The 72,089-nt window shown below is 39.5% G+C and overlaps 1 protein-coding gene and 1 non-coding gene across 6 annotated transcripts; both read left to right on the forward strand.

Moving 5' to 3' along the window:
• The first annotated feature begins 12,363 nt into the window (after positions 1-12,363).
• On the forward strand, positions 12,364-53,889 carry NDUFAF6 (NADH:ubiquinone oxidoreductase complex assembly factor 6). Of its 5 annotated transcripts, none has more exons than XM_004275370.4 (9): positions 12,369-12,597; positions 17,167-17,266; positions 29,462-29,584; positions 34,375-34,431; positions 38,244-38,346; positions 40,218-40,351; positions 41,402-41,503; positions 43,988-44,044; positions 48,693-53,889. In XM_004275370.4, exons 1-9 carry the CDS (start codon positions 12,401-12,403, stop codon positions 48,819-48,821), a joined length of 1,002 nt encoding a protein of 333 aa, XP_004275418.1. In that variant the 5' UTR covers positions 12,369-12,400; the 3' UTR covers positions 48,822-53,889. The 5 variants fall into 5 exon arrangements, with proteins under 5 accessions (XP_033294155.1, XP_004275418.1, XP_033294156.1 ...); XM_033438265.2 differs by having other exon boundaries at positions 12,457-12,597; positions 17,167-17,270; XM_033438266.2 differs by lacking the exon at positions 29,462-29,584 and having other exon boundaries at positions 12,457-12,597; positions 17,167-17,270.
• Positions 42,108-42,231, forward strand: LOC117203513 (small nucleolar RNA SNORA14). Its single transcript, XR_004486297.1, has one exon. It is a non-coding gene; the product is annotated as a small nucleolar RNA SNORA14 (small nucleolar RNA).
• Positions 53,890-72,089: the final 18,200 nt, after the last annotated feature.

A 72,089-nucleotide genomic window follows, 5' to 3' on the forward strand; every position in this document is an offset into this window, starting at 1 on the left:
TTTATCTGAGGCTGTGACATTGAAGCAGAATGCTGAAGGGTAAATAGGAATTAGCCAGATGAAGAGTGGGAGAGGCAGGGAGAGTATTCCAGGCAGAGGGAATGGCATGTGTGAAGGCCTTAAACAGTTTGGGTATCGCCAGACATCCCTGGCCAGCCTCAGGGACATTAACCCAGACACTTATAATTCCATTGTTTACTGCTTTCCATAAATTTCTTTTCTTTTTTTTAAAGTCTTTATTGAATTTGTCACAATATTGCTTCTGTTTTATGTTTTGGTTTTATGGCTGTGAGGCATGTGGGATCTTAGTTCCCCGACCAGGGATTGAACCCGCACCCTGGAAGGCAAAGGCGAAGTCTTAACCACTGCACCACCAGGGAAGTCCCCGTTGTATTTCAAATTAAATAAATCACACACATTCCCTTTTCATCATTATATGGTAGAATGAATATTTAGATTCCCCCTCTGATTATTTGCATATATTAGTGTATTAAAATATGAAGATCACAAAGTGACAAAAAGTGATCAGAAGGTAGAATTTATTAAAGGATGATTGCAATTATATCATGCTGACAATATGTTTTCAAGTGTTTCATAGTAATTTAACATTTTGGCTTCTATAACTTTGTGGTAGGAAAGAAGATGATAAGATTTAGAAAGGAGACTTACCTGGTGGCGCAGTGGTTGAGAATCCACCTGCCAATGCTGGGGGACATGGGTTTGAGCCCTGGTCCAGGAGGGTCCCACATGCCGTGGAGCAACTAAGCCTGTGCGCCACAACTACTGAGCCTGCGCGCCTAGAGCCCATGCTCCGCAACAGGAGAAGCCACTGCAATGAGAAGCCCACGCACCCCGATGAAGAGTAGCCCCTGCTCGCAGCAACTAGAGAAAGCTTGCACACAGCAACGAAGGCCCAGTGCAGCCAAAAAAAAAAAAAAAACGTTTAGAAAGAGCTGAGGACACCAGGTATATACAGGAGTTTAGTATTTAAAGGTATTTCTCTGAAGTTCTCTCCTGGCATCTGCTAAGTAAAGGACAGAAACCTGGGTACTAACCACTGGTGAAGAGGTAAAACTTGGACGTGTGGTCTAGGCCCTCGATTAATCAGACTCCTGACGGAAAACAGACGGCACACTCAGAAGAGGCTAATTTGGGATGTTTTATATACAAAGGGACTGTTTTCAAAGGTGTGTGTGCGTGCAGGCATCTGGCTCTTTTATTTTATTTTATTTTATTTTGCGGTACGCGGGCCTCTCACTGTTGCGGCCTCTCCCGTTGCAGACGCGCAGGCTCAGTGGCCATGGCTCACAGGCCCAGCCGCTCCGCGGCATGTGGACCGGGGCACGAACCTGTGTCCCCTGCATCGGCAGGCAGCCTCTCAACCGCTGCGCCACCAGGAAAGCCCCTGGCGCTTCTTAATGAGCCTTTAATACCCAGGCCCAAAGAGATGAGGAGAAGAGATGTTTCCTGGACCCAAGAGACAGACACAGAGAGAGAGACAGAGACAGAGACACAGAGTCATGTAGCGCTGCCACTCTATATGAGAGGAGCAGTGACCTTTATTTGAGAAACACAGCCAGCTGGAGGCAACTTTATAGGAAGGAAACAAAGGAATTAAGCAACCTGACCTCCTTCTCCTTCCCTTCCTTTGACTTCTAGCTGAACCCAACCAGAAAGCAGAGTCACGAGCAGCCACTAATGTGGTCCATACAGGGTCAATATTCCAGGCAGAGAGTAGGATGGAGAAGAGGAAGAGTAGACCTGTTTGGCCTGAAGGAGTAAACAGAGATATTTTTCCGTAGTTCTCAACAGGCTTTCTACCAACCCCCAGGTATATAGCTAGCCAATACCATGCTGCCTAGATCCATCCAGTTCTTATTAACTATATTTCATAGTTCATAGAGGCTGAATATGTATTAAAAAATACCAGAAGTGCTTATCTGCTGATTCCTAGGATACACTGCAAACTGGACAAGTAGTGTCAACTCCTGCTTTTCTAGGTTGAGAGTTATTTGCTGCTTTTTTTTAAATAGGTAGCCAGTCAACTCCTAAAAATGCACAGTCCAATAGACTTCTGCAATCATGTGCTCTTGGAACAATTCCCTAATTAAGTGATGAGATCTTTGAAGAAAGGCATTTTTAGTATACTGCTACCACCTTCATTACTCATCCTGGTTTTTAAATATTACAGAAAATTTCAAATATGAAAAATATTATGGAGAATAAGATAATGTATACTCATGTCTACCACCCTAATTTAGAAAATGTTAATATTTTGATGTTTGTTTCGGAATTTTTAAATAAACCATCACAGAGTGGAAGGCTTCTTGTCACTCATTACCTCCATTCATTCGTTAATGCCTTCATTCATTAACTTTCATTTAAAAAAGACGTATTGAGCAACTACTTACTCTACTATAAATCCAGGGAGTAAAAATAAATAAGATCGAGACTTGTTTCCTTTCCTGAAGGTGCTCCCAATCTAGTAGTGTGGGAGCAGATAAGAAAACACCCGGGAAGAATGTGTGTGGAAATGGGAAAGAAGGAACGTAGATCCCAGACACCGGGATAAAAACACATGTGTAAAGATGCTCTTTAAATACAAATTGTATTGAACTGATCTTGGAACAGTTGTGGGTGGCAACCCAATGTGGGTGCCAAAAGAGAAAAGAAGAAGAGAAGAAACAGGAAGAGATGAAGAAAGAAGACAAGAAGACAAATAAATGACATCATAAGCTCTTGGGGTACTAACTATTTCCCCCTACCTACCCATGGCATTGTTCACAAATACGCCATTCCCACAAGGGCGCCTGATTTAGGGACTGTGGCTTAGGAAGGTATTTGCAATTTCTGGTACAAAACTGAAACTCCATTCTTTTCTCTCCTATATTGGAATGACATTATCATAGGGATAACCTGGAATCATCTCTAATATATATGAAAAGCAAACTATTTTCAAACTTTGATTTTTTAATTCTGATTCAAAATAATTTGTGCAGAGGCAACTCACCATAACCACATGACAACCATGACAGGTCATGTCTGCGTCTTGTGCAGGGGCCACCATCTATCTTCCTTCTTCACAGACATAATTTTGTGGAGTATTTAGCAGTGTTATCCCCAGAACGGTTGACCGTATATTTGTGGTAGGTGGGTGAGAACACAGAGAGAAACAAACAAACAAACTAAAGAATCAGCAGCTTCTGCGTTGAAAAATTGGCAATGTGAGGCCACAGTGGAAACTGAAGAGTAAAATGGATAAAACTGCAATTGCACTAACACAGTGACCATTTTGCCTCTTACTTCTCCTTTGTTTTGTTTTTTGTTTGACTTTGGCCAATTTGATTACAATCTCTAGTGCCTAGTCCATAGTAAGCATATAGCCAGCGTTAAAATGCTCAGAAAAAAAAATCAGTAGATAACTTTCTTTCAGGACTAAAACTGTATAGTTGTGTATTTAAAAAAATAGTAATTGAGGATAAATACACTACACTGAAAAGCATGGTGCATTCAGGTTCTTCTTACTCGTAATTGACAATAAGTTCTCCAAAATCAGGTTACTGGTTGACTATTAAATGAGTAGTGGAAACTTTTCACAAGGGGAACTATTCCTTTCAAGCTTGAATTTCTTCACATTCTGCCATTCTTAAAGTGGCTGGTTTGCTCTTCCAATAAGGAAGAGTGCAAGTCTATACAGCATCTTGGTGCAAATTAGGAGATGCCCCCCTCGGGGCTCATGCAGTCCTGCCACATTGTGCCTGTGTGAGAGGAAGGCTACCTCACTCTTGGCAGCCCCAGACCGCCATACACCAGCCCCACTCACCCCCACTCCCAGGCATGTTTGTGCAGTGCACGAACTGCACAACCAGGTGCCTTGATGCCAGTGCCAAAAAAACATGGCACTGGCATCAGAACAATACACTGAACACCTCCCAATGCTGGGCACTCAGCCAGGTACTGGAAATAAAAAGAGGAATAAAACAGAGTCTACTTTTGGAGACTGGGAAGAGGGCCATGTAAACAGATTACCACAATAAGACCTAGTAAATTGATCAAAGAGAAACACACAGAGATTGCTGTTGAATCACAAATGAAAGAACCACTCATTTCTCTTGGATGTTCCTGCGGTCAGGGAAAATTCAGAAAGGAAGAGGCATCTGAATTGGGGTTCAATGTGTGATGAGTGGACGTTTATGAGGTGGGAAAGGGGATTGGGACTTTTGGTGATGAGGACGGGCTCGAGAGTTTTTTCTGGTACCCACAAACTCAATTAAGCTGCAGTTGCAGCTTTATGCTTTGATCTAGGTCTTGGGTCCCACCATTTTTGTTGGATTTGTCTATGTCTCTTTTTGCCTTTGAAGTGATCCAGACAAGCTCAGCAGTGGGGCTTGTATAAACAAAGTAATAAACAGTGTTCATTGGCCAGGACTGTCCCCCTGCATAGCTCTCTCTCGGGCACCTGAGGAGGCAGCAGGTGACTGGTCAAAGGCTGGGGGTTTGGGAGCGTGGCCAAATGGCCTCCTTGAAGATACAGCACACAAGGACGTTCCAGGAAGAGGGAGCAGCATAATCCCACAGTATTTTGTTTGCCAGATGGAAATATCCTTAGTGACAAACATTTAATTTGCCTGCAGGTGTGACCTTTGGTTATGCAATAGAATTGTGGATTAGCTAGAATGTAATTTTTGAAAGCCCTAGACTGCTGTTTCCCTAGAAGGATCAGTAAGTTTTGCCCAGAAAAGCTGTTCCAAGACCACAGATGACATTTCTAACTCTAGTAAACCTTTTCCCTTGTTAGCACATGCTACTGGTTGCTAGAAAACACAGCTCCACACAAGCCACTGTCGCTCTCAGAGAAGCAGCTCTCTGTGTGTCCTTTTGGCAGGAAATCAGGGATGTCTTTTCTGGGTCATTAAGGGAGAGCAGTCATACACAGGCATCAGACTGATTGTACTGGGGTGCAAGGGTCAGAGGCAATGAACTTTCTTTCTTCCCCTAGAACTTTATTTCTTCCTCTGACATTGCCATCATGTTCTGAAATGACAGTGTTCTCTGAACCTGTTTGTGGAGTTCAAGGCAGACTAGAAGCTTCACTGGGCACTGTTCTGTACAATAGCAACACCAACAATAAACCCGCTGACGCCGTTTTTACTGATTAGTTCCAGACTAGCTATTCCAGGCCACACACTCATAAACCAAGTTCTCCTTTGATGACCCTAATGTTGAAATAAAAGATGGCGGTGAGTCATACAGCACCAGCTCTCAGGAACTGCCCGAGGGCCCTCACTGCAAGAGGGCAGCCACAGAGAGTTGAGGGGTGTGTCAGTCCATATTTAAGGATGTTGCTAAAGGGGATCACATGTTGACGAATATCGTTGGGAAAGTATCACATACCAAAATACCCTTAATCACTCCATAAAGACTTCACAGTCTTTAGCTCAGGAATGTGAAAAAATACCCCCATTCCACCAGTTGCTTGTGCCAAAAATCTAGGCCATGATTTATTTCTCTTTTTTCTTCATTACCTCCCCCGATTGATCAGTCTGTAAGTCAACCTCCAAATTACATACTGATCTCTCCACCTCTTTTTATCTCTGTGCTACAATCCCAGTCCAAGCCACAATAATCTCATGCCCAGACAACCTCAGGAGCCCACCTACTGGTTTCTCCATAGTCGCTCTGCCTCCCCTCCACCTCTGACTTCTGTACGGGAATGTCTTTCTAAGTATAAACAAATGGTTCTGTATTATTTAATTTATTCAGTGAATATATGCAACTTTTTTTTTTTTTTGGCGGTGCCACGTGGCATGTGGGATCTTAGTTCCCCGACCAGGGATCGACCCCACACCCCCTGCATTGGAAGCGTGGAGTCTTAACCACTGGAGCACCAGGGAGGTCCTATACAACTTTTAAAATAAAAAAATTACATACAATAAAACATGCTGTAAACAACTAAAAGTAAACAAACTGGAAAAGTATTTGACAAAAATATGATAAACACTTAAAATAGATTTGATAGACATAATATATATAAACTTATATGCTCGAAAAGTAAAACATTAAGACCATCAGCATTAAAATGCATAAGGAAAGTTGTACTTTGAAATAAACTTTGATTTTTAACCAAAAAATGGGTAATGATGTTAATATCAAATCACTGAAAATTAAATACAAATAGGTAGCAAACAAAAAATTTTCTATCTCACTAATAATCAGATAAGTGAAAATTAAAAGTGAGATACCACTTTTTGCCTATGAGAGTAGCAAGACTTTTTAAAATATTTAATAAATCTATCATTTTCATCCACAGTTTGTAGGAGTATATAATTTCTTTGGTAAGAATTTTGGCAATGACAGATATCTCAAAAGCTCACCTTTTATTTCTAGGAATTTATCATAAGGCAATAATCACAGCTATGGGAAAAGATTCAACTAAATATAATGGCTTATCTAAGAATGATTTATAAAAACAAAAATCGGAGAAAATATAAGTTAGCTACAAATTTAACATAATTCCAATAAATATACCTTCAGAATTTTTTTAGTAGAAAAAACTGATCCAAAAAGTCAAATGAAAAAATAAACAAGAATGGCCGGGAAAACTCTGGGAGGGGATAAGAGCAATGAGGACTAATAGTACCAGATATATATGGGAACATATTTTAAGCCATCAATGGTTAAAAGAGTGTGGCACTAGAATGTTAATAGAGAGACAAATGGAAGAGTATAGACAAAAAACACATACATGACTTTACTCTGTGAAAAAGGAAGCATCTCAAATCAAAGGAGGAAAAGGTGGGCTACTGAATAAATGATGGTAAGACAGCTAGATAGGTATAAAGAAAAAAGTTGGATCCATGCCTTTGTAACATTACTCCCTCCAAAATACATACATACACACACACACACATATAAATTGGACCTGTAGAGCCCTGTAGAAGGAACCAAAGTACTAGAAGAAAACAAGAGAGAAAAATTATTTAAAAAAATTTAAAATCAGGAAGGCCTTTCTAATGATGACATAAAAGAAGCCATAAAAGTAAATATTGATAAGTTTGACTATATAAAAATATATTACAAAATTTCTACATGGCAAGATTCCACAAGAAAAACCAAAAACAAACTGGGAAAAAGCTGTGATCTACCATCTTAACCATTTTTAAGCATACAGTTCTGTAGCATTAAGTATATTCACACTGTTGTGCAACCTTCGCCACCATCCATCTCCAGAATTCTTTTCATTTTGCAAAACAAACTCTGTACCCATTAAACAGTAATGCCCCATTCCTCCCTCTGCATTCTACTTCCTATCTCTATGAATTTGACTACTCCTGGTACCTTGTATAAGAGGAATCATGTAGTATGTGTCCTTTTGTGACTGACTTATTTTGCTTAACATAATGTCCTCAAGATTCATCCATGTTGTAGCATGTGTCAGAATTTCCTTCTTTCCTTTTTGAGGCTGAATAACATTCCATCGTATGTGTATACCACGTTTTTAATCCATTCATCAGTCAGTGAACATGTGGGTTGCTTGGCAATTTTGAAAAATGCTGCTCTGACTATAGGTGTACAAATATCTCTTCAAGCCCTTACTTGTATGTATATATTTTTTATAGGAATGCAGATGTTGGTCCCCAAGAGAGAAGTAATTTGTCTCTCTCTTTTTTTTTGAAATTTATTTTATTTTTGGCTGTGTTGGGTCTTTGCTGCTGTGCGCAGGCTTTCTCTAGTTGCGGCTAGCAGGGGCTACTCTTCCTTGTGGTGCGCGGGCTTTACATCGCCGTGTCTTCTCTTGTTGCGGAGTATGGGGTCTAGGCATGAGGGCTTCAGTAGTTGTGGCTCGGCTTTAGAGCACAGGCTCAGTAGTTGTGGCGCATGGGCTCAGTTGCTCCGCAGCATGTGGGATCTTCTCAGACCAGGGCTCAAACCTCTGTCCCCCGCATTGGCAGATGGATTCTTAACCACTGCGCCACCAGGGAAGCCCACTTGTATATTTTTATTTTAATTTTTTTGCGGTACGCGGGCCTCTCACTGCTGTGGCCTCTCCCGTTGCGGATCACAGGCTCCAGACGCGCAGGCTCAGCGGCCATGGCTCACGGGCCCAGCCGCTCCGCGGCATGTGGGATCCTCCCGGACCGGGGCACGAACCCGTGTCCCCTGCATCGGCAGGTGGACTCTCAACCACTGCGCCACCAGGGAAGCCCCCTATTTTTATATTTAAAATATTTTGCACCATGGAAATTGCATTAGGACTCAACTGCGGAATAACAAACCACCCCAAAACTGGATGACTTATAACAACAGCGATTTATTAATTCTCCTGGTTTTGTGGGTTGGCTGGGCTGTCCTTCTGCTTGTTCACCTGGCCTCAGTCATGTGGTGGAATTCGACTGGGAGATCTGGTGGGCACAAAGGTCCAAATGGGCTTCATTCATATGTCTGGCAGTTGGTCTTGGCTCTTGCCTGGTTTTCTTCCATGTGACCTCTTCTCCTCTAGTAGGTTAAATCAGTTTCCTTAATGGCAGACTCAGAGAAGTGTTCAAGAGGGGAATTCACAGGGGTCTGTGACCTTGAATAGGAAAAAAAAAAAAAACGACATCTGTTTTTACTAACTGCTAACTAAAATTTAGAATTGGCTTCAGTTATGAATATAGGCAACAAAGCACAAAAGTATTGGGAATAACTGCGATCTTGTCACCAAATGAAATCACAAATTGTTTTTCAATATTGTTTATGTTCATCACCACTATGAAACTTGAAATTAGACTCACTTCTAAATCTTATTATTTAACAGTTAAAGAAGCACATATATGCCATGGCACAAAAATGATTAAGGAACTCCTATCTGAAAGAGAAGGGCATCTTGCCCCTTCCCCTTTCACTCTCGCTGCTGGCTGGCATGTGGAACTAGCAATGGGCCATCTTGGACACGCAGGTGAGAATTACACCTCTTCAGATGACAGAACAGCCAGACTGGAAGAGCCTATGTCTCTGGGACCCTGGAATCTCCATGCAACCCCGAATTGCTTACACCCAAATTGCTACTTCAAAGAAGAATAATGTCTACTTTGTTTACAGCAGTGTTATTTTGTGTCTTTATTTGAGCAGCTGAACCTATTTCCTTATTAATACAACAGCAGTTATCATATTTTGTAATTACATATTGATTTGTGATGATTTTTGTTTGTTTAAATGTCTTTACCAGTAAAGAATAAGTTCTTTGAGGACATGGTAGGTATTTGTTCACTCTGGAATCCTAGCAACTGGTACAGTGTAGGCACAGAGTAGATTCTTAATAAATGTTCCAAAATGAATGAAATAATAGCATAAGAAAATGTGTATGAGCATATTAGGCTAATCAAATAACATTGTACAGGCAGTATGTAAAAACAAGCAAAAAGCCTCTGCATAGAAAAAAGGTTGGAAGAAAATACAAAATGTGAATAGTAACTGTTTGAATTATAGGTTTTAGCATGATGTTTTCCTACTTTTGCCTATATTTTCCAAATTTCCTTTAATGAGATTTAAGAAAAAGAAAACATATATATAATAAAAAACATATAACAAAACAAAATGGACCGAGGAGAAGTTAGTTGATCCCTGAGGGCCATGGAGAAGTTGGAGGAGGTGTGTGGAGTATTCTTGTCTGGGGAGATTTAACCAGCTGTGGTCTGGTGCAGACCCTCTCAGACCCTTTAGATACTCAAGGTGTCATATAAAAGCCAACAGGCCAGCTTGACTCTTAACATAAAGAATGAAACTCACTTCTTAACAGAGGCCATGGAAAAAGTAAGAGGTGGAGCAATATTCTGGAACAATAATGCATAGCTCTTTACAACGTAGCAACAACCATAGGACAATCTTTATTGGGCTAAAGCTTGGAAATAAATTTTATTATATTTCATTCACATTACACAGATGAATCAGTTATAGTCACCATGAAGAGAGTCATAAACTCAAAGATGACAGAGTAAGCAACTGCCACAGCTAAAGGCCAAGTTAACAAATTGTGCTTCTGTGGGCATTCATTTCTTAATGTTAATTTTTTGGTTAAGCACTGAGCTTCTGCCTTGATTATAACCTTGATTGAAGAAAAGTGTACGCATATTTCAAATACACTGATTTTAATACCAAGAAATTACACTAAGGAAGTATTTTCATGTATTCATAATTCTAAACAAAATTAACTTCAAGATTGGCAAATAATGGATGTTCAATAAATGTTAATTGGTGACAGTGTGTTATCCATAGAATAATTTTAAAGGTTCTTAACTTTTCCTCTATTGCCATTAATTGAAATTCTGCCTTCAAGTTTAAATATCTAAAGGCTCATAACATCTTTAGTATGCATTTATGATTATGTGAATTATTAGAAATGGCTATATTTTTTGATATAGATTGACTGGCCTGGAGACAAGAAAACAAATGAAAGAGGTCCATCAGAAAGATGTGAAATTGGGTACAGGAAATAAAACAAGAGAAGTTAATAATAGCCAATGATAACTGTTAAGAAATAATTTTTAACAAAACTGTATAGTCATGATCTCATACAGCTATAAAGTCCACACATGTTAAAAATTTCATTTAACTCATTAATTAGTGGGGGAACCAGTAAGATTTTGCAACCAATTCAAAGAAGTATTAAAAAAAAAGTATTCAAACTACTAGACATCTATAGGCAGTCAGGAATGCTTAAGTAAATCTGCTTAATAGATATGAAACTGGCAAAAACAGAAAATATCCATAGAACAAGAATCAACTGAATCTCCTATGGATATAATTTGCATAAGTTATGGACAAGAATTATTTGCATTATTGTCAATATTCTGCAACTTACAGAATTGTAAAATAGTTCAAAGACAATGAAAGGCACAAAAACCCCATAAAATCAGATAAACTGGACAATGTCTAACTTTCCCTTAAGACACCCAACAATCCTTTTGGTCCCTTTAAACAGCCTTTCTTCATGGTTTCCCTACACAGATGACTTGTTTTGAGTGCTATTTATGGGCCAGGCATTGCCCTAGATGCCTTGAAGATATTAACTCATTTAATTCTCACAAGAACTTTATGAGGCAGGTTCTATTACTATTACCATTTCACAGGGGAGGGATCTAAAGCACAAGAAAAGGTAAGTCTGTTACCCAAGGTCACAGTGATAGTAGGAGGTAGAACCAGGATCTGAATCCAGGTAGTTTTGCACAAGTTATGCTGCCATGGATGTGAGTATATGAAGATAAAAAAATTCACAGGACCTGACAAGTTAGATAACATTAGATATAGAAGCAGGAAGAGGTAATGGTGACTCCAAAGTGTTTCCCCTGGTTGTGAGAAGGGGGACGCTGTCCAAATAAAAAGACTAAGAAGAGGAGTTAGTTTAATTTGGTTTTTAGACATATACTTTGAAGTAATGGCAAGATGTGGAGATGGAAAAGTCCAGCTAGGCAGGAGGCCAGAACTAGAGATGTAGATGTGATTTTTTTTAATTGAGCAGGTTTATTAAACTTTGGTATCAGAAACACTAGTGTGTGTCTGTCAGAACTAAAGGACAGAAGCCCAGAAAGAAAAGAGAATATTATGCAGGAGGGACTGAGGTCCTGCATAGGCTGAAGAGAGCCAGTGTCAGGGAGTAAAACCAAAGCAGGGTGAATTGGCTGGAGTTCTTAGGTCCAGACAACAAGAGTACTCTCCCATGGGTTTAAGGAGAAACATTAAAATGGAGTCACAAATGCAGATAGCTAGGGTTGAGGCTGAAAGGTAAAAACAGGCTACTATCGTGGAGGAGCTTTATCCAACACGCAGTAAAACTGGTCAAGCAGGGAGGGGTCATGATCAGAGGCACCCTTTAGAAAGAACAAGTGTGGCTGCAGCGCGAAAAATCTGGTCAAATCTGGAGGCAGGAGGTGTTACTGGGATCCAGATGTAGGCAGCTGCTGGCTTGGACCAAGTCAGGTCGTGGCAACTAGACCCAACGATAATATTTGAGCGGCCTGATGGTAAGAGTGCCAAAGGAGGCTCATATACCATGTGAATAAGGGTTTAAAAGTTATAAATCAAGCTAGTAAACCGTCAAATTATTCTCTTTCCTACTGCCCCTCGATGAATATCAATACATCTTCAGAAGGACCTGGAAGGAAAGGGGAGAACCCGGGCGAGATCCGTCGAATTTAGGCGGGGCTTTCCTGGAACCTATAAGGCCGAGGAGCGAGGCGGCGGCGGCGCAGGTGCAGGGGACCACAGCGACACCTGTCTCATCTCCGACGGGAGTCCCGCGGTCTCCTTCCCGCCGCTAAGAGGTGCGCAGACAGAGCTGCCGGGGGCGTGGCGCGGCGTGGCGAGGCGAGGCGTGTCCGCGCGCTAACAGCGCGAGGTCGAAGGGCACGGCGGCGTCCCTGTCATGGCGGCCTCCACGCTGCTGTCGGCGTGGGGCCCGCTACGGCCCGGCGTCCCCGGCCTGTGCCGCTGCCGGCAGCCCAGGGGCCTGTGGGCGCACGCATGGCGGCTTCCGGAGCCCGCGGGGTCCGGGCGGAGCGTGGCCGCGGTCAGCGGACCTGGCATCTCGGGCACTGACCGCTACTGCTTGGAGCTGCTGCGGTGAGCGAGCCGGACTGCCCCCGGCCGGGAGGTCGGGGAGCAGGCCGAAAGGGACCCTGGTGGGCGCGGCGGGCCTTGGGGCGGACCTGCACCTTCCCTGTGTCCCTCAGCGTGTGAGCTCGGGTGTATGGGGGAGTGAGGCAACAGGAGCTTTCACACTGGTCACAAATTTGTGGCAAAATGCCTTCGTCTGTCACCTTGCCCAAGCCTTAACTTTACCTAATTAAACGCTTTGCATGAATAGCTTTTTAAAATTCGAAACATGGCTAGTAACTAATTTTAATTAAGCAGTAGTTAACTTTGAGTTCTTCCTATGTGTCAGGCACTATGCAAAGCAGTAAATTATCTAATTTTCGTTACAAAGTATGAGGGAACAGTTGTAGACCTACCACTTACAGTTATGTGGATTAGAGCATTTAGAACAACGACAACATTCCCATGCATTTCAGTATTTTGTTTCGTTTTTAATCACTTTTTGAAATAGTGTTCCTACCCCACCTTATTTACTTGTTGATTGCTTGTAGGAGAAACAAGGTAGCATTAGTGGAAATCAGGTCATTAAGAATTGTAAAAGGCAAAAAGATTATATTCATCTATATAATTTTTAAGTTATCATTTTTTGATGATAAGACATTTAAGTTACCAAAACGTATACCATCCATATCCACTCGTTCAGTGGAATTTTTCTTTGACACCAGTAGTATCCTCACTTTCCTACCAGGGTTGAATCACTCTTACTAATTTCTTATATATTCTTTTAGAAATAGTCTGTGGATATCACATAACAGCTTTTCTCAAATATATATTTATAAATGGCCAGATACTTAATCTGTCCATATTGGTGTTTAAGTGGAATGGAGGCTGTTGACTCTAGCGATTTATCGAAAAGCAGGCAGCAGGCAGACCTTATCTGAGTTTATTAATCCTAGCTCTGTCACTTGGGAAAGTTAATTACTTTAAGAGTCAGCTATTTCCTCATATGTAGATTTCTACTTCTACTTTATAACATGGTTGTGAGGATTAAATTACATGATGTATATAAAAATGCTGTTACATAACAAATGCTCAATAAATAGTTTAAAATAAAATGAACTTGAAAAGAAGATTAGAACTTTTAGCTTCTAATTGTCCATTAATCTTTGCAAGATTTGGCCTCCGAAATTGTGTGTGCAGGGTTGTTTTGGACATGTATCTTATGCAAGGCCTCCAAATATCAGACAAGATACTAGACTATAACTTCAGATTAGCCAGCCGAGGATCTTCTAGGAATCAAGGTTCCTGGGAAAATCTCAAGCCTAATTTACATAGGCTTCTTGGGGTTTGGTTTGAGGAGCACCACCTCAGGCCTTGGGATTAGTGTTATAATAAGATGAGGAGGTGGCAGTGGTGATATCTGGAAGTGCAGTTCTCCAGCCTCACTGAGGAACCACTTCTTCTTTTGTGCTTCAGTGGCACAGGTCCATGGAATTAGCATAGCAGTCCTAGGACTAGATATGCTTACTTCTCATATGTCTGTCTCTCCCTGCTAGATTGAAGTCTATACCTATCTTCAGTGTCTAGCGCAGTGCCTGGCATGTGCTAGGCACTGAATAAATGTTTGAATGAATGAATGAAAGGTTATTGACTCTGCTGCTGTACAAAGCCATCATAGCATAGCATTTCTCATTATCTGGAACAGTTCTTAGGTAACTGGACCTTGGTTAGCTATTTATAGGTTATCCTTGTATACCAGTAATCAACATTGATAACAATGATCCTGATTGATGAAGAAATGATTAAATAGTATATCCTATTTAATGTAAAGAAGAGGGTAATATTGTTTAGAAAAATTTCCAAAGTATTTTAAAAATTGTTAACAGGGCAAACCATTAGCTGTGTAGAATATCTTATTTCCCAGAGACTGTTACAGTTCTGTTATGTCTTCATTTCATTTTTCATTTTCATGTAAGAAACTTGAAGTACTTCACATGTTGGTTATTTTTAAGGAGATATGAAACAGGTAGACTATCAAGCCTCATTTTTCAAGTTAGGAAATAGACATGACTGGTATCATTTCTGTCAATAACTAGTTGAATGATGGAAATTAAGATTGTAGTTTGATTCCTATTCAGTGTTTTCTTACTGTCTCATATTAACTTTCACGTGTTTTAAACACTTTTGAAGTTTAGAGACTGTTTATAATAAAATAAAATTTAGAAATGTTTACATCTATATATATTTACAAGTATAAGCTATAAAGTTTTGTCTGAACTCTCCATATTGTAGCTGAAACCGCATATGGTGAGATTTTTTAGTAGAGCTGTCTTGTGATAACAAGGTTACTGCTATCTATTCATGATCTCTCCCTTTTGTTTATGTGGAAGTTGGGGGAATTGTGAAGGTTTAAGTTCTCTGTTAGCCACAGGAATGAGGTTGGACCCATTTTATACTGAGTACTGTTTTATAGGAAATACTGTTATATTAAGGTTCCAGTGTATTACAGTGAAAGTAGCCTTGTCAATAGGCAGTCTGGTAAGCACTTTATATTTATTTATTTATGTATGTATGTATGTATGTATGGCTGCGCTGGGTCTTCGTTGCTGTGCGCAGGCTTTTCTCTAGTTGTGGTCAGCGGGTGCTACTCTTCGTTGTGGTGCGTGGGCATCTCATTGCAGTGGCCTCTCTTGTTGCGGAGCACCGGCTCTAGGCACGCGGGCTTCAGTAGTTGTGGCACATGGACTTCAGTAGCTGTGGCTCATGGGCTCTAGAGCGCAGGCTCAGTAGTGGTGGCGCACGGGCTTAGTTGCTCCGCGGCATGTGGGATCTTCCTGGACCAGGGCTCGAACCCGTGTCCCCTGCATTGGCAGGCAGATTCTTAACCACTGTGCCACCAGGGAAGCCCTGGTAAGCACTTTATACTTAAGTCATCCTAGAATGAATATAGTTAAGGATTATATATTTTTAACTTTTTATTTTAAAGTAATTTCAAATTCACATAAAAGTTACAGAAATAGTACACAGAGCTCCAATGTACTCTTCACCCAAATTCCGTCACTGTTAACGTTTTGAACCACTTGAGAATAAGATGTAGATGCCCCATTACCCCCCTTATTATTTTGGTTAAAATTGATCCAGTATTACCATCTAATCCACAGACTCCATTGACATTTTTCTAATTAGTCTGTTATGTCTTCCGTGTATCCAGGATCACATGCTACATTTAGTTGTCACGTGTCTTTAGTCTTCTCCAATCTGGAACAGTTTCTCAGTCCTTATCTTTCATGAACTTGACTTTTTTTTTTTTTTTTTTAAGAGAACAGGACAGGCTACTTTGTAGACTTTCAGTTTGGGCTTATTTAATGTTTACTCATGATTTACACAATTTTTGCAGGAATATTACAGAAGTTATGCTGTTCTTTTCTCAGTATCATGTCAGAAAGCACATGGTGTTGATTTATCCTATTACTGTGGAGTGAACTTTTTGTTACTTGGTTCTCAAGTGTCTTTCAGGTTTCTCCCTTGTAAATTAATAAGAATGTTAGCAAATAATATTTATTTTGTGAGAAGATACTTTAATACTATGTAAATATTCTTTTTCTATCAAACTTTCACCTGTTTAACATTTTCAGACATTTAGTGATATTTGCTTGAATCAGTTTTTACTTTGATAGTTATCGAGTGGTGATTTTAAAAATTCAATCATGTCTTCTAGGTTTATCAGTTGGCATTGTACTGGTTGTCAAATTTTTCCTTCTCTTTGCATTTATTCATTCATTTATATTGGTGTGAGCTCATGGGATCCTGTGACAATCTTTTACTGTCATTATTTTTTTGATGCTCAAATTGTCCCAGACTTGGCCAATAGAACTTCATCAAGCCAATTTCTTTGTCCTTTTAACAAGTCACTCCATTCTTTGAACATTTGTTTACTTTCTGCTCAAGAAGATGTTTCAGGCTTATTTGGTATTTTCCTTCCACCAGCCCTGGAGACAGTCATTCCTTCAAGGAGCCTTAGTTTCTTTCAGTGGAGAAATCAAGGTGTGTTCACTGATACTGCAGGTATGGGGGCGGATATCATTGTTTCTAGGCTTTGTCAGCAGATGCTGTAGGGAAATAGAAGTAAGTGTGAGTGTGTGCGCATACACACAGGCGCACCCTCCCACACACCCCCCATATTGTTCTCTGTCTTTGTCTTATGTATGTATCTATCTATGCATTCAAAACCGTGAGTTCATACCAATACTTGCTGGCACTGTTTTCTTGATTTCTACATCTGTAACTCATTTGAATTCTTACTAAAACCAAAGTGATTCTGAAACAGTTAAAATTTTATATATATATATATATATATATATATATATATATAATATAAGTCAAAATAAATTAATAGAGATTGATTATTCATTTTAACTGGTCTGGGATTGGAAGCAGATAAATTTTTTATAATTGTAGATAAACAGATATAAAATATAGGAAACTTGGGGACTATTTTGAGTTGAAGCCTTGTTTTCGGTTCATTTTGGTCAGTATTTTTTTGTGTGCAGTTTGGAAAGTGAAAAGTAATTATCTTGTTTTGCTTATTTATTATAGGAAACGAGATTATGAAGGCTATTTATGCTCCCTGCTACTCCCTGCAGAATCCAGAAGCTCTGCTTTTGCACTGAGAGCTTTCAATGTGGAACTGGCTCAGGCTGGTATTAAAATACCTTAAAAATTATTTGTAAAAATAGTGATGTAATATGTTTAATGCTGAACAATAAAGAAATATAGTAGTAATTTATATGTTAGATGTGTTTAAGGTTTCTGCTGGTGATTTCTTTCTCCTGCTTAACAGTTCAATTCCAACAATAAAACTCGCTAATGAACTTAATGTTTTTGGAAAGACCATCCTGGAATTTCTTTTTTTAAGGATATTATAAAACTATGCAGTTAACATTGCACATTTGTCTGTTAATTGAATAGGTTAATCAGAGTATTACTGCTTATTCTTTACACATTTGCATAATTTACTTGTATATAGCAGTTCTTCAAAGCACTTTTTAAATTGAGTTTTTAGCTTTAAAGTGAAATGGAAATTGAAGCAATTATAGCAAACCCAGACCTTATATCATACTAACTTTTCTAAAGAATTACAAACAAAGGAGCGACTCTTCTTTTTCTTAGACTGGAAAGAATGTGTGCTGATATAAGATAAATTGAAATGGAGAATGTAAATGAGGGAGTTGAGATAGAATTGCATTGATCTATTCAGTAAATGAAATGGAGAGGTTGGTTATTGAGAGTGAGGGAGCACGGGAGGGTTTGGAGTCTTCAAGAGTATGACAAGTTTTGACACAGCCTCTCTGGTGAATATGATAGGACGTGAAGTAGGAGCACATGAAAGGATGTGAGTATAGTACTGAGGCATAATTGTGGTTAAACACTATAAATCTGCAGAGAGTAATAGAGTCTGGCTGTTTGTCCTTGGTGTATTTCTAGAAGTCATGGGTCTATATTTTTTGACTTCATCCTTTTTCAGGTGTAAACTATACTTCAGCATCTTAAGTCAGTCACAATTTAACGATAAATAGTACCCAATGTGATCTTCCATTATAACTGTAAAATAATTAAAATTCCATTTTTAATAAATAAATCTTCCATATTTTCCCTGATTCTCTGTCACCTTATAGAAATGTCTTGCTTTTTTTTTTTTTTTAATTTAAATAAATTCAACTGTGCAGGTAGGCTTGCACCTGTGTGCCACTCCAGGCAGTGTCCACCTGGCTGCCCCTTGGTCCCACTGCCCTGCACAAGATGCCACTTCCGTCTCCTGATGGCTGTCTGTCTTACTGCTTTTTTGTACACAGTCTTGTTCATTCATTCATTCAACAAGTATTGTCCAAAATATGCTAGGCACTATTTTCGGTACTGGGTTATAGCATTGAATAAAACATACAAAGTCCCTGTATTCAAGGAACAAGTAAATACTGTACAGAAAAATTAAGGAGGATAGGGAAGGCTAGGTATAGCAGGGGTTCCTGTTTTAAGTAGGGTGATCAGGAAAAACCTCACTGAGACGGTGGCATTTTAGCAAAGATTTGAAGGAGGCAAGGGAGTGAGATATGTGTCTGAAGAGTCTTCTAGACAGAAGGAGCAGCAAGTGCAAAGGCCCTGAGATGTAAGTGTGCCTGACATATTCAAAGACAAGAAGGCCAGTGTGGCACAACAAAGAAAGGAGGGAGAGTGTGGGAGGAGATTAGGTTAGAGGTATCTGGTAGAGAAAAGTAAGGTCTTGGAGACCACTTCAGTCACTTTGGCATTTACTCTGAGTGAGATGGAAAACCATTGGAAGGTTCTGAGCAGAGAAAGACATCACATCTTTGTCATGTTTCTAAAGGATTACCCTTAAAAAAGAATTTTTTTTATTAAATGATAGTTGATTTACAATATTAGTTTCATGTGTACAACCATGGTTCAATATTTTTGATAGATTATGCTCCATTTAAAATTATTACAAAGTATTGGTTGTATTCCCTGTGCTGTACAGTGTATCCTTGTATCTTATTTATTTTATACATAGTAGTTTGTACTTCTTAATCCCTTATCCCTATCTTGTCTCTCCCCTCATCCCTCTTCCCACTGGTAGCCACTACTTTGTTCTCTATATCTGTGAGTCTGCTTCTCTTTTTTTGTTGTTTTATGTTTATTCATTTGTGTTATTTTTTAGATTCTACATGCAAGTGATAATGTACATTATTTTTGATTAATTTGGACATATATCCAGGATTGGAGTTGCTGAATCATATGGTAGTTCAGTTTTTAGTTTTTTGAGGAACCTCCGTACTGCTTTCACAGTGGGTACACCAATTTACATTCCTACCAACAGTGTACTAGAGCTCCCTTTTCTCTATATCCATGCCAACATTTCTTAATTTGTGGTCTTTTCCATGACAGCTATTCTGACAGATATGAGGTGATATTTCATTGTGGTTTTGATGTGCATTTCCCTGATGCTTAGTGATGTTCAGCATTTTTGCATATACCTCTTGACCGTCTGTGTATCTTCTTTGGAAAAGTGTCTATTCAGGTCATCTGCCCATTTTTTAATTGAATTGTTTTTTTTAATATCGAGTTGTATGAGCTGTTTATATATTTTGGATATTAACCCCTCAACAGACATACCATTTGCAAATATTTGCAAATGTTTTCTCCCATTCAGTAGGTGGTCTTTCCACTTTGTTAATGGTTTCTTTTGCTGTGCAAAAGCTTTTAAGTTTAATTAGGCCCCATTTGTTTATTTTTGCCTTTGTTTTCTTTGCCTGAGGAGAAAGATCCAAAAAAATATTGCTATGACATAGTTCAGAGGGTGATCTGCCTATTTTCTAGGAGTTTTATGGTGTCCAGTCTTACATTTAGGTCTTTAATCCATTTTGAGTTTATTTTCATATATAGTATGAGAAAATGTTCTAATTTCATTCTTTTACATGTAGCTGTCCAGTTTTCTCAGTACCACTTATTGAAGGGACTGTCTTTCCCCATTGTATATTTTTGCCTCTTTTGTCAAAGATTAATTGACCATAAATACATGGGTTTATTTCTGGGCTCTCTATTCTGTTCCATTGATCTATGTGTCTGTTTTAATGCCAGCACCATACTGTTTTGATCACTGTACCTTTGTAGTATAGTCTGAAATCAAGGAGTGTGGTATCTCCAGCTTTATGCTTTTTTATCAAGATTGCTTCAGCTGTTCAGGGTCTTTGTGGTTCCATATAAATTTTAGGATTATATGTTCTAGTTCTGTGAAAAATGTCATGGGTATTTTTATAGGGATTACATTAAATCTGTACATTGCTTTGGGTAGTATTGACATTTTAACAATATTAATTCTTCCAATCCATGGACATGGGATATCTTTCCATTTCTTTGTATTATCTTCAGTTTTCTTCATCAGTATTTTTTAGTTTTCAGAGTATAGGTCTCTCACCTCCTTGGTTAAATTTATTCCTATGATTTTATTCTTTCTGATGTGATTTTAAATGGGATTTTTTTTGCTTTTTCTTTCCTATAGTTCATTATTGATGTATTAGAAAGACAAAAAATTTCTGTAGATTAATTTTAGATCCTATAACTTTACTGACTTCATTTCTTAGTTCTAATAGCTTTTTGGTGGAGACTTTAGGATTTTCTTTCTTTAGTATCATGTCATCTGCAAATAGTGACAGTTTTACTTCTTACCTTCCAATTTGGATGCCTTTTATTTCTTTTTCTTGTCTAATTGCTGTGACTAGGACTTTCAATACCATATTAAATAGAAGTGGTGAGAGTGGGTATCCTTGTCTTGTTCCTGATTTTAGAGAAGAAACTTCTCACCATTGAGTATGATGTTAGCTATGGGGTTGTCATAATTGGCCTTTATTATGTTGAGATGTTTCCTCTATACCAACTTTGATGAGCGTTTTTATCATGAATGCATGAATGTTGAATTTTGTCAGATGTTTTTTTCTGAGTCTATTGAGATAATCATGTGATTTTTATCCTTTGTTTTATTAATATGGTGTATCACATTAATTGATTTGTGGATATTGAACCATCCTTTCATCATTTTAGTAAATCCCACTTGGCCATGGTGTATGATCCTTTTTACATATTGTTGAATTTGGTTTGCTAATATTTTGAAGATTTTTACATCTACATTCATTAGATATATTGGCCTATAATTTTCTTTTTCTGTAGTGTCTTTGTCTAGTTTTGGTATCAGGGTAATGGTGGCCTCATAATTGGGAATCTTCCCTCCTCTTCAGTACTTTGGAGTAGTTTGAGAAGGATAGGTATTAGTTCCTCTTTGTGTATTTGGTTTAATTCCCCTGTGAAGCTCTCCAGTCCTGGACTTTGGTTTGCTGGGAGTTTTTTGGTTACTGATTCAATTTCATTACTAGTGATCTGTCTGTTCAGATTGTCTATTTCTTTTGGTCTAGTTTCAGAAGATTGTAGTTTCTAGGAATTTATCCATTTCTTCTAGATTGTCCAATTTATTGGCATATAACTGTTCGTAGTTTTCCCTTCTGATTTTTTTTGTGTCTGTGATGTCAGTTGTAATTTCTTCCCTTTTATTTCTTACTTTGTTTATTTGGGTTCTCTCTCTTTTTCTTAATGAGCTTGACTAAGGGCTTATCAATTTTGTTTATCTTTTCAAAAAACCAGCTCTTGGTTTCATTGAACTTTTTTCTTTTTTTTTCCTGGTCTCTATTTTATTTGTTTCTGCTCTGATCTTTATTATTTCTTTCCTTCTGCTGACTTTGGGCTTTGTTTGTTCTTCTTTTTCTAATTCCTTTAGATGGTAGGTTAGGTTGTTTATTTGAGATTTTTCTTATTTCTTGAGATGAGCCTGTATCACTATAAACTTTCCTCTTAGAACTTCTTTGCTGTGTGTCCTATAGATTTTGGAAAGTTGTGCTTTTATTTTCATTTGTCCTGAGGTATTTTCTGATTTCCTCTTTGATTTCTTCGTTGACCCATTGGTTTTTTAGTCTCCATGTGTTAGTGTTTTTTCCATTTTTCTTCCTGTGATAGATCTCTAGTTTCATACTATTGTGGTCAGAAAAGATGCTTGATATAATTTCTATCCTCTTAAATTTTTTCAGACTTGTTTTGTGGCCGAGCATGTGATCTGTCCTAGAAAATGTTCCATGTGCACTTGAAAAGAATTTGTATTCTGTTTTTGTATGGAATGTCTTATAGATATCTATTAATTCTAACTGGTCTAATGTGTCATTTAAGACCATTGTTTACTCATTGATTTTCTTTCTGGATTGTCTGTCCTTTGATGTAAATGGGGTGTTAAAGTCTTCTACTATTACTGTGTTTTTGTCAATTTCTCACTTTATGTCTGTTGATATTTGCTTTATGTATTTAGATGTTCCTATATTACGTGCATATATGATAATGAATGTTATATCCTCTTGCTGTATTGGTTCCTTTATCATTATACAATGCTCTTCTTTTTCTTTTGTTATAGCCTTTGTTTTAAAGTCTATTTTGTCTGATATGCGTATTGCTACTCCTGATTTCTTGTCGTTTCTGTTTGCATGAAATATCTTTTTCCATTCCCTCACTTTCACTCTGTGTGTGTCTTTATCCCTGAAGTGAGTCTGTTGTAGGCAGCATGTTGAAGGGTCTTGTTTTTTCAGCCACCTGTGTCTTTTGACATTTAAAGTAATTGTAGTCCACTGACATTTAAAGTAATTAGTGATAGGTATGTACTTATTGCCATTTTATTACTTGTTTTCCAATTGTTTTTGTAGTTCTTCTCTGTTAATTTCTTCTTCATTTTGTTTCTTCCATTGTGGTTATATGATTTTCTTTTGTAGTATGCTTGGGTTCGTTTCTTACTGGTTTTCGTGTATCTATTGTAGGGTGTTTTTTTTTTTTTTTTTTTGTGTGTGTGTGGTACGCGGGCCTCTCACTGTTGTGGCCTCTCCCGTTGTGGAGCACAGGCTCTGGATACGCAGGCTCAGTGGCCATGGCTCACGGGCCCAGCCGCTCTGCGGCACGTGGGATCTTCCCAGACCGGGGCATGAACCCGTGCCCCCTGCATCGGCAGGCGGACTCTCAACCACTGAGCCACCAGGGAAGCCCTATTATAGGTTTTTGATTTGTGGTTACCATGGGGTTCATATATGTTGACCAGTAATTATATCTACGTGACTTAAACCGATAGTCTTTTAAGTTAAAACGCATTCTAAAAGATCTACGTTTTTTACTCCCCTGCCTCATATTTTGTGTTTTTTATGTCATATTTTACATCTTCATGTCTGTCTCTTTACTGTTTATTATAGTTATGGTTGCTTTTACAGTTTCTTTTTGTTTTATAATCTGCATACTGGCTTTAATATTTAAGTGGTTGATCCACAGCCTTTACTATATGATTTGTCTTTATTAGTGGGATTTTTTTTTCGCCTATAAATTCTTACTTCTTGTAGCCTTTTCTTTTCCACTTAAAGAAGACCATTTAATACTTCTTGTAAGGTTGGTTTAGTACTGATAATCTTTTAGTTTTTTCCTTATCCAAGAAGTTCTTTATCCCTCTTTCAGTTCTGAAAGATAACCTTCCTGGGTAGAGTATCCTAGGTTGTAGGTTTTTTCCTTTCAGCTGTTTAAGTATATCATGGCACTCACTCCCTTATGGCCTGCAAAGCGTCTGCAGAAAAATCAGCTGATAGCCTTAGGGGGATTCCCTTGTATGTTTTTCTGCTTTTCTCTCTCTCTCTCTTTTTTTTTTTCTCTTGCTGCCTCTGAGATTCTCTTTAACTTTTGCCATTTTAATTGTGATGTGTCATGGTGTGGGTCTCTTTGTGTTCATCTTGCTTGGGACTCTGTGCTTCCTGTACCTGGAAATCTGTTTCCTTCTTCAGCTTCAAGAAGTTTTCAGCCATAATTTCATCAAATACATTTTCTACCCCTTTCTCACTCTCTTCTTCTGGAATCCTTATAATGTGAATGTTAGTACACTTGATGTTGGCTCAGAGGTCCCTTAAACTATCATCATTTTTTAAAATTTGTTTTTCTTTTTGCTGTTCTGATTGGGTGATTTCCATTATTCTTTCTTCCAGATCACTTATGTGTTCTTCTCTATCACCTAGTCTGCTGTTCATTCCTTCTAGTGCATTTTTCATTTCATTTATTGTATTTTTCATCTCTGACTGGTTCTTTTTAATATTTTCTAGTTCCTTGTTAAAATTCTCAGTGTGTTCATTCATTCTTTTCCCAAATTAGCATTCTTTTTACTACTGCATTGAATACTTTATGTGGTAAATTATTTGTGTCTGTTTCATTAGGGTTTTTTTCAGGGTTTTTTCCTTGTTCTTCCATTTGAAACATATTCCTTTGTTTTCTCATATTGTTTAACTTTCTCTGTCTCTATGAGTTAGGTGATAAGATTGGTTACCTGTCCCAATCTTGAAGGGGTGTCCTTGGGTGGGACTGCCCCTATGCAGTCTGCTTGCCCAGTTACTTTGGTGGGAGGGCTGGATCTGAAGTGAGCATAGGTCATGTCTTCTCTTGGGGTGTGCTGGCAGCTACCACTTTGGTGGGAGGTAGGACTATAGATGAAGGGGCTATAGCCAGAGCCAGGTGTGAGCTGGGGCTTTTCCTTTGCTCTTCCAGTGGCAGTCACCATCCTGTCTGGGTGGGGTCTGGCGCCCAAGGTGCTGGAGCACAAGCCCTGAGGGTTGGTCTGAGCCGGCTCCCATCCTTCTAAGTGTGTGCACTCCTCTAGCACCTCAGCCCTAGTCGAGAGCAAGAGGGGCTGGAGCAGGAGCTTGGTGTGGGCTGGGGTGCATGCTGGAATGGTCTGGGAAGCCAGTCAGAGCCCCAGGCAGTTTTCAGCCTGCAGCCTGATGTGCGTGCACGCTATTCAGAGGCAGAGTCAGGTCCAAGCTGGCTTCCTTTTCTTTAAGTGTGTGCACTCCCCTTAGCAATGACAGGCTTCGCCCTAGTGGAGAGCAGTGCTGGAGCAGGAGAGGCTGGAGCAGGCAGCTGGTCAGAGCCGCAGGCAGTTTTCAGTCTGCAGCCTCCATGCTATTCCCGGGAATAAGTAAGTGTGTGCATACTCTTCACAAGCAGAGTCTTGGTTTCTTACAGCCCTCCAGTAAGTCCCACTGGTTTTCAAACCAGCTAAGGGTAATTGTGTTACCGGTGTCAGACCCTTGGGCTGGGGTGCCTGGTGTGTGGCTCAAACCCCTTGCTTCCCAGGGTGGTTCCCTGAGCCTGTGTGTGATATCCCCCTCCTTTTCTGTGTCCCCTGCTAAGGGCCTGGGTCCCAACCTAACTGGTTCTCCTCCCTTCCTCCCCGACTCCATATGCATCTTTCTTCACAGCCTTGGTTGTAGAAGAGCCTTTTTGCCAGTTTCCAGGTTGTTTTCAGTGATGTAGATGTATTTTTGATGTGTTCATGGGGGCAGGTGGGCTCAGTGTCCTCCTACTCTGCCTTCTTGATCTCCCTCCTAAAGGGATTAACTCTTCTTTAAAAATGTATTTATTTTTCCTTTTCCGTTATGGTTTATTACAAGATACTGAATATAGTTCCCTGTGCTATACAGTAGGACCTTGTTGTTTATCCATTGTGTATATAATAATTTGCATCTGCTAGTCCCAAACTCCCAATCCATCCCTCCCTCTTGGCAACCACAAGTCTGTTCTCTATGTCTGTGAGTTTGTTTCTGTTTCATAGATAAGTTCATTTGTGTCATACTTTAGATTCCACAAGTAAATGATATCACTTTGGTAAGTAGTAGTTGTCTTTTTTCTGACTTACTCTATTTAGTATGATAATCTCTAGGTCCATCCTTATAGCTGCAAATGGCATTGTTTCATTCTTTTTTATGGCTGAATAATATTCCATGTGTGTGTGTGTGTGTGTGTGTGTGTGTGTGTATACACACATATATATATATATATACACGCCACATCTTCTTTAAAGGATTACTCTTGATGCTGTATTGAGAATAGACCATATGCCATGGGATCTGAACACTAAGCATTGCTAAGAGACCCACCCAGCACCAAGACCATAAAAAAAAAAACAAAAAAACCCCCAACTTTTTATTTGGAAATAATTTCACACACACCAAAGTAAGAATAGTACAAATACCCATATACCCTTTTGTTAATATTTTGCCCTATTTGCTTTATCATATTGTGCCCCTCTCCCCTTCTCCCTCTCTCTCTCCCTCTCTCTCTGTGTATACGCGCACACACACACACACACACACACACACACACACAAATATGCACACACATACATGCACTGGTTTTCTTATGAATCATTTTACAGTAACTTGACTACACCATGGCCCTTATCCCTGTAAACTTGAACTGTATTTCATTACCATAAGAATATTCTCTTACATAACAGTTATCAGTTTGAGTAAATTTGAGATTGATACAGTACATTTATTTAATCTACCTTCTGGTTTCCACTTTTGTCAGATGATTTCAATGATGTCCTTTATGGCATTTTTTAACCCTTCTGTACAGGATCCAATCTAGGATAATGTATTGCATTTAGTTTTCATATCTCTTTGGCCTCCTTTAATCTGGAACATTTCCACAGCCTTTCTTTGTCTTCTCTTATTACATTGACATTTTAAAAACAGTATTGTTCCTTTTCAAAAATTGAGTATTTCTCATTTGAAGTTTATTTTTTTGTCATGATTATATTTATATATATTTAGTCTAATGCTTAACTACCTAAATGGTATATGTCCTTCTCAGGGAATCACAAGGAGGCATTACATGTCTGTATGCCTCTTATTGGCAATACCAATTTTGGTCACTAGTCAAGATGTTAACATTTTTTTCCTTGTTAAATATAAGGAAACATTTTAAGACCATGGTCCTCATCAAAATTTACCTCACATATGGCAAATAGGTATATGAAAATGTGCTCAGCATCACTAATATCAGAGAAGTGCAAATCAGAACCACAGTGACATATCCCCTCACACCTATTAGGATAGCTGTTATCAAAGAGACAAGAAATAACAAGTGTTGTAGAGTGTGTGGAGAAAAGGGAGCCCTTGTGCACTGTTGGTGGGAGTGTAAATAGGTGCGGCCACTGTGGAAAACAGCATGGAGGTGCCTCAAAAAACTAAAACTAGAACCACCATATAATCCAGTAATTTCATTTCTGGGTATTTATCCAAAGGAAATGAAAATATTAACTTGAAAAAATACATGCACCCCCTTGTTCATTGCAACATTATTTACGATAGCCAAGACACGGAAGCCACCTAAGTGTCCATTGGTGGATGACTGGATAAAGATGTGGTATATCTACACAATGGAATATTACTTAGACATAAAAAAGAAGGAAATCTTGCCATTTGTGACAACACAGATGGACCTTGAGGGCTTTATGCTAAGTGAAATAAGTTAGAGAGAGGCAGACACCGCATCATCTCACGTATATGTGGAATCTAAAACAAAAACGAAAGCAAAACAACAAAACCCAAACTCACAGATACAGAGAACAGATTGCTGGTTGTCAGAGGCAGTGGGTGGGAGATGGGTGAAATGGGTGAGGGTGGTCAAAAGGTAGAAACTTCCTGTTATAAGTAAATAAGTCATGGGAATGTAATGTACAGCTAATACTGTATTATGTGTTTGAAAGTTGCTAATAGAGTAGATCTTGAAAGTTCTCAGCATACACAAATTCCTAATTATGTGTGGTGATAGATAGTAACTAGACCTATGGTGATCATTTCACAATATATACATACATATACAAATCATGTTGTACACTTGAAACTAAGATACTGTTATATGTCAATTATAGCTCAATTAAAAATAAAAAATTTACCTCCTAGATTTAGCATGCATTGGTGATTCTTGCTTGACCCAGCGCCATTCTTAATCAGTAGTAAGTGAGGGAGAGAGTCTAATAATCTTCTTTTAAAGAGTTACTTAGTGAATAAATAAATGAGTTTATTTAAATGTACCACAGTAAAGTTCACTTTTTGTGAGGTACAGTCCTATAGGTTTTGAGAACTGCTTCGAGTCACGTATTTACCACCAGAGTCGTGATACAGAGTAATTCCATCAACCCTTATGTGTCCCTTTGTAGTCAACCCCTCCCCTCTCCCACAATCTTTTACATATCCTTCTGGTTCCATTATAAGAGCTGTGAGTATGCAGAGCATGGGATAAACTTCTACCTTTTTGAGCCATAATTTCTGTGTTTGTAAAATGGGTGTATTCGTAAGGACCCTGTGAGTTTGTTGTGAGGATTGTGATCAGATAACCTCTGGTACAGTACCTGGTACTTGTTGACTTTTTTTTTTTTTTTTTTTTTTTGCGGTACGCGGGCCTCTCACTGTTGTGGCCTCTCCCGTTGCGGAGTACAGGCTCCAGACGCGCAGGCTCAGCGGCCATGGCGCACGGGCCCAGCCGCTCCGCGGCACGTGGGATCTTCCCAGACCGGGGCACGAACCTGTGTCCCCTGCATCGGCAGGCGGACTCTCAACCACTGCGCCACCAGGGAAGCCCTACTTGTTGACATTTGATAAATAAATATTAGTTCCTTCTCTGCTTCCTCTAAAAAGCCTCTGGTTCTATTTCCTAGGTTTATCTTCAGACTCAAAAATATTTTTACTGTCACTAACCCAGTGAGAATTGTTTTTCTTCTCTTCCACTTATTATTGAAAAACTTTGTTTTGGAAAACTTCAGTCATATACAACATGAAGTAAATTCATATGTAGAGAGAGAAGCATAATGAACCCCCATATACCTCATTACCCACCTCCAACTGTTACTAACTCATGGCCAATCTTGTTTTCTCATCTTTACTCCCCACCCCCCTCATCCCCACCTCCAGGTTATTTTGAAGTAAGTCTCAAATTTTTCCATCTGCAGATATTTCAGTTTGCATCTCTAAAAGAACTCACTTAAAAAAATAACCACAATACCATTATTATATATTAAAAATTTAACAATAATTTCTTAATATCATTAAACATCTGGTGTTCAGATTTTCCTAGTTGTCTCTGTCTCTTTAAATTAGGATTCAAATAGGTCTACATGGGACTGGTTGCTCTCTTTCTTAAATTTCTTTTAAACGAAATGATCCCCCTCCCTCTCTTTGTTTTTTCTTGCAATTTTTTTCTAGAAGAATTGCTCCTATTTTTGAATGCAGACCTTGAAAATATTTTTGAATAAGCACCAAATAATTTGTAGCTTTTACTTAGGAAACTCATAATGATGATAATTTAAATGATACATAACTTCAAGGAAAAAATTAAATGTAGAGAAACTTAATTTTTGGCTGAATTATATGATTATACAGTTACAAATGCTGGTTTTTGAGACTGTGAACAGTGCATTTATTAAAGTTTTAAACACTATTTACAGGTTAAGGACTCTGTCTCTGAGAAAACAATTGGACTGATGAGAATGCAGTTTTGGAAAAAAACTGTGGATGATATATACTGTGACAGTCCACCACATCAGCCTGTGGCCATTGAACTATGGAAGGTAAAAAAAAACAACCCCCCAAAAAGACCCCTACTTTTAATTTGTAAGAATGTTATTTGAGCATACTTTTTGTTACATACAATTTGGATAGTGTCAATGGGGAATCTATCCTGAAAATAATTTTAGGCTCATGTAATGTTCAGATATATGTTAGATTTGACAGAATTTAAAATCATCCATGAATAATTTGCACACATCTTCAGTGTATTTCTTTATAAAAGGAAGAAGGAGAAATCTGATCTCTATATGTTATAAGTTATTTTCCACATATTTGATTGCAGAATTTAAGCCCTACAAATTTTGAAGCAGTGGCAGGTACATTTTCTGTCTGCCCTGCAGCTCCTTATTCCAGTGCTTTAATCCGTACTCTGGGCAGTAGAAAATCACGCATTGATCTTTTGTGACAAGGAGACGTGCTCTCATCATTGTCCAGACACAAATCTAAAACTGCCTTGTCTAGTTTGATAGAATTGCTTATTTGTTGATGAATTTTAGGTGTCCGAGAATGGAAACCTATGGGCTAGGGTATTATTTGTAAACTAGATGTATTTAGTAATTAGTTTTACATTAAAGCTATATGGATTCTTCATTCACAAACAGCCATGCACAGTTTAGAAATACGCTGAACTGTGAACAGAGAAAGGGAATTAGGTACCTTTCATCACTGATCTGTGTCCCTATTGTAATATGATGAATGCCAAAAGATAGTTTCCATCACAGGAGCCACTGACAGACCTGACAGTGGTACGCCTCTTCTCAGGTCTGCGCCCCAGCAGAGGCAGGCCCCATTTGTGGGCCCCAGATTGACTTCACAGAGCCTCAGTAAGGATGGAAAGCCAGGCCCCTCCACTGGGGACTGAGAAGAAAGAGTGGATGGGAAGCTTGTGAGTATTAGACTAGTTGTTTACCTTTATTCATCCCACTTCAAGAATCTCATCCTAGGTGACTCAGTTTAGAAAAAAGTTTCTCTAAAAATCCAGAAACTCTTATTTATTTTATATACAAACCTGACTGTATTAGAGGTTTATGCTAAGACGTGCACTGAAGATTCTGACCTTTGTCAGGAAATAATGTGAAAGGTCAGAGATTTCTTTAACACAAATTTATCTTGCCTTCGCTTCTCTTAAAAAAATTCTGGAAAACATATCTAAATTACACAATGCTTACGTATATGCCAATTTGTCCAGTTTTAATAGCTGCTTAAATTTTGTTGATTAACGTTGACCAGCTTTCTTTTTTTTTTTAAATTTATTAATTTATTTTTGGCTGCATTGGGTCTCTGTTGCTGTGCACGGGCTCCTCTAGTTGTGGTGAGTGGGGGCTACTTTTCGTTGCGGTGCGTGGGCTTTTCATTGCAGTGGCTTCTCTTGTTTTGGAGCACAGGCTCTAGGTGCATGGGCTCAATAGTTGTGGCTTGCGGGCTCTAGAGCGCAGGCTCAGTAGTTGTGGCACATGGGCTTAGTTGCTCTGCAGTATGTGGGATTTTCCCGGACCAGGGATTGAACCCATATCCCTTGCACTGGTAGGCAGATTCTTAACCACTGTGCCACTGGCTGGAAGTCCCTGGCCAGCTTTCTGATATGACAGGTATTGAAGGTTAATATGAGTATTTGAAAGAAGCAGGTAGTGTTCAGACCAGTTGTCCTGATAGCATATTCCCTACCCCTCCCCGTTCTGTTGGAACATACCCTATTGCACCACTGTCCAGTCAAACTTTCAGTTGATTCTTTGAAGAGTTTCAGCTTCTTTAGAAGATTAAATAGGGAAACAGTGACATGTTGTCCAAAGAGTACATTCTTGCCACACTGTTTCATTGGTGCCTTTAGGGTACAAAATAGTTGCATATCTATAATTTCTAATATTTATAGCCAGGGTTTTTGTTCTATTTGGCTTCTATTTCCAAAGTTTTGATAGTTTTGTTCAGCAGGTTTTCAGCTTCTTATAAATATTTATTTTTTATCTTGATCTCCGATTTCCTTCAGAATCAGACAAGAGAGCTATATTTTGTGGTCAAGGAACTGCAGCTGTTATAGCGTCAGTCTTGAGTAAATAGGAGTCTGACTTTTCAGTGGTTAAGTATTTATTGAGTACTTTTCGATGCCAGGAATGGTGCTTGATGATGTGGTTACAAAGATCAAACAAGTCCTGCCCTACTCAGACATGTGCAAAATAAAACAAGAGCAGAACTCTAATGACTGAGGTATCCCAGGCTGATTCCTGGGACTGGGGAGAGAGGCCTGTAGAGAGTCCTGCTATGTAATTGTAATAATGCTGAGAGCACTTGGAAACCAACTCCATGTAGCCCTTTTAGCTTCTGTTAAGTTCCTGTAGGGCAAAGTGGGCTCATTCTCTACAGATCCACCCTTTGTCACATAAATGTGTATTGATGATCATGCCAGCCTTTAACATTTTAGTATCAGTGACATCTTAGAGTCTCAGTTGAAGTATAGGATATATTCCTAAGACTTTGTTTCACTACTGTGTTTATTTATTGTGAAAATATATTATACTTAGTGTTGACTTGGTAAGAAAACAATGTTTTAAAGACTTATTTGGAAAAAACTTCAGAATTTCAGAAAGGTTACAAAATTAAAAATAGTATAAGAACATTTCTATATCCTTCGCCTAGAATTACTTGTTGTTAACATTTTATCCCATTTGTTAATCATTTTGTGTGCTCACTCAAGTGTGTGTGTGCTAGCATGCTCTCTCTGTATATATTTTCACACTCATAAGTTTTTAAATCATTTGAGTATAAGTTACATACATCATGTCCCCTTGTCCCGAAATACTTTAGTATTTCCTAATAGAGACATTCTCTTATATAGCCAGAATAGTTATTGACTTTAGTAAATTTAACTTTGATATAACACTTTTCATCTAATTTTCCATTCATATTCCAATTTTTTTTTTTTTTTTTTTTGGCGGTACGTGGGCCTCTCACTGTTGTGGCCTCTCCCGTTGTGGAGCACAGGCTCCGGACCCGCAGGCTCAGCAGCCATGGCTCACGGGCCCAGCCGCTCCGCGGCATGTGGGATCTTCCCGGACCGGGGCACAAACCCGTGTCCCCTGCATCAGCAGGCGGTCTCTCAACCACTGCGCCACCAGGGAAGCCCTCATATTCCAATTTTGTCACTTGACCCAATAATATCCACTAATGTATTTTTCCCCTCCAGTGTAGGATCCAGTCAGGTACTTTTTTTTGTTATGTCATTTTAGCTTTAATCTGGAACATTTCCATAGCTTTTCTTTGTTTTCTATGACATTGATATTTTTGAAGAATGTAACCCTTTCTTTTTTTCTTTCTTTTTTTTTTTTGGTAGTAGAACATTCCTCATTTTGGGTTTGTCTGATGTGTTCTCATGATTAAATGATTCAGGTTATGCATTCTTGGCCAGAATACTGCATAGGTGATGTATTCTCAGGGTATCACATCCGGAGACACATTTTGTCCATCTTTCCTTTATTGGCATTGTTCATTTTCGTTAACAGTCAAGATGTTGCCTGGTTTAATGTGTAATCTACTGTATAATTATAGTTCCCCTTGTAACTAATCAACTTTCAGACAATGCAAATACGCTGTTCCTCATCAACTTCTTGTGAAATTTCCTGCATTCATTGATGGTTCTTGTCTTATCCAGTCTTTACTATTATGATTGCAGAATGATAATTTCGCAACTCTGATGCTCTGTTCACATTGACCACTTGGCACTCTACTATAGGCAAATGCTCTCGTACTCCTATATTATTTATTTGTTTATTAATTATTGGTATAAACTCTACTGTTTTTTTCAGTAGTTTATAACTTATTACTATACTTAATTATTTGGTGTTCCAATAGTCCCAGATTTGGACAGTGGGAGTCCCTTCAAACTGGCTTCTGTGTCCTGCCATGCCTCCCATTGTTTTTTTGAGCACTTTCTATTTTCTGGCGCAATAAAATAGAATCATCTTGAATCTCCCTTGCTCCAGCTCTGGAATCACCCATTTTCTAGACTCTTGTTTCCTTTGCGGGGAGTGGTATTAGAGGCCAAGATCTGAGCACTAGGTGTTCTCTTTCCTACTAGAGTGTCTTTACTTGTAAGATAACACTGTACCCTGCAGATTGTTTTCTTTGGAGCTTTATTACTGTTTTCTTTTTGGAAAGTGTTTATTTTCATTAAATAGAGTCTTCATTTTTATGGAAAAAAGTTTGTGTGTAATAAGTAAGCATAGAAGTTGGGGCATATCACATAGCAGAGAAGCTCCGCTCTGCTTAATTCTTGTTTCGTTTTTGTTTTGAAAGTGGAATCACTAAATTACCAATAATATAAGGAAAAAAAGACAAATTAGTGGAAAAGTTTTGGATATATATTATCCTTACTTGGAAATGTTTTGAAATGTTTTCTAGGGACATTCTCTTTTTTCCCCTAGTTCTTTAACATAGCTATCTATCTGGTGATGCGTTATTACGAATGCTCCCTTACCTAGTTTTTTTCTTTTTTTTTTTTTTTTTTTTTTTGGCGGTACGGGGGCCTCTCACTGTTGTGGCCTCACCCGTTGCGGAGCACAGGCTCCGGACGCGCAGGCCCAGCGGCCATGGCTCACGGGCCTAGCCGCTCCGCGGCATGTGGGATCTTCCCGGACCGGGGCACGAACCCGTGTCCCCTGCATCGGCAGGCGGACTCTCAACCACTGTGCCACCAGGGAAACCCCCTTACCTAGTTTTGTATTTGGTTTGTTTATGTTATTCAGGTCTACAGAAGTCATTTCCAGTACTTTCTAAAACTTACAACTCTTGTTTTTTTTAGGCTGTCAAAAGACATAATCTGACTAAAAGATGGCTTATGAAAATCATTGATGAAAGAGTAAGTTGAAATTGCTCAAGTCTTAAGTTTTTTCTTCCTTTTTAATCCTTAAGCTAATCTTCAGGGAGGAAATGTTTTAGTATGTGTATTAATATTTGGAGAAAGGAAACTTTTAGAGAACTGTACCATTTTATCCATTCTCCATTACTGCATGCCACCCACCTCAGCCACCCACCCCCGTACCTAGAGACAGACAAGCAAAGACAGGCACCCAGGCAGAGGCATGCGTGTGCACACCACACTCTACTAGTTTGTTTTTTTAAAACAGAAAGTTTTTACAACAGAAAGTTTCAGGCTTATATAAAAGTAGAGAGAATAGTGTAATATACTTCCATGTGTATGTCACCCAGCTTTAATAGTTATAAATACATGTCCAATGTTATTTCATCTATATTCTACCAACTTCCCTCCCTAAACCCTATTAGATTATTTTAAAGTAAACCCCAGACATGTTATTATTTGATCTGTACATATACATGTATCTTGAAAAGATAAAAACTTGTATAAAACAGATAATCAACAAGAACCTGCTGTATAGCACAGGAAACTCTACTCAATATTCTGTAATAACCTAAAATGGGAAAAGTGTCTGAAAATAGATGTATGTAAATGTATAACTGAATCACTTTGCTGTATGCCTGAAACTAAACACAACATTGTAAATCAACTATACTCCAGTATAAAATAGAAATTTAAAAAAAGAGAGAGAAAAAAACTTGTATAAAACATAACTATAATATGATTACCAGACCTTTAAAAAGTATGGATAATTCCTTAATGTCATCAAAACTTGAGTAGTTGTACACATATCATTATGCATACCCAGTGCTTGGATCTCTGTCCAAATAGAGGGAATAAGGAAAGTTCAACAGTTCTAGCAAATGGAATCTTATACTGAGTTCTTAGAACTAAGAACTAGTTCTAAGTTCTAACCAAGCATGCAAATTCTAGTTCTAGTTCTAACCAAGTTCTAGTTCTAACCAAGCATGCAAATTGCTTGATGACCTGGGCTGATTTGTGTAATCTTTCTGACACATTGTTGGCTAAGTGTCCTTGTTGGCCTGATATTTATCACATATTGTTGTCCTGAAAATGTAAGTTTACTTAGTTTATTTGGATACAATCTATTAATAACCATAGGCTATAGTAGTAATAATATAAGCAAAAAGGAGATAATGACTTTAACATTTAAAAAATTGCTCAGTTGGCCTATAGAATTAATTAGTACTAAGAAAATGTATTTTTCAGGTGTCTTCAGTTTTCATGAGGTAAAGAAAATTTGAGAACTCAAGACAGAGATAATGGAAAATCTCTCTTTTTTTCGTAATGAAAAAATAGCAGTTTTTCCATTGTTTAATGGAAAATAACATTTGGCTTTTGTATAGAGGGATATTTAAAAGTAAAGGACTGGGGTCAATCTCCCTGCATTGATTGGAAGATTCAGTATAATCCTTATAAAAATTCCAGCTGCCTTTTTTGGAGAAATTGACAAGCTGAACCTAAAATTCATATGAAAATGCAAGGGACCCAGAATCATCAAAAGAATCTTGAAAAAGAAGAACAAAGTTGGAGGACTCACATTTTCCAATTTTGAGACTTAACTATAAAGTTACAGTAATCAACTGTGTAGTATTGTCCTGCCATAGACATATAGATCAATATATACTGATCATATAGATCATCTATATCGGCATGGAATAGAATTGAGAGTCCAGAAGTAAACCTATATATTGATAGTCAGCTGATTTTTGACAAGGGTATGAAGATAATTCAGTGGGGGAAAGAATAACCTTTTCAACAAGCAATGCTGGGACAACTGGATATCCACATGCGAAAGAATGAATTTGAACTCCTATCTCATACCATGTACAAAAACTAACTCAAAATGGATCAAAGCCCTAAATGTAAGAGTTAAAGCTGTAAAAGTCTTAGGAGAAAACCTAGGCATAAATCTTTTTAACTTTCTGTTGGGCAGTGACTTCTTAGATATGAGACCAAAAGCACAAGCAATAAAAAAAAAGATAATTGGACTTCATCAAAAGTAAAGACTTCAAGAAAGCAAAAGACAATCCACAGAATGGGAGAAAATATTTACCAGTTATATATATGATAAGGGACTAGTGTCTAGAATATATAAAGAACTCTTATAATTCAACAATAAAAAGACAAATAACCCAACTTAAACATGGGCAAAGGATTTGAGTAAACATTTCTCTAAGGAAGATATACAGATAAGTAATAAGCACCTTAAAAGATGCTCAGCATCTTTTCATGAGGGAAATGAAAATCCAAACCACAATGAGATACCACTTCATACCAATTAGGATGGCTATAATAAAAAGAATGAACAATAACGAGTGTTGGTGAGGATGTGGAGAAATTGGAACCCTTCATACAATGCTGATGGAAATGTAAAGTGGTGCAGCTGCTTTGGAAAAACTGTTTGGCAGTTCTTCAGAAAGTTAAACATAGAGTTATCATAGACCTAGCAATTTCACTCCTAGGTTGGTATGAGAAATGAAAACGTATCCACACAAAACTTGTGCACAAATGTTCACTCGTAATAGTCCAAAAGTGGGAACAACTCATAGTTGAATGAATAAACAAAATGTGTGTATCCATACAGTGGAATATTATTCAGATTTTCTTCAATTAAAAGGAATGAGATACTAAAAGATGTGCCAACATGGATGAACCTTGAAAACATGCTAATTGAAAGAAGCCAGATACAAAAAGCCACATATTGTATCATTGCACTTTTATAAAATGTTCACAACAGACAAATCCATGGAGACAAAGTAGGTTAGAGGTTTGTCAGGAGACAAGGAAAGGGAGAACTGGGAAGTGACTGCTTAATAGATACAGGATTCTTTCTGAGGTGATGAAGAGAAAACATTCTGGAATTAGTGGTGATAGTTGCACAACTTTGTGAATATACTACAACCACTGAATTGTATACTTCAAAAGGGTAAATTTTATGGTATATGAATTATGTTCCAGTTTGTTTTTAAATGTAATGGAGCTGGAACATATTTTTTCCCCTGGGATTCATTGTTGGTGCCAGTTTCTCCTGATTGTAAAAAAGGAGGAAGGGGTGGAGGAATAATATTACCTTGGCCATCAAGTCTTTGTAAATGTATTATTATAAAAGTTGCTAGATGTTCTAAGATTTACATTTTTCTCTTTCTTGAATATAGTGTGTTCTGGTAATCAACCGTTGGTTTATTGAGCATAGTTTCTTTTATGGGGAATGGGGTGCAGGGCCTGGTTGTGATCTCCTTTCTTTTTCTAGGCACCTTTTCCCTATTAAGAGCACGGGCTTAATGGTCAAAATATGTGGGTTTGAATCTTTTCCCCACCACTAATTTGCTGTGCGACCTTGGGCGTATTCCTTAACTTGTTGGTAACTCAGTTTCTTCATCTGCGAAATGAAAAAAGTATTAATTCCTTTTGAAGGAGTTGTTAGGATTAAGGAGATAATGTCTGAAGTACTTAAGTAAGAGCTCAGTTGTCAATTTCTCATGATACCGCAGGCTTTTAGAAGGAAGTAAAAATTAAGCCAACCCCATGTCCGTGGTGATTTGTGCATTGAGGTTATTCCTGAGGTATTATTTTGAGGGGTGATTTGTAAGTATTGAACATGTAGGACTTTAATGTTTTAATTTTATTTTAATCTTATTTTATTGTGTAATAAACAACTTATACTAAAAGTTTTTATTCTTTATTACTCAATTCTTTAGGGCAAAAAAATTGTGTCTTTTAAAAATAAAATATTGACAATTCGTCAAGCAAATAAAGCATTTTGTTTGTAGGAAAAAAATTTGGATGACAAAGCATATCGTAACATCCAGGAACTGGAAAATTATGCTGAAAACACACAGAGCTCTCTTCTTTATCTAACACTAGAAATATTGGGTAAGTTTTTTTTTTTTATACTTCTCTTTTTTAAAGAAAATACCTTTTTTTTTTAAATTGAAGTATAGTTGGTTTACAATATTGTGTTAATTTCAGGTGTACAGGAAAGTGATTAATTTCAGGTGTACAGGAAAGTGATTGTTATATATATGTATTTCAGATTCTTTTCCATTATAGTTATTAGAATTGTGTTAATTTCAGGTGTACAAGAACGTGTTAATTTGTGTTAATTTCAGGTGTACGGGAAAGTGATTCAGTTATACGTATATATATGTATTTCAGATTCTTTTCCATTATAGTTATTAGAAGATAATATAGTTCCCTGTGCTACACAGTAAATCCTTGTTGTTTATCTATTTTATGTGTAGTGGTGTGTTATCTGTTAATCCCGTACTCCTAATTTATCCCCCTCCCCTTCTTTCCTCTTTGGTAACCATAAGTTTGTTTTCTAAGTCTGTGAGTATGTTTCTGTTTTGTAAATAAGTTCATTTGTATTATTTTTTAGATTCTACATATAAGTGATATTATATAATATTTGTCTTTATCTGATTTACTTCACTCAGTATGATAATCTCTAGGTCCATCTATGTTGCTACAGATGGTAATATTTCATTCTTTTTTATGGCTGAGTCATATTCCATTGTGTGTGTGTGTGTGTATATACACACACACACACGCACGCCCCACATCTTCTTTATTGACTCTTCTGTTGATGGACACTTAGGTTGCTTGTAAATAGCACTACTATGAACATTGGAGTGCATGTATCTTTTCGAATTAGTTTTCATCTTTTCTAGATATATATGCCCAGGAGTGGGATTGCTGGATCATGTGGTAACTCTATTTTTGGTTTTTTAAGGAACCTGCATACTGTTAAGAAAACACCTTTTAGACTTCACTTTTTCATAATTTGACAATCTAACCAGTTTAACACTGAAGTTTTTCTTTGCACCAACTAGAAAGGAATAGCTTTTTTTTTTTTTTTTTTTGAGTAAGAAGGGGAATATAATATATACCTTTCTTTGGAATGGAATGTAGACTAATCACCATACCCAGGCTCTCATAAAAGGACTTTAGCTACCTCATGAGAATGCTGTAATTAATAATCTGGTAATTGCAGATGATTCTATTTTTTTATGCATCTCCTACAATTTGGAAGGCCTGTGGTCTGACTCCTTCCTTCTCTGTCAATAATACTTCCCCATGTTTAAAAACAAAAGGTAGAAGAAATAAAACTGTATATCTAAAAGTTTTATGAGATTTGTCTTAAAAAAAAAAACAACTATGCCACTTAGATGGTATTTTTCCTGCTTTGATTTTGTTCTAAGTTGGTGAGGTCTTATTGTAATGAGGAAATTATTTGGGACAAGGACAATATCATCCATTTGAAGAAGGTAATATGTCTTTATGTCACCCTAAGAGAACAACCCAAGTCCCTACCAAATTTCCCAGGCCTGTTCTGCCTGCACATTCAGTGACATGTTTGCCAACACAATGAAAGGAGGGAGCAAAGAGCAGAATGTTTGTTAAGCATATACTTAAAATGAGGTCATATGGAAATTGCACTGAGGAGAAGAAATGCAAGACTTGCAGTGTTTTTCACGATAGCTAATTAAAATTCCAAATGTGCTCTTGGTGTGCTGTACTCTAAGGAAAACTCTTTTATTTAAAAGTTGAAGTTCAGAAACCTGTTTATGGTAAATGGTCAGCTTGTCTTTGTGCCCAGTTTTGCTCTCATACATCCTGTTTTTCAGATATAAAACATGGGAGAAACACCTTTTACATGTTTAGGTCACTTCTCTATGCTGCTTCTGTTGACTTGTTATGCATTTAAAGAGAAAAGAGCAGCCAGTTGATTTCTAAAATCATAGGTATAAAGGATCTTCATGCAGATCATGCCGCAAGTCACATTGGAAAAGCACAAGGCATTGTAACTTGCTTGAGAGCAACGCCGTATCATGGTAGCAGAAGAAGAGTATTCCTTCCCATGGATATTTGTATGCTGGTAAGGCCGTTGTTTGTACCCTTTAATTATTTACCTCAAGAATATGGGGAGGGGCGTCCTGTCTTGGTTCTCTGCTTAGTCTATTCAAGTGACCGTTTTGAAACACATGCTTATTGCTTTTTTGCTCCAGAGTTATCAAGTCAGAATTTTATCAGTCAGGCATTTTAGGTCTGTGGTGGAGCTATGAGTAAGAAGGTTCAGAGAACCTCTCTTGGTGTACTTACATGTTGATGCCTTACTCCCTTTCAAGCAATTACAGTAATTATTCCTAGTGGTCACCTTAGCCTGTTCTTTATTTTATTTTAAAGGAGGAAATAATCCATTAAAAAAGAATACTGTTTATGAGAACTTTTGTTTTCTGGAGGAGGTTCATTATTGTCTGTTTATTAAACTTCTTATCTGTTTGTTTCTTGCTTTATTTTGTTTCACCTACAACTGTCATTAGTTAGCATCTTGTTGCATATTCTTCCAGGAGAGAGAGTGTCTGTGTGTGTCTATATACGCACTCACATACATATAGATATATTTTAAAAAACAAAATAGGGGACTTCCCTCGTGGTCCAGTGGTTAAGAATCCGCCTTCCAATGCAGGGGACGTGGGTTCGATCCCTCGTTGGAGAACTAAGATCCCACATGCCACGGGGTAACTAAGCCTGCATGCTCTAGAGCCCGAGTGCTGTACCTACTGAGCCTGTGCACTCTGGAGCCCCTGCGCCGCAACTAGAAAGCTCTCGCGCTGCAGCTGCTGAGCCTGCGCACCACAACTAGAGAGAAGCCCACACACTGCAGTGAAAGAGCCTGCATGCCATGTGTGCCACAACTAAGACCTGGTGCAGCCAAACAAAGAAACAAACAAATAAATAAATAAATATTAAAAAAAAAAAGAAAGAAAACTGACATCATGCAAGCTGCACGGCGTGGCCAAAAAAACCAAAAACCAAGAAAACAAAATAGGCATTATACTGTATATACTGTTCTATCACCAGTTTTCTTGAGCTAGTTCTAATTGTGCTTTTTGAATCCTGATGTAATGTACATTTTCCCACACAGCATGGTGTTTCACAAGAGGATTTTCTACGGAAGAGCCAAGATAAAAATGTGAGAGATGTGGTATATGACATGGCCAGCCAGGCACACTTGCACCTAAAGCATGTAAGTAGCCTCTTTTTGCCAAATCATTTAGGAAACTATCATTTCTAGCTGTGGCTACTCCTAGAGCATGGTTGTAGTGTTCTCTCTTTGGCAGTCCATATCCATCGCTCACTGAAATCCCAATAGATTTATCTCAGGGATTATTATAAACTTTTTCTACTTAAAAAAAATCTCCTTCTCCCTCTCAGCTTCCTCAGTTAGGCTCCTCTCTGATCCATCCGCTCACTATTTCTCTCTCAGGGGACAGTGTGTCTTTCTGCCTTGTTAAGGCTGATGCCTCTTCTACTCTTCCAGGACCTTGCATCGTCAGCAGTTCCCAGCTGGTATTTTCAGTTGGCCTTTCTGATAACTTGCCCCTTTTATCTTCTGGTTTGTTGCTATTGCCTTCTGAAGTTACAGGCAGCCCATTGGACCCTTCTGTTTCTTATTTTCCCCTCCCAATTAACCTTTTTTGCATAAGTGTTCTACATTCATTTTACCTCAAGGCCCTCACCACCATGGTACCATTCACCATACTATAATTTGGCTTTCATCCTGCTTGCTCTAATAATAATCTCTAGTATATAATCTCCTTACTGCCACATTTAAAGAAGTGTCTGATTTGTTGCATTCTTAAACCTTCTTGGTAGCTTTACTCTAAATGCTTCCAAGATGTGAGCGAATGTAACTTATCTAGGTTGCTCAGTCAAAATAGTTTTCTGAAACTAAAATTTACATGTAAGTTATTAGAGCCCAGATAGTACAAACAAGTGATTGCCATATTTAATATAACTTAAATATATTAAAGCTATAATACTAAAACTTACCAACTAATTAAGCTATAATAAGTCATTAAAAAATAGTGATTTAGAGAGGGTAGATGTTTTATATGTATATGTATGTATGTGAATGTGTGTGTGTGTGTGTGTGTATATATATATATATATATATACACACACACACACACATACATACACACATATAACAGAGGAAGAATCAGCTAGACTTGATAACTGATTGGATTGTAGCAGAATCAGGAAGCAGGAAAGTCGAAGGCTGCATGGAGTTCAAATATAGATGGTGATGATGCCAGTCAGAGACTACAATAAAAAAGCAGTGGTGTGCTGGGTGCTGATCAGTAGCTGCTGGACATCATTGAATGTAAGGGGATTAGAGGGCATTTAGGGAGGTGGGCTAAAATGCAGATTGTAGGATTGTGACTTTAAGAGGAGGTCAGAACTGGAGGTACGGATTGGGGAGTCATCCAGGTGGAAGGCTTATGTTTAAAGCTCTAAGTGTGGCTATGCTGTTGTCCAAGGAGAATATACATTTAAACCATAAGACCAAAGGCAGAACCTTGAGCCCACCTCCATTTCTCAGGTAGGAGGAGGAAGGGCCATTGAATAGGAAGAAGCAGAAGGAAAGAATGATCAAAAGAAGTGGGAGAACTCAGAGTCAGTGTCTTGGAAACCTAGGGAGGAGCAAGTTCCAAGAATGGGGAATACTGAAATTTTGCATTTCTTGGAGAGATTGAGAGAAAAGATAGGTATGATGATTAGTAAATTGTGGATGGTCTCGAAGAGAGCAATTGTAGTAAGTGGGGTAAGTGAGTCAGGAGTAAGAAGCAGTATCTGACAGTATAACCAAAGACCTTGAGACAGAAGTGGGCGTGGTGAGGGCTGGATGATGGGCGTCAGCCTGAGTGCATCAGGGCTCTGTAGTCCAGAGTAGTAGGGTGTTAGGTTGGATTGAGGTTAGATTCAAGATGTGTAGGCCTTTGAATTCCAAGATGAATATTTGGGACATGATCTATCAGGGAGTTAAGTTAAAGAAAGAAAAAGTAAAACAGTGACTTTAGGACATGAATTTGGCTGGCTCTGGCTCTGGGGCATGAATTAAAGGTTGGGGAACACAGAGGCAGGAAGATCAGCTAGAAGGATCTTATATTCATCAAGACAGGAGGGAGTGACATCCAAGCTGGGAAGGTGCTGGGACTTGTATGTGAGTACAGTTGACCCTTGAACAATCACAGGGGTTAAGGGCTCCAACCTTCCACGCAGTTGGAAATCCATGTATAATTTATAGGTGGTCTTCTGTATCCAAGGTGGATTCAACCAACCAAGGATCATGTAGTGCTGTAGTATTTACTGTTGAAAAAAATCTGCATGTAAGTGAACCCATGTTATTCTAGGGTCACCTGTATGTCTTCATTTACCCCTTACCACAGAGCTGGGGGGGTCAAAGTTATAAGGCAGTTGGAAATGTCAAAACCAAATGTAAGAAAGAAGAGAATTCTTAATATAGTACCTTTTCCTGATTCCTTTAGGTTTGGCAAATTAATCTCAACCAACAGGAGATGAGAATTATTTTCTTGCTTTCGAGAGCGTCCCTAGCAGTGCTGATTTAAACTGCTGGTGTTGCTTTGTGTTCACTTTCAGAGGGAGAGTGTTTATTTCCAGAAATATTTGTATTTCAAACCAGTTTCCTTTTGTCTTCCTTTTTTAGGCTAGGTCCTTCCACAAAAGTGTTCCTGTGAAAGCATTTCCTGCTTTCCTTCAGACGGTAAGTAGATTAACAGAGAAGGTTGTTTAATTAATGAAGCAGATGTGTATAATTTTTTTTTTCTATTTTATAAGGTTCCCAGTTCAGTTCTTTAGTTTGGAGTCTTTGTTTGTTTTCCTCCCTGTGGTATGTTTTGTTAGTTACATTCTGCTTTTGGTGAAGGTCATGCCTCTGTTCCCCAGAGGCAGGTGAGTGGAATTGTCATTAGCACTGGCTGCAGCCATACTGCATCGTTTTGAATCTGTTTTGCCACTTACTAGCTGTGGAACAAGTTCCTTAATCACTATGTACCTCAGTTTATTCATAGGTAAGATGGGAATCATAGGAGAAACCACCTCATAGGAGTGTTAGGCTACTTATGGCCATATAAGTATGACTTAATAGTCTATTATATTTTTTCTCCTTAGTGACCATATTGTAGCACTGGTTCCCGAAAGTGGTTCACAGACCAGTGCTGAGCTGGCTGCATCAGAATAATCTGGAAGGCTTCTTCAAAAATACAGATTCCTGGGGTCTTCTTACTAAATAAGACTCTTGAGGTTGGGGAGGGGAGCATTTCTAAGAGGGTCTGTGATTTTTAAAAATTCCCCAGGTGATTCTGATGTGTAGCCTGGTTCAGGAACCATTGTGGTAAAATGCATAAAGAAATGAGAATAGCTTCCGGTTAGTAGCACCTACTGTGGGACAGGTTCTGAGCTAGGTCATTACATACATTATTCCTAGGTGTGGTTTACTTCATTTTATAGATAGAAACCAAGGTTCAAAGATCTGTGATGTTTGAAAATGGAAAATTCATGCATTTTCTACAGTACCAAACATACCTTCTACATTTTTCCCTAAAATATATTTAAAGATTCATTTCTGTCCTTTCACATCTTCTATCCTGGGTCTCAGATCTGAGTGTTTGAAATCATTTTCTTTCTTTTCTGGGTTCACTTATTATAAAAGTAATATGTTAATGTTTTAGATGTTCACATAAGAGGAGGCAAAAGAAATTAGAATGCTCTCACAGTTCTGTCCTTTCCAGAGATAATGTCTGTTCATCTTTCTGGACTTCTTATGTTCATGTAATTATATATGTATTTTTTGTATAAATGAGGTGTCGAGCATCTCTTTCTGTGTCAACACATTGTTCTGTATCACCATTTTTAATTGTTATTTATTTGGTTATTTGGTGATGTACTATCATCTCTTTTGTCTCTCTTTTTTTTTTTCTATTTTTTTCTTTTCTTTTTTTTTTGGCTGCACCACACAGCATGCAGGATCCTAGTTCCCCAACCAGGGATCAAATCCACACCCCATGCAGTGGAAGTGTGGAGTCCCAACCACTGGACCTCTGGGGAAGTACCCATCACCTGTCTTGACTTATAAGCTCTAAGAAAGTTCAAGACTTTGTCTGTTTTGTTCACTTTTGTGAAATAGGTTGTTCTCAACTCTGCTTGTCCATTAGAATCACTTGGGGAACTTTTAAAGCAAAACAAAGCAATATTGGGCCTGTCCCCAAACCAGTTAAATCATATCAAAGAGGTTGGATCTAGGCACTGATACTTCTTAAAAGTTCCCCCAGTAATAATGAAGTGCAGCTAGGCCTAAGAACCACTATCTTAGGCTAGTGGTGTGGTCCCCGGGCCAGCAATATATGCCTCGGATATTGTTAGAAATGTGGATCTTGGGATCCACCACAGACCTAATGGATCAGAAACTCTAGGGGCTGGAGCCCAGCTCTGTTTCCGTCCTGTGCCAGGAGAAAGTGGAGGGACTACATGGTAATTTCCGAGGAGCTGCTTCTATCCTACACCCTCATTCCAGCTGGGGCACATCTCTTCTCATTTGTTTTATATATGGAGCATCTGTTAATTACTTTGTTCAAAGAAAAGGTTTTGCTGTTTAAAAATGGTTTGAAAATGACTAATCTAGGGTAGAGTATGTTGTGCTCTATAGACGAGGTTTTAAGAAGCTATATTCAGAAATTGTAACATCTTTTTTTTTTTTAAATGTCGGTTCATTGGTTTATTTATTTATTTTTGGCTGTGTTGGGTCTTAGTTTCTGTGCAAGGGCTTTCTCCAGTTGCAGCAAGCGGGGGCCACTCTTCATCGCGGTGCGCGGGGCTCTCACTATCGTGGCCTCTCTTGTTGCGGAGCACAGGCTCCAGACGCGCAGGCTCAGTAGTTGTGGCTCACGGGCCCAGTCGCCCCGTGGCATGTGGGATCCTCCCAGACCAGGGCTCGAACCCGTGTTCCCTGCATCGGCAGGCAGATTCTCAACCACTGCCCCAGGGAAGCCCAGAAATTGTAACGTCTTTGAGAATTTCGCAATGAATTTGTTACTTTGAACAATTTATTTACCATTAACCATGAACCAAATCCTAATTTGTGAATGCCCAGTTGAGCTCTAATTTTGAGGTCATGTTTCATCTGTATTTTAATGGAATTTTCTCCTAATTATAAAAGCATTACATTCTCATAATATTTGGAAAATATAAAAAGAATATTAGAAGAAAATAACAATCACCTACAATTCCCAGACCCAGAGGTAAATGCTATGTACACTGTTCTTTCTTTTAAATGAATTTCTGTGTATATTTAAAGTCACACTTTATATGGCAGTGTCCTATTTATCAAACATTTAACCACATCATTAGAGATATTAATACAATATTTGATGGCTGTATAATACTCTCGTGCTTGTATCTTAATTTCATTAACTATTCTTTATAATTGGATATTATAAAACTATTAAAATGAACATAATAAAGTTCTTAGAGATGGAAAGTTAATAATAGTATATGAATTAATTTTTTTAAAAAGCAGGTTATAGAACATTATGAATAACATGAGCTCTTTTTTCCAAAAATAAAAGAGAACATGTGAAAGTACACTAAAATATCTTCAAAGTTTTTTCTCTTAACGTGTTTTTTATTTGATATCTACAAATGAATATATATGTATGCATGTATTATAAAGGATAACATAATGAACACCCATGAACTCACCACTTAATCCAGGAACTAGAATGTCACCATTAAATTGCACTCATGTGTTTTCCCAATCTCATCCCCTTGACTCTGCCTTCCTCCTCCAAGTAGCTATCCTGAATTTTGTATTTATTATCTTGCTTTTATTCTAGAAAAGCTTTTCCCTATTTTATGTATTCCTAACCAAAATGTTGCTTTTTTTTTGGCTGCATTGGGTCTTCGTTGCTGCACGTGGGCTTTCCCTAGTTGCGTAGAGCGGGGGCTACTCTGTTGTGGTGTGCGGGCTTCTCATTGCGGTGGCTTCTCTTGTTGTGGAGCACGGGCTCTAGGCACGCAAGCTTCAGTAGTTGTGGCATGTGGGCTCAGTAGTTGTGGCTTGTGGGCTCTAGAGCACAGGCTCAGTAGTGGCACATGGGCTTAGTTGCCCTGCGGCGTGTGGGATTTTCCTGGACCAGGGATCGAACCCATGTCCCCTGCATTGGCAGGCGGATTCTTAACCACTGCACCACAAGGGAAGTCCCTTAGGTTTTTTTTTTTTTTTTTTTTGAGCTGTATAAAAATGGATCATTTTCTGTTTATGTCTTCTGGGTTACACACACACACACACACACACACACACACACACACACACACACACACACAGAGTGTTTCTAAGATCTATCCATATTATTGCATCTAGCTACATTTATTTCATGGCAGCTTAATATTTCATTGTGTGAACATTTATTTTTTTGTCAAAGAACTTCTGGATTGTTTCCAGGTTTTTTGCATTTGTGCACATTAATGCACATGTTTCTTGCTGTACATATATAGAAGTGCAGGGTTTCAAAAGTAGAGAGTGAATTTGTTTGTATGTACACTCATCCGTTTATAGTGTATAGAAGTCTGGGAGAACACACAGTCCTTTGGACAAGCATATGCTCTCTGTGGGTCACACAGGTTGTGCTGCAGAACTCTAAGGGGAGCTGTACACGTGGGCTGAGAAGGCGGTGGGGCCGCTTCACATTGTGCAGTGCAAAAGTAGGTGGCTTCTCTGTTTAATAAAAATGTACAAATTAGTAAGATTGAAAAGCATAAAGAGCACTGCCCATCATCAGTGTTTTCCATCCTGGCCCCCGATCCCAGAGAAAGCTTTGTCAAGTTTTGTGTGATGGGGGGAGCATGGTGTGACATTTATAGGGACCTGTGATTGTTCTCCCTGGCTGCAAATTGTTTTCCAGCAAGAACATGGACACCCTTTAAACTTTTTCACAAAATAATTTTTTAAAGAAACAACTTGAGCTCCCCCTCATGGCACTGTGTGTTTCTGTGTGTGTGTGGGGGGTGGGTCATTTTCCTCAAATGAAACACCCCTTTTGTATTCTACAGAATCTAGTAATAAGACCTGGCAAATAATTTCTCTGTCACATTTTGACCAGAACACTAAATTATGATCAGAATTGGCTTGATGTTTCTAGTACTAGATCTGTGACATAGTTTTACTGGCTTCATAGAAAACTTCTTAGAAGATGTCTTTATTCTCTCTCTCTTTTAAAATTTTCATTTACATTCTTAGTATGTAGAAGACCATCTCAGGAAAACTAAAATAGCCTTAATACCTGCTGGGTTTGTTTTTGTTTCTTTTAAAGACTTAATCATTCTGTGATCTAGTGACCATTATTCTCTTTTTTCAGGTTGCTCTGGAGGACTATTTAAAGAAAATTCAACAAGTGGATTTTGATATATTCCACCCATCTTTACAGCAGAAGAATACTTTACTTCCATTATCTTTGTATATTCAGTCATGGAGAAAAAGATATTAAAATAATTTCGTGGCACTGATATTTACTTTTATTAGTTTTACAAAAGTGTACTAGTTTAGGGTTCTTGTTTACAAACAACAGGAACTGTTTACTGTTTAAGGAGAAAATTCACTTATTGGATGAGTGTGTAGGTCACAGAATTAATGAGAAGTTGCTGTGGGGCCGTGATGCCCAGATTATGCTGCAGGCACCGCCCTTGTCACCAGCAGCCCAGTGTCTGCTGTGCCATCCCTGCAGAGTCTGAGCCCCAGGAGGGAGTATCGTTTTAGCTGTGTTTAGGCTGCAGGCCATGCTTCAGCCAGCAGAGGGCAGGGGGAAGCACGTCTCCTCCCGTCCTCACACTTAGAGAAGAATGGGGAAGGGGCTCAAGAAGTACTGGGTTTGCATGGTGAGCAGCCAAAACCCAGGCGTCCAGGACAGCTGGGAAATGCATTTATTTAGGGATCATGAAGAGTGAAGTTAATATTTGAGGAGTGTCAGTCGCTGTGTTGAGGGCCTTGTATCTCTAACATTTAATCTTTACCACCCTGTGAAAATTTGTCCATGATGATAAAATAACTTCTTTCAAGAGCTCGAACCCTAACTTGACTTTAGATCTGGCCGATTTGAAGGCTTTTACTTTTTTGTTTACCCTTTTGCTTCACTCTCTATTACTGAGCATTATCATGATGAACAAAACTGTATTAACAAAATGTGTATTAATGTAGGGCTTCCCTGGTGGCGCAGTGGTTGGGAGTCCGCCTGCCGATGCAGGGGGCGCGGGTTTGTGCCCCGGTCCGGGAAGATCCCACGTGTCGCGGAGTGTCTGGGCCCGTGAGCCATGGCCGCTGAGCCTGCGCGTCCGGAGCCTGTGCTCCGCAACGGGAGAGGCCACAACAGTGAGAGGCCCGCGTACCACACACACACAAAAAAGTGTATTAATGTAAATTAAATTAACAAAATTGTATTGAATATTCATTAAGGGGATACTACATTTTTTAAAACTACTATACTAGTTGAGCTTCCCACTAAAAAGCTCTGTGCTGTATACTTTACAGTGTTCTCATCTGATCTTCAAAACTGTGAAACAAGGAACATTTTTGGTAATTAAAAATTTTTAATTATAACGTACATACTAATTGCAAAAACCAAAATTGTTTACATTGCTGGTAGTTGGCAGATCTGGACTCTGAATGAATCTCTGACTCCTAAAACCAGAATTATGCCCTAGTTTCCTTTTCCTTTCTTTTTAGTGGTCATGTTTCCTGCCCACTCCCACCTCCGCTGTACCATTTCTCTATGCCATCTCAAGCCTTTGGTTTCAGCTATGAATTAGTGCCTACTTCAATTGTGAATTAATGATGGCTTAAAGTATTACACTTTTGTAAATAAAATTCAAATGGAGAACTGCTTGAGGGCAAGAATACATAGTTTTATTCATCTTAGGATTCCCCCAGCACCTCGTATGGCTTCTGATTTAGAGCAAGTGGAGATTAATAAATGTATAAATGAATGAACATACAGTGCTGTTGTTTATGTTAGTGTACTTTTGGTTTATACTGATGCTGAAAGAATATCCTCTTATTTAATCCTGTGGCTTTAGAGAGCTTAAAGCTTATCTAAAAGAGGAAAATCCAGGGAAGTGGGACACATTTCCTCTTGGGATTCTGAATGGTCCAGAGTTGAAAATTCATTAGAGATAGTCTTTATTAGTAAGAATTGTCTGTGGCTCTTACCAGGTTAAATCTGGCAGCAATCAATCGCTAAGCATCTTAGTTCCTATGTAAGAAGGGTTAAAAAGAGGGGTTTAAACACTCAACTGGATTACTGGATTTTTTACTGGCTCAGAAGCCAATTTACTTTAAGTAAATAATTTCAAAATACTTTCTAAGCTGTTTGAAATTTGATGCTTAGAGAGTTGGATGAACTGACGTTTCCAGTCTCCTAGAGATTAAGATAGGGTCTTATTCGGTGACATTTACTGTACTATTAATTTCCTGGCATAAAAGATACTCCCGTAGATGGTGCCAACATTGTTTTTCATTTTTCAGATCTCTTTTTTAGAGCATTTAAAGGAGTCAGATACATTTTCAAACCATTTAAGATGTATTTTGATATTGAATAGGTAGAGAGCAACAGATAACAAATGTTAAGTATTAATCTCAATGTAGGTAAAGTTGCTTATCATAAAATGCATTTGAGTAGTTCCAAATCAGCTGGCATTATTTTTTCTATTGGTTAAATCTCTCCTTTTGATGAAATTAAATTACTCTTGAGAAATACAACAGCAGTTAACCCTTAGCACGAACTTGGACAGGTGATATGCTCTTGCGCTCCTAAGCTTTAATATTCACAGAGCAGTAGGTCTTTATTTTCCAAAGGATAAAACTGCCTCAGTTCAAGGTCACACAGCCATTAGAACTAGAGCTGGATGCCAAACCCACATTAGTTCAATGCCAAAGCCCACAACCCATATATTTTTACTATTCTTGAGATTGTAAAATGAACAGGCAAGTTAAAAAGCTCAAGGGCACAAGTTTTTTCCAGAAATAAGTGTTACTGCATAAATTTCAGGTACAAATTAGGTTAAGAAGTATAATTACTACATAAATTCCAACTACAAATTAGAGAAATAAGTAAACAACTGAAATAGATATTAAGTGCTGGTCACTGGGTATATATAGGAAGGACACGTAACCACTTTGGAGGTCAAAGTTTTCTCAGAGGAGGGGGCGTGTGAGGAGTTTCAGGAAGGTCAGGTAGGAAGCAGGGTTTGGGAAGGGGGTGCAGATGTTGTGGGGAGGTCCTGGCCGAGGAAGCAGTCGCAACAAAGGCCAGGAGGCCGAACCAATAGCCTCTCTAAGATTTCATGTTTTGGCTTCAACTTACCTAAGTAAAAAGAATATAATGTAACGTCCAGAGTTCTTAGGAAAGTTTGTGAATAAAAAGTGGCTACATCTCCTGGTCTAGTGAAACATTTTGACTTAAGATCACAGACTTGGGAGTTTATATTTTGCCTGTTTCACCAAATGCCTAGGTGTCCTTGGATTTGTTTTAGCTCATATAAATAGGACTTCCCTGAAGACATGGCCTGATTGATTGCCTTGTCCAGAAAGATCCACAGAGTTGTAAACATTATGCTGACAATTATTGAAAACAAAGCAAAACATTGTCCTACTGTTTGGAGGACTAATAATCCACATACACCCAGAATTGGGAAGGATGTCAGAGGTAGACTGGAGGGAACGGAGAGGAGATGGGGAGTCATTGTGAAGATACCTTAAATAACACTTAACTCTACCTGCTTTCTCCTATAATGAATATGTATTTCTTGGAGTATAACTGCAAAGTTCTTTCTAAAGAATTAAGATCTTCAAATGAGAAAGATGGTGGTAAGCAAGGACTGTAATGAAATTTATGGAGAGGTGAACAGATAGATGGTCAAATTTTTGCATCATGTCTGTTTATACCAATTAAAAAAGTTTGATCCAAAAGAATAATGTTTGGCACATTTTAAAATATGTAATTCATTATGTAGTTTAAGCTGAATAAAGGAATTTTGAAAGTTTAGATACAGAGCAGTATAGTGCTATGAAGTACTTCTTTTAAGAGTGTGGGCTGTGAAGGAGCCTGACTGGGTTCAGTTCCCAGTTTCACCACCCTAATAGATGTGTGACCTCAGCAAGTTATGAGAACCCTCCTGTCCCTAAGTTGTGCCTTTGTAAAATGGGCAAAATCATAATATCCACCTACACAGTTGCTGTGAGGAGTAAGTTAATACTTGCAAAGTGCCTAGAAGAGGGACCTACACGTAGTAAACATTAAACGACGTTGTTAATCTTAGTATACAGAAGTCGCAAACCGGCAGCCTGAACCAAGTCAGGCCTTCAGGCATATTCTGTTATTCGGGCATGGCATTTGAAAAAGAGTGAGCAATTGAATGCCTTCAGACAGGACAGGTACTCTCCATTTGGCTACAGGTCTCAGCATGAGCTACTATCTCACACCCAACCTGATTCATAAATTCGTGTTACCTGCTTACTCTGTAAGCACTCGAGTTTGCAAGCAGTGGTTTAGGAGAATTTGTGGATGATGGATTAATAAGTGATCACCAACCAGAGGCTGGTTTCACTAAGCATAGCCGTGCTTTCTCCCTGCACGCCAAGTGTATTTTAACTATTGTTTACACATCTGTCCCTCACTCAGCCAAAGTTCTTTTGAGTGCAAGAGAATGTTCTATTCATCTTTGTGTCCCCAGAACCTATCATGGATCCTGATGCTACTCCATAAACCTTTATGGTCTGAATGAACATACCAGAGTATAAGGTGGGATAGTGGGATCCGAGGAAATGGGTTGGGGCTGATATGTACAGGGCAAACTGGAAGTTCATGTCAAAGATGTGGTGGGCAGGGCTTCCCTGGTGACACAGTGGTTAAGAATCCTCCTGCCAATGCAGGGGACAAGGGTTTGAGCCCTCGTCCGGGAAGATCCCACATGCCATGGAGCAACTAAGCCCGTGTGCTACAACTGCTGAGCCTGCGTGCCACAACTACTGAAGCCTGTGCCCCTAGAGCCCATGCTCTGCAACAAAGAGAAGCCACTGCAATGAGAAGCACATGCACCGCAGCGAAGAGTAGCCCCCATTTGTCGCAACTACAGAAAGCCCGTGAGCAGCAGCGAAGACCCAATGCAGCCAAAAAAAAAAAAAAAAAAATGTGAGTAGACAGTGTATATGGTGTTCAAGCAACTATTATCAGGTACAATTGGAAAGCAGGGTGTGAGGAAAGAAAAGTAAGGCTGGAAAGGTAAATCATAGACATATTAAGGTGTTTGGATTTGAATAATGGCATGAGATTTGGAAATAAATCACAAAAGGTCCATAATACATTTTGTGTATATGCTTATGAATATTGTTTGCGTTATTTCTAGTGTAATCGTATCTTTGATAAGCGTACCTTTTGAATCAGATATGAGATAGAATATTTTTATTCTTATTTGATAAGTCTGTGGGTTGACTTTTTATTACCCTGTACAAATACTGTTTTCCTTTGAGTTACCCTTCTCTCATTAAACAAGTCCTGCCTTGGTGTTCTGTGTGTTTTCCTTTTTATTTTTAATCACGATTAATCTTCCCAGCTGCTTAGTTATATAATAATAACCTGTGTGTTTAAACACAGGCCTACAGATTGAATTTCTCGGAGAGCAAGTTTTAGAGCTTTTTAAAACCACAAGATCTCTTTTATGGGTGCTACAAAGATTCTTTAGGACTCAACATTAATGATTTGAGAAGCTATTTTACTATATCTTACATTTGTTTCTTGCTGCAGTGGTTTTATCCTATGTTAATCTTCTAAGTGGACTAATAAGCTGAGAAAGTTCTCAGGCAATATAAAGACACCTCCTCCACTCCTTTCTTATAAGCTATTCCATGTGGTCGTTAGATCTGTTTGAGTCTTGGTTAGGGAGAGTGCGTAATTCTCTCTTTACTGAGAGATCATTTTCTAAAATTAATGTATTTATTTTCTTTTTACACAAGTAACTTACATGTGCTCATTGCAGAAATCTTGGGGGAAAAATAAACACAAAAGCATAAAGGAAAACCTTTTAAAAATCAACTATAATTTTACCAGGTAAGAAATAACCACCATTAACGTTTTAGTCTCTGTCCTTCCAATATTTTCCTTGGCATACATATAATATACAAAATTGATATATTTTGGGTAGTTTTTTTTAGTCTGCATTTTAGCTTAATAATACAATTTGAAAAAGATCATATTGGAAAAATATTCTTAATTTTTATTCTAAGAACATTATTTTAATTTAGTGGGAATATGTTATCTTTCTTATTTTGCAATTGTAATCCAAATACAGCTAAGGCCTCCAGCCTTCTGAAGTCAAACCTTCCTTTAATAACTGAAGTCATTTAAGCCACCATTCCATGTAGTGTTCTGTGAAAAGCCAGCATAATAGCCTTTGTCAATATTTATAAGGATTTCCTGGGTAGAATGGAACACAGGATTTATGTACTTACATCACTTCTCAGAATAGTTTACTTTGTCTTATTATGGATGAATTTGAACACCTTTTCATATATGTAAAAGCTATTTGATTATCCTTTGATTTAATTCTTTATATTCTTTGCCTACTTGAAGGTTATAAGAAAATCTTTTCTCCCATGATTTCTATTAGTATCTTTTGTGTTTTGATTTCTTACATGGAACGAATTTGAAGCAAGATGTGAGGTATAGATCCACGTGAACCAATATCATCAGCCATCTTAGGCATATATTCAATTTCCATCTGTATTTGACTCTGATGTGTATTTTAAATACATTAGAGGAGGTCACTTCTTGAAGAAATGTTCTCATAACCCCCTTTTATTAAAAATAAAAAACTCTTGGAGAAGTGAGTGGTCACACTTGATCATTCTTCATAAATCTTTTTTTTTAAAGTACTGTTTGTCCAAAATGGTATATTCTGAAGCATCAATCAAACTTTAGTCCACCCCATCAGCTTTCTCTTTCACCGTCTTGGTTTCCTTTTTTTTCCCCCTCCTCAAACAGTGAAGAGGCAACAGAAGAGAGGAGGAGAATAAACTAGAAGCCAGTAAACCACACTGCAAGTGACCATGCCTCTGAGCAAAAACTTGAAATAGAGTTCTAAATCATCTTGACACTCTTTTTAAATTTTTTTTTCTCTTGGCTTTGGACAGATACGAAGTAAAACAAGATTTCCATTTTGTTTTCTGATTGGTTAGCTCAGATATGAACCATAATAAACAAGAGAAGTGGGCACTTGTACTCGACCAAGGAATATGAGGCAGACTAATAATTTAGCCTGTCCAAACTCATATTCATTTAAATAAATTTTCAAGATTAATTTAGTGTGGATGGAGCTGGTGCTGGTGAGGACTATTTTCCCCACTTTTTCTGTGGACGTGGGACCAGTTCACATCTACTGGTTATGTGAGGAATTGCTTGTGGGACCTGAGTTAATAGAAACGCATTTCTGAGTTGTTCTAGTGATGTCCTGTATGCACTGATGCCCCACGCAGCTGCTCAGCTCACCTTGTAAACTTGCTTTGGGGAGCTAGTTCTTATTCTCTCTGACTTTTTCATGTCTGTGCCTGTAAGTGAGAGTGAGAGAGGATGGATGAGCAATAGAGGAATTTATGCTGTGTTGCCTGAACGTCAGAGGGAAAATTAAGCCACTGTGTGCCTTGGAGTATGGGCTCTGACGGATCAATCCAGCTAGGTCCTGGTGAAAAACTGGAGGTCAAAGATACCTATTTTGCTCCCACCAGAAAAGATTTACTATTGCAACTAATCCGCCCCCCAAGTCAGCTGCACTGGTCCAGGTTCATAGAATGTTCCTAGAAAATGCATCGAGCAGGATGGAGAAACAGGAGGGAAAAGGAAATTGGGGCAGGCGTGGCTCTGAGGGATGGCTGCTTTGCTGAAAGGCCACTCTCCTGTCTTATCCACAGAGCAGTCCATAGGCCACTGGGAGGCCTGAGCTTGGTTCTGCAGTTGCCCAGAGCTCCTAGATGTGGAGAACTTATTATCTGGGGCAAAGGGCATCTCTCGTCCGTGGTAAATTTTCTCCCACTATTAAAGAAAAAAAAAAAAATCACTTGGCTCTTCCTTCATCTTTTCCCCTCTTTGTTCAAGGGGGAAAGGGGAAGGGTCCTTTTTGCTTTGTGTGTGTGTGTGTCTTGAGTTTTGAATTTTTTAATCTTGATGCAGACTCCCTAGATGGGAATTTTTTTCAATGACATTTCTGGGATGTAACTGCTTAGATATTTAGTAGTGATTTAAGTCACCATTGAGGTTGACATGACACTTTCTGTTTGGAGTTTTATCTCTCCTGAACCAAGGAAACCACACTAGGGAGTAGAGAATGCAAATTAAATGCTAAGTGTGACCCTAGCCTGGGGCAGGCCTTTTCATTCTTCCTGGGTGAACATCAGCGATTTCTTCTGCTACTGTAGTCACTACTTCATGCACATTAGTGAGCACATTGATGGTTCCAACTACTCATTGTCTACACCTGGAATGAGTTGTGCAATGGGTTTTGTTTAAAAAAAAAAAATCGTCGGCAGTCATTCAGCAAACTAGCTGCGCTGTTAGGGTGGGAAAGCAAAGATGTCTATGATGCCAGCGTCCAGTAGAAAGAGAGCTGTAAACAAATAAGCAAAATAAAGCATCACCGGATCCATGATAGAGGTAAATACATAGAAGGTATGTAGGGATCCAAAGAACAGTGTTAATCTATATCGTAAGGAGAAGACTCTAGAAAAGAATTTCTTAGAGGAAATGATGCTTAAATGGAACCTTTAAAGTAAACTAGGTATTCACCATGGGGATTAGGGTTTGAAGAGGTGTTTGTGGCGGATGGAACCGTGAGACTATAGCATATATCTACCACCTGCTGTCTTATGAACCAGCATCTCTCTCATTTCCCGAAAGTATTTGAGCTGGAGCTGGGGAAACAGACACATAGATGGCAAGAGATGTGAGTCTCAAGAACGACTGGTGGCCATGCTTTCAGCCACGTGGAAATCTGAGAAATGAAATTCCTATTTAGAAAGAAGTAGAAATAAAGGAAAGAGAGTGGAAGAGAAAGTCCTAAAGACATCTAATTCATGGTTCCATTGTACCCGATTTCCACTGGCACCCCTTGTCCTGCCGACAGTTGGGTTTTATGGGCCTTCCAGGAAGTTCCTCCCTTTCCCTTAAGCAAGTTTGATTTGAATTTCTGTCACTCATAACCAGAGCAGTCTGGTCAGTTGAGGGGCTGAGAGCTTGAAGAAATGAAATGTATGTGCATATATCCTTTGCTGAATTACAGGCTCAAATTTCATCTTGCTGCTGTGTGACAGTAGTGATCAAATGTGTGCTTATGAGTTTATGTTTGTGTTCCCAGAGAAGGTAAATGACAAACTTTCATCAGAGCCACTGTACATGTGCTTTAATGTAGGAAACTGTAAACAGTACTATTCAGTTAGGAGAGAGAATTTAGGCTAAAATTGGGGAGCTTCCAATAAAACAATATTTTGGCCAACCTTTTGCGAAAACATCTGGGAATGTGAAAGTATCTTCTCTGTAAATCCAGATTTTCATAACTTTTGTTTATTTAAAGTGAGTGCCTCCCCTGCCTTAATTTGCTGTGCCCTCTCTGGGCAAGAAAGAAAGAAGTTATCAGAGATGGCAGATGCAGTCAACATCATTCCCAATGAACGTGAAATAAATTTCATTTGAAATCTTTGCTTTTGATAAAATAACTCCAAAAAACCCCAGTATTTATATCTAGATATTTAAAGTATCAATAGATCTGATTAGTGGATTTTTTTAAATGTGAAATTTGGATATAATCCTATCTTTGCATATGTTCTATGAGCACTTGAAAAGAATATGTATTCTGCTCTTGTTGGGTGAAATGTTTTATAAACGTTAATTAAATTCTGTTGCTTGATGATCTATATTCTTGCTGACTCTATGTCTAGTTCTATCAATAGTTGAGAGAGGGATGTTGAATTCTCCAACTATAATTGTGTATTTGTCCATTTCTTCTTTTAATTCTATCTTTTGCTTCATGTAGTTTGTAGCTCTTATCGTTTGGTGCTTCCATCATATTTAATATTGATATGTCTCCTTGGTGGATTAATCCTTCTGTCATTATGTCACGTCCCTCTGAATCTCTGGTAAATTTCTTTGCTCTAAAGTGTTCTTTATTGATATTATTATAGCCACTCTGGCTTTCTTTTGATTAATATTTGGATGATATGTCTTTTTCTATCCTTTTACTTTCAACCTACATATATAGTCATATTTAAGTGAGTTTCTTGTAGACAACATTCGATTGGGTCATATTTTCTAATCCATTTTGCCAATTTCTGTCTTTTAGTTGGTATATTTATTTTTTAATTTTTTTTTAATGTTTATTTATTTATTTGGTTGTGCTGGGTCTTAGTTGTGGCAGGAGGGCTCCTTAGTTGTGGCTCGAGGGCTCCTTAGTTGTGGCTCAACGGCTCCTTAGTTGTGGCATGCAAACTCTTAGTTGCGGCATGCATGTGGGATCTAGTTCCCTGACCAGAGATTGAACCCAGGCCCCCTGCATTGGGAGCATGGAGTCTTAATCACTGCGCCACCAGGGAAGTCCCTCAGTTGGTATATTTGGATCATTTATGTTTAATGTAATTATTGATGTTAGAATTTAAATCTGCCATTTTATTTTCTGTTTGTTCTATTTCTTATTTTTCTGTTTTATTTTCCTTGCTTTTTTATGGATTACTTGAACTTTTTCTTGAATTATGTTTTATTTATCTATACTGTTTTAATTTTAATTTCATAATTACGTTAATCTGTACATTTTCCTATGGCTATAGTGTTTTTGAGTGTATCTCTTTGTAGCTTTTGTAGTAGTTGCTCCAGGTATTACTTTACATATGCATAATTTATTACAACCTAATGGTGTCAATATGTTACCAGTTCAGGTCAAGTGTAGAAACCTTATCTCCCTTTACATTTCTTTGCCTTCCCCTGCTTCTAATTGTCCTAAATATTTCATCTACATAGAAGAACATCATACAGTGTTATAATTTTTGTTTCAATGTTCAAAGGTAATTCAGAAAACCTAGGAGGAGGAGGAAATGTATTTACTCATATTTTTTACTCTTTTTGTGCTATCTTCCTTTTTTATATTCCAAGATTTCTTCCTTTTCCATTTCCTTTCTGTTTAGAGAACTTCCTTTAGCCATTTTCTTAAGATAAGTCTGCTGCTGCTGAACTTTCTTAGTTTTTCTTCAGCTGAGGTCTTGATTTCCCCTTCATTCTTGAAGGATAGTTTCACTAGATATAGAATTCTGGGTTGACAGTTCTTTTATTTCAGCACTTCAAAAATGTTATGCCGGGCTTCCCTGGTGGCGCAGTGGTTGAGAGTCCGCCTGCCGATGCAGGGGACATGGGTTCATGCCCCGGTCCGGGAAGATCCCACATGCCGCAGAGCGGCTGGGCCCGTGAGCCATGGCCGCTGGCCCTGCGCGTCCAGAGCCTGTGCTCCGCAACGGGAGAGGCCACAACAGTGAGAGGCCCGCGTACCGAAAAAAAAAAAAAAATGTTATGCCATTTCCTTCTGGCTTCCATGGTTTCAGATGAGAAATCTACTATTATTCAAGTTGTTTTTCTTCTTTATGTAAGGTATTGTTTCTCTTAGCTTTCAAGATTTTTTGTCTTTAGGGGTTTTTGTTGTTGCTGTTGCAATTTTATTATTATATTCAATGGCATAAAATTACATTTAAATAAATATAAGAAGAAATACTGTGTTTGGTTTTGAGAAGTTTAGCTTGGTATGGGGTTTCTTTGGGTTTATCCTGTTCGTGATTTACTTACATCTTGAAACTGTAGGTTTATGTCTTTTGCCAAATTTGGAAAGTTTTCAGCCATTATTTCTTCAAGTGATTTTTCAGCCTTGCTCTCTTTCTTCTCTCCTACTGGGATTTGGACAACATCACTGTTAGAGTTTTGTTATGGGCCCATAGGTCCCTGAGCCTCTGTTCATTTTTTTTTTTCCCAATCTATTTTCTCTGTATTGTTCAAACTGGGCAGTTACTATTGCTCTATATTCCAGTTCACAGATTTTTTCCCCCTCTGACCCTTCCATTCTGTTGTTGAGCCCATTCACTGACTTTTTAACTTTAGCTGTATTTTTCAGTTCTTAAATTTCCACTTTGTTCTTCTTTACATTTTCTGTTTCTGTGCTGAGATGTTACATTTGTTTGCTCAGACTTTCTATTTTTTCATGTTTTAAGCATGTTCATAATTGCTTGTTAAAGCATTGTTGAGATGGCTGCCCTAGAATCTTTGTCAGATAATTGTAATATCTCTGTCATTTTAGTGTTGACACCGATTGATGATCTTTTCTCTTTCAAGATTAAATTTTCCTGACTCTTGGTGTGATGAGTAATTTTCAGTTGAAAACTGGACATTTTGGATATTATGAGGCTCTGGATCTTACTTAAACTTTCTGTTTTAACTGGCTCTTCTGATTCCTGGCAGGGGAAGGGAGGGGCACTGCCTTGTTGCTTCCAGGTTGGGGTGGAAGTCCAGATTCACAACTTGATCTCTGTTGACACTGGAGAGGAAAGGGGCTCCTAGTTACTGCTGGGCAGGGGTGGGAGGTTTGGATCCCATGAGACATCCACCAGTATATATTACCCTGGCTGGGAGAGGTAGGACTGCCTTGTTATTGTTCCCCATGTGGCCACTACTGACACCATAGAAAGGTGGCCTCATTATCTCTGGGCAGCAGTGAAAGTCCTGACTCTCCGCTGCCTTTGACACCACCCCAGCAGGGATGGAGAGGGGTGCCTTGTTACTGCTGCTGTGGGTGGAATTCAGATGCCCCATGTGGTCTCTACTGACATCATAGGGGCACAACCCATTACTGTCAGGTGGGGATGAAAGTCTGGCTCCCTATGGGCTTCTCTTATACCATTTCAATGTGTGTGTGTGGCGGGGGGTTGCAGTTGCGGTCCTTTGATATACCCTGCTGGGCAGGAAGTCAAGGCTTCCACTCCCCCTTTGCTGGTGTGGGTGGGAGTGGAGCCACCATTTTTTCTGTGGCTCTTGGCTGGGGTAAGTGGTTACAGTTTAAAAGTTTTTACTCTTGTTAAGTTGCCCCTTTCCTGGTCTTTTGACTTTTGTGGGGGACTTTTTGTTTGTTTGCTCCTTTGGGCATTTCTAGGGGATGCCAGCTTCTTCAGCTCCAGATCTGAGAACCACAAGGCTAAAAGAAAACCCAGGGAACTCATCACCAGGTTGTGCCTCAGATCCCAAAGTCCCTAGCCTGTCTGTCTTTTTCTCTCCACCTTTCAGAGTCTTCTCATGTCTTATATACAATGTCCAGGGTTTTAAGTTTTACTTAGCAACAGGGAAAAGTATATCTACTCCATCTTCCCGGAAACAGAAGTCAAGATATAATTTTAAAATATTAGTTAGCTTCATGTTTTTGGAATAGTACCGAGATCTATTTATCGCTGGTGTGTTAACTCCCTCACTAGAATTGTGTCTGGCACATGGTAGAAACTTAATAATATTCAGTGACTGAATCTCTACTTTACCCATGAGAAAACTTAGGGACTCAAGTCATTTCTTCTTCTTCAACTGGTAATAGGAAGAACTAGGATCTGAACCTGGACAGTCTGATTCCAAAGCCTGAGCTCTCAGAAGCATCATTGGGGCACTCATGAAATTCAAGGCCCCTTTTGTACTTTTAGGACAAAGGACAAGTGAGAGGGAGCCCCCCACTTGAGACAGTGACAAAGTGGCAACATGACACTTTTCTACTGAATTAACAATGTCCTTGCATTCTGCAAGCAAATGCCCAGTGCTGTCAACTCTCTTTCCTTCTATTCACTGCCAAGCTTCCTGCCTAGTGTCCTAATTATTCCTTAATTCCTGTGCAAATGGGGTTCCACTCCAATTTCTCTTCTGCAGCTGCCTTTTTTTCAGCCCCAAAGACCAAATGCAACAGTGCCTTCCCTTTATCACCCTTTACATTTCTTCTGCAGTGTTTCCTAATGCTATTCACCACTTCCCAAACTTCTCCCTACTCTTGACTTTCATGATCCTTCACTTTCTTGCTTTGCTCTCCATCCCACTGATTACTTTCTGACTCCAGTTTTTACTCCCATCCTCTGAATGGCAGAATTCCTCGAGATTCTTCCTTTCTTTTCATTGTCCACAGACTCACAGAGTTTATCCAAGCTCACAGCCTCAACAAGGCTGGTAAATACACTCATTCATTCATACATTCAATATTCATTTATTGAGCACCTGCTCTGTACCAGGCATTGTTCTACAGCGGGGAACAAGGTAAACAAGGTCTTTATTCTCATGGAGTTTATATTCTAGTGGAAGACACAGAAAGCAACAAACAACAACAACAAATCAGTTAGTTCTGGAGCCATATGACATTTTTCAACAATGTGAATCAAACGTGTAAACTTTCATGTACATTATCTCAATTATCTGTTAATTCTAAAATTACTGAGGGTAAAAACTGTGTTACCTCCATAAAACTAATGCTACCACCTTATTTTGATGTATGAGGTTTACTTTAAAGATGTGCTTTAACATAGTTGGTGATTTAAAAAAATCTGTTGACTTAAAAATATTGCTGATTGTTACATATTAATTTTTTCTAAGGACTTTACAAATATCTAAAAGCAGTTTAATATGTTCTTGATGTTACACAATGACTCTGAAACCTGTGCAGCCACGTACCACCCACACAGGCTGGGGCAAGTTACTCAGCATCTCTGCACCTTCATTATTCTTGCCTCCAGGAGCCCGTCAACTCATAAACCTCATATCCAGACAAGGACTCAGCTCGAGTTCAAGGCAGCTCCCCTGAGGGACCACTGTGTCCTAAGGGAAGCTCTTTGTAGTTTTGCAAGTCATAGCATATGGGACAAGAATGTGGCTCTGACACCAGGCAGCTTGAATTTATGTGCTGGCTCCTCTGCTTCCTAGAGTGTGACCCTTAGCAAGTTATCTAACCTCTCTGTGCCTCAATTTTTTCACCCTTAATATGGAGTAATGATAGTGCCTAGTCTGTAGAATCTTTACGATGATGAAATGAGTCAATACCTATGAAGTGCTTAGAACAGTGCCTAGTACTTAATAAGTGCTCCATGAGTGTTTGCTATTTTAATCTATTTATATACAAACTTCTGTCACTTTAAGAGAAAACCAGGTCACTGGACTTCATCTGTTGGGATCTCACTGCCATTAAAGTTTGAATCTTGGACTTTTACGTTTTGGATGCTTTAATAAATTGAGGTTATCAAACAAATAAACTTAAGAGAAGAAACACATTTTTATCTCTTCAACTTCAGAGAATGAGCTTCTAAAAATGAATGCTGGGTTTCTTTCCACTTTGAATTTTGAGAAAAAAAAAAGATTTGTATAAACAAAACAAAAGGCACATAAAACTCCATTAATTCAGAGGTATGTTTAAAAGAAATAGGCCAGATGGCAGGTAATTAATATACACTAAAGCTGTTCATGTCACACATAAGAATTAAAATGTATCAACACCCAGAAGCTGGGCAGAGAATTTCTGGTGTCGTAATTCACTTCTATAGCACTGTGCTGTGCAGTTCAACTGCAATTAAAAACAGAAAAACCCTCTCTCCCTCACTTCCCCTTTTCCTCAGGTTTGTGGTTTTGAAGCATATCTCCCATGATTTCCCCCCCCTTTTTTCCCCCTCTAATCACCTTCCCTATGTTATTTGTCTAAGTCAGAGGGAGAAAATAACTTCAGAAAAGCAACAAGCAGTAAAAAGTAACTTCTATAACAGGGAAACAACATTGATGATAATCCAGGTCACTTAGAAGTTAAACATACCCTCCTTGCCCAGTCAAACCAACTAGCTTTGCATCTGTTAGTACCATATGGCTGTTTAGCTGAAAGCCTAAGGCTGACGTCATCAGCACAGGGCCCCTAGCCAGCCAGGCTTGCAGGCTAGCATAGCATTCAGGCCTTTCCTGGGGGCTCCTGGGCCTACAGAGGGTTTAAGACATTGGCCATTTACCAGACCTGACCCAGTGACCTTTGCAGCTTCTTTGTGAGGGCTTCAGGGAACCTGCATCGTGTCCAGTGGGCACAGGGAGAATGGTTCATGTGCTGGAAATACCTAGCTTGGCTCCGTTTGCTGGTAAGTAGTTCCTGCAGAGATGAGTTTGGATGTGAGACACGTCCTTCCTTCTTTAAGAGGTGGGGACTGAGGGGCCTGCGGGAATCTCGAGAGCATGGGGCTGAAGTCATTCCTGAGCCACGGCTCAGCTCCAGCAGCGCCCCAGGGCACCTCCGAAGCAGCTGCGTCAACAGTGCCAGCCCTACGCCCTGTGCCTTGTTTGAGGCTGAGATCCTATTAAGGGGCTTTTGCTGAGGAAATGAGCTGTGTTGGCAGGGGGTTCAGTGCCAGGCAGAGGGGTCTCCTGCTGCTGGCATCCACTTTCTTTCAAGACCTCTTTCACTCTGCACAGATTGGCTTTATTTTATCGGGAGAGGAGTAACAAAAAGTGCCCGTTTCCACCTCCATAGTTTTTAACGCTCTCCTTCCCAGAAGTTAGTCTTTGCATGTCTCTCAGCACCAGCATAATGCCTGTCTCGATGTTCAGTAAAATGACAGTTTCCTTTCCTTCCACATCTCCTGCCTCCCCCCATCCTGGCCATTTACTAAGAGCCAGGGCCTTCATGTTAGGGTACCCCCATCTGCAGACACACCCAGATCTGTGCAGGGCTGCTCCCCATGCCAGAACCCTATCTGCCCCCATCCTTTATTCCATTTCCTGAAAGTCTAGATATTCATGGTTAAGGCAATCAAACTTTATACTGATCTACATTGGGGGTTAACGAGTGCTATCCGGCATCTGTTGGTATCGAGTTAACCTCGTCACAGCGGCCTTAGATGCCAAGCAAAGCAGCGACTGACGCTGAGATTTGGGGATGCCTGGGCAGTTAGAGAAGGGAAACTGATTGACAGTGCTGGTCAGCTCACAGGCTTCCTACGAGGGCTCAGAAGCCCTGTGTAGCAGTTTCCTCTGAAGAGAGACCTTTGTGGCAGGCCCCGCCTCTTTCCTGGACTTTCCAAAGCAGAGAAGGACATGTTGCTCCTGGCTCTCCAGCGAGGCTGGCCCAGCCAAATGGGCATTGCTGGGGCACAGGTGGCCAAGTTGGTCTGATCCACTGACCCGAGGCCAGATGTCTGTGTGGTGGTGGTGCAACCCACTGATTTTGTAAGAGTCCAAAGGTTTTATCATTGAAAGCCTAGCACAAAGGTGACTATAAATACTGCCATAGGCAGGAGTAAGTGGTACACGGCAGTGAGGATACTGCGTAGGGGACACCTTGAAAAAGAGCAGGGTCCCTGAGTAGTGAGGGAAGTCAGGCCAATTGCTAGGATCTCTCTAGCACCTGAAGGAGAAGCAGCTGGAGAAGCAGGAGTCCTCTGCAGGGAGCCGCCAGGCCGGCCGGTGGGCGAGGGTGTAATTGCAAAGGCAGATGCAGGGACTGTTGCAAGAGATGGCCACACTGAGGGCCAGGAGGACACCGCCTGGCCTCGTCATATGGCGGGGCATCCGGCAGCGAGCCTCCTCCCCTCCCCCCCCTCCCCCCGGGTGCCGGATCAAAGCCAGGAGCTGTGCGTGTTTGGTTCTTAGCCCTGTCCCCGAGGCTCGTGTTGCCCATGCATCTGGCAGTTTCTGCCTCTTTTCTCTCTGGGGCCACCAGAAGCCCCTGCAGAAGAAAGGTTACTTTCTACTGCAGGTAAAGAGGGGTCAGCAGCTCTGCCACTGCCCGGGTCTGGGGTGAAGACACCTGCACGCTCTACCACCCGGTCTGAGCCTCAAGGTCCTACCTCAGCCTTGGCCCGGCTGCGCCTCTGCCCCTCCTTACCAGAAGCGTCCTCCTCTGCCTGCCCCTTAAATGTCACCCTCCCTAAGGGGCCTCAGGGGTTCTCAGAACCCTTCTGCTTTACACTGTTTCCCGCTGATCCTATCCGCTGCCGTTACTCCCTCCAACACCTTCACTGGGCATCTTTTTGCATAACATTTGAAATTAAAGTGGGTCTGAATCTGATCAAGGCTTCCAACATATAGACATAGCGAGCCAGAGGAGCGTGCCAACATACACCAAGGGAATGCAACCGGCAAAGTCCAGACTGGGGGAAATTCTATGGGCAAACAAATTCATTTCTTCACAAATAAATTGGAAGGGGGGTAGGGAGTGGGGATGGGGTGAGGAATGAGGATGGGGGGAGAGAGAGAATCCATAGAGTAAGAGACTTAAAAGCCTATCAACCAATCCCAATCTGTAGACTAATTTGAATCCCAATTGAAATAAACTTTTTCAAAAAATTAAAATTTTAACCTGACTTGGTATTTGGTAATATAAGAAATCATTGCAAATTTTTAAGGCATGATAATGGTATTGTGCTTATGTTTTTTTTTTTAAAGAGTCCTTATCTTTTGAAATTCATACTGAAATATTTATTGTGAAAGCTATGATGTCTGGAACTTGCTTCAAAATAATAATGCAGGGAGAAGTGGGTGAGGGTTGGGATGAAAAAGATTAACCACAATCTGATCATTATGGAGGCTGGGTGATAGAGACATGGCGGTTCATTATATTATTCTTACTTTTGTTTATTTTAAAAATGTTCCATAATAAGAAGTTAAAAAAATAAAAGAAAGAAAAGGAGAGAAAAAATAGACCTATTCCCACTGATTAATCTCAACATTTCCAGGGCCACGTACAAGTATGTGAAGATCACCCGGGAATCCTTTCTGTCACTGACTTGTGTGGCCCCTCTGGTGCCCTCTGACCCCTAACTGGGTTGGTCTTTGACCTGGTGCTGGGGTTTCCACCTCTCTGCACTTCCCCTCCTGAATGTTAACTACAAGTGATGCTGGGTTTCCAACCACCTGAGATGGTTTTCTGTCTCGTCCGATCTCAGTATGTCTAAAACTGTACAGTCCCGTGCTCTCACTCCCAGCTTCTCCATTTCTATTAAAGGTTGAGCATTTCCTTTGCCTCTACCACAGATTAAAGCCGTTTAGCAGTCTCTGACTCTCCCTTCCTCTTCTCTCTGGAAGTCCACTTAGTCACCAAGTTCTACGGATTCTTCTTTCACAGTGTTTCTCAGGCTTGTCTCTTCCTTTCCACTCTCACACCTATTGTCTAATGCCAGGTGTGGTTTTCCCCTGTGTGCATTAACTTCCTTGCCCATTTCCTGCCCTTACTGTCCTCCTTCCAGCCATTCCTCCCTGCCACCAACCATTAGAGATGCCGTTAGATCAAGAGTCTTGTATTTAGTTGCAGCCTAAGAGGGGATATCATGATTTGGACTCTGCAAACCCCAAATTCCTCACAATCTCAAGAGAGTCTCATTCAAAGCAGTTTGGAATGATGATTATCAGTCAGCCAGCAAAAAAAGCCTCACACCCCAAATAGAGTCTAATGTGGAAAACATTATTTCTCAATTGCTTAGCAAACATATCTTTCACCGATTGTTTGTAGGTCAACAACACCTAGACGTGGACGATCAACAGAATCTAAGGTCATGAGGATCCCATTCAAGTGGGTCAACAGATAGATGAAGAGATCAAATGACAGAAGTAAAGAAGAAAGATCATGGGCTTCCCTGGTGGTGCAGTGGTTGAGAGTCTGCCTGCCGATGCGGGGGACATGGGTTCGTGCCCCGGTCCGGGAGGATCCCACATGCCGCGGAGCGGCTGGGCCCGTGAGCCATGGCCGCTGAGCCTGCGCGTCCGGAGCCTGTGCTCCGCAACGGGAGAGGCCACAACAGTGAGAGGCCCGCGTACCGCAAAAAAAAAAAAAAAAAAAAAAAAAAAGAAGAACGATCATGAGATTCTTGCTGATTTTGCCAGTGTGCTCAACAGTAGAGCAACCCACCCGGTTTTCTGAAACTAAGGGCACAAGATTTGACAAATGACTTTCAGATTTAGTCACTCACTCATTCATATGAAATTGTACAAAGGCGTACACAAATCATATTTAGTTATACACTTTATTGAGAAAAAAATTACATTAAATGAAGTTGAGACTGTCTTGGAAAATTTAACCTATCAGGTCACAAGGACCAAACATGTAACCTCAAAATGCTTGAAAATAAAAATAATTTCTTTGAGGCCCCCAAACAGACATTTATTATTTTATCAGTCTAGGTTAGCACCCCCCTTTTTTGAGGAGGAATTTTCTCCTCCCCAGGTCAACCATAAGCATCTTTTCGGGCAGGAGTGGGTACATGACCTAATCAGTGTTTCTCTGGAATTTTCCAGTTGGTTCTGGTGAAGAAGTGTCCTCTTTAATCTTGTTTCATCCAACCCTCACCCACTTCTCCCTGCATTATTATTTAGGAGCAAATGCCCAACATCGTAGCTTTCACAATAAACATTTCAGTATGAATTTCAAAAGGTAAGGACTCTTTCAAAAAAATAAGCACAATACTATCACCCTGCCTTAAAAATTAACAACGATTTCTTACATTATCAAATACCAAGTCAGGTGCAAATTTTCATTTTTTAAAACAGTTTCTTTGAACTGGGATTCAAATTAGACCAGAGGTTGGGGTTGGTTGATAGACTCTTAAATTTTCCTCTGGTGAGGAAGGGAAGGAAGTTAATGATGTAACCATTGAGGTTGTGAGTCCTGTACAGCCAGGCAGCCTGAGAGAACGAAGCCAGCACAAGAGAGGTTTGAAGGACCAAAGTTCCTGGTTGCAGGCATGCCTGAGGCCAGCTGCACCCCTATCTCACCAGTTACTTAAGCCTAGAAATCTTTCTGCCTTACTAGCTCCAGGGTTTTTTTGGTTAATTACCACGAGAGAATCTTTGTCAAACACAGATCAGTGGTCTTGTGAGCGGGGCGAGGTAACCATATAAAATCAAACCAATAAAAGAAGACAGAGCCACTTGCTGAGATCTCCCAGAGGGCCGGTGGAATGAACCCTTTGAAAGCTCTAAACAAGGGTGGTGACCCACCCCTCTAGAAATTGACCTGGTTATATCATAAAAAAGATCAATTTTTAAATGAGGTCTTAATGGTCCTGTTACCTAATGCTTTATTATTAGAAAAATCAACCTTTGACCACAAAGAGGCAGGTTTGGTTTTGTTTTTTCCTTGCACTATTCATGATTTTCTGGAATTCTTAATAAAAATTGCACGTCTCTAGGCAGAAGCTCTCCAATTTCCACTAACATTCAAAGTTCTTCCTCCGCTCATGACCTCTCAGGGCAGCTCTGTTGCTCGCAGTGTAAATTCCAAGTGCCTCATCTGGGCACTCAGGACTTCAAGTATTGGGCCTAACCTTCAGTTTCATTTCCCACAGCTCAACAAAATGAACATTTGTCTTGGTCATGCCGTTCTCTGTATTGCTTCACACTGGCCGTCTCACTTTTTTCCACGCCTTGGGTTAAGCTGCCAACTCTGAACCATCCCTCCCACATGTGCTCTTTCTCTTCATCTTTGTCTCTTTTCCTGCCTTCAGAAAAATTGAGTGCACACTGTGTGTCAGGCGGTCCTGAGGGCTGGGTATAACATGACTTACAGCATAAGGTTTTGTGTCCTTGAGAGATATTTTGGGCTGAATCACATCCACCAAAAATTCACATGCTGAAGTCCTAACCCCGAGTACCTCAGGATGGGTCTGTATTTGGAGACAGAGCCTCCAGTGAGCTCCTGTGGGTGGGCCTTAATCCGACATGACTGGTGTCCTTATAAGAAGGGGAGGCTAGGACACAGACACTGCACAGAGAGAAGACCACGTGAGGATACCTGAGGATGACAGCCACGTATAAGCCAAGGAGAGAGACCTCAGAGGAGATGCTTCCTGCCCATGCCTTGATCTTGGACTTCCAGCCTCCAAAACTGTGGGAAAATAAATGTGTGTTGTTTAAGTCACCCAGTCTCTCGTACTTTGTTATGGCCACCCTATCAAACTAACACACTCCAGGGAAGGAGACAAATGAGAAAAGAAGCAAATATAATACAGCCTTGTGAGTGCCATGACCCCGATTGTGGGAGGTGAAGGGGAGTTACTTTGGGTTGTGAAGCTCTTGAGAAGTGCGTGCCTCGCCAAAGGAGCAAGGGTGGCCAGAGGCAGGCCCTCAGACGCAAGAGGTCTTGACGCCTGTCTCACTTTTCCTGCTCCCACCGACCTAAATGCAGCGGCTCCAGCCAGGCCACGGGCTCAGACGTGCACCCATGGGAGGGCGCTTATGGACGGTGATCAGCTGAGCCAAGTGCATCTCCCTCAACAGGTGGGGGAGCCAACAGGGCAGAAGCAGCCGCGGAGAGACTGAGAGGTGGAAGCGCAGCCGCAGGCACCCTGAGGCTGCTGGAGCCCAGGGCAGGGCTGTGAGGGCTCCTGCTGGGACCAGTGCCCGCGTCTAAGGCTGGCTCTGCTGCTGAGAAGCCTGTCTGGAGTCTTTGCTTCTTTTCCTCAGTGGTAGGGAGAGGACTTCAAGTGTGGCTAGTTAAGTTTGAGACACTTGTCCCTTTCTGTGTCCTTCTTCCCAGACTCAGCGCATTGGACGAACTGGCTAGATGACCGGAGCGGTGAAGGGGAGGCGGAGGCCAGGGCATTTGCTCACCCGGCTCCCTGAGCTCTGCCTGGCAGGACTTTCCGTCCCGTCTCGTCCCTTGGATCTCTCCAGAGCCTCACTTCCCCCAGGGCAGCACATCCTGTCCCTTGTACCTTGGTAGTGTGTATTGAAGTTGTGATCATTTTGCTTTTGCTTATAACTTGATTATTAGTAATATTAATTATCGTGGACCATAAACTCCATGGGGGACAGAGGCCATTTTGCACTTGTCTGTCTTCCCATGACTTAGCACAGTGCCTGGTATACAGTGGGTTCTCAGTACATATTCACTGAATGAAGGACTAGATTCCAATCATGCATATAAGGGAAAGGTAGGTAATTTGCTCACATATCTAACAAGTGACCTGAAGGGAAAGTTAGACGAATGCTACTTAACCAGCACTTAGGCAAACACACAGCCAAACCAAAACCCTCCAATGGGCCTTTTCTCAAGAGAATGGAATATATTATGATTAAAGTAATTAGCTGACAGATGGAGGTGAAGGGGCCCATTTGTGGCAAAAGCAGTACTTAATTTTTAACAAATGACAATGCAAAGCTTTGACAGTTTAAATATATGCCCTAAAAGAAAATGAAATCAATCAAGAGAAAAGTGTCCCCAAAAGTCCCTGTGGTAATGAAGTATACAGGGGTGTTTAGCCTTTTTAATTTTTTTTGGAAGGGAGAGGTAGAAATACACACCCCGTTTTAAAAATAAACTTCTAATTACATTATTATTAACTAAAGTCCATAGTTGATTCAGATTTCCTTAGTTTTTACCTGATGTCTTTTTTCTGTTCCGGGATCCCATCCAGATACCGTATTAAATACATTTAGTTATCACGTCTCCTTAGGCTCCTCTTGGCTGTGACAATTTCTGACTTCCCTTGTCTTTGGTGACCTTCACAGTTTGGAGGAGGGCCGTATTTTGTTGACTTTATCAGTACTTTGTAGAATGTCCCTCAAGTGATATTTGTCTGGTGTTTTTCTCATAGATTAGGGTTATGGGTTTTCTGGAGGAAGATCAAAGGAGTAAAGCGCCATTCTTATCACATCTTATCCAGGGTACCATCAATAAGACTTACCACTGCTGATGTAAATCTGGATCACCCGGCT

This window comes from Orcinus orca, chromosome 17 (assembly GCF_937001465.1).
Source record: "Orcinus orca chromosome 17, mOrcOrc1.1, whole genome shotgun sequence".
Taxonomy (NCBI): Eukaryota; Metazoa; Chordata; class Mammalia; order Artiodactyla; family Delphinidae; genus Orcinus; species Orcinus orca.

Bases quoted from the DNA above. Each gene is read 5' to 3' on its own strand.
- NDUFAF6 (XM_004275370.4), top strand. From the start codon at position 12,401: ATGGCGGCCTCCACGCTGCTGTCGGCGTGGGGCCCGCTACGGCCCGGC. The intron at 17,267-29,461 runs GCTGGTATTAAA...CACTATTTACAG, and splicing joins TCAATGTGGAACTGGCTCAG to GTTAAGGACTCTGTCTCTGA. The intron at 44,045-48,692 runs GTAAGTAGATTA...CTCTTTTTTCAG, and splicing joins TTCCTGCTTTCCTTCAGACG to GTTGCTCTGGAGGACTATTT.